The sequence below is a fragment of the Haliotis rubra genome, unplaced genomic scaffold, assembly GCF_003918875.1.
Source record: "Haliotis rubra isolate DU_JTF1 unplaced genomic scaffold, ASM391887v1 Scf419, whole genome shotgun sequence".
In the NCBI taxonomy this organism is placed as follows: Eukaryota; Metazoa; Mollusca; class Gastropoda; order Lepetellida; family Haliotidae; genus Haliotis; species Haliotis rubra.
In genome coordinates this window covers 44,052-116,140 of record NW_025767101.1, presented here as the reverse complement: position 1 = coordinate 116,140, position 72,089 = coordinate 44,052, and the positions used below count along the sequence as shown (strand labels likewise).

Sequence of the window (72,089 nt, the reverse complement as noted above, 5' to 3'; positions counted from 1 at the left end):
ATCAAGTCTGAATGATCACTGAATTGCTGTTAACAGGTGCGTCCGACCATACTCACTGACTGTGATATAATATCCACCGGTCAGTGAAAGTGAAGGAACACAACCATATAGCGACATGAGAGGGAATAGAATAAAACGGCACCGTAGTTTTAGTTAAGAAGTAATAACAAGTAGATATGGAATGCATGTTGAATCAGACCAAAATAGATGGATGCAAAATACAGAGTACCTGGAGTATCACTGCCTTGATATCCAGTCATTTGAGAAGAGGCAACTTTCTAATATATATACACACTGATCATTTTCTGTTCCACTGAAATATAGAAGAATAAATACACATAAGATAATGACGGGCGGGGGACAAGCATGATATACTGTTGGCCCTATTCCAATGCCCCAGAAAGTCAAGATCGATATTATGAAGACCTATTCTAGATACAAATGTCTACACTGGGTCAAACAAGATATGCTGTTCACCTATTCTAGATACAAATGTCTACAAAGAGTTAAAGCATGATATGCTGTTCACCCAGTATTCTAGATACAAATGTCTACAAAGAGTTAAGCATGATATACTGAGGACCTATTCTAGATACAAATATCCACAGTGAGACAAGCATGATATACTTGTGACCTATTCTAGATACAAATGTCAACAGAAAGTCAAGCATGATGTACCAGTGACCTGTTCGAGATACAAATGTCCACAGTGAGACAAGCATGATATACCGATGACCTATTCTAGATACAAATGTCCACACTGAGTCAAGCATGATATGCTGGTCGACTATTCTAGATACAAATGTCTACAAAGAGTTAAGCATGATATACTGAGGCCCTATTCTAGATACAAATATCCACAGTGAGACAAGCATGATATACTGAGGACCTATTCTAGATACAAATGTCCACACTGAGTCAAGCATGATATGCTGGTGACCCACTCTAGATACAAATGTCCACAGTGGAACAAGCATGATATACGGGTGACCTATTCTAGATACAAATGTCAACAGAAGTCAAGCATGATGTACCAGTGACCTGTTCTAGATCTACAATGTCCGACAGTGAGACAAGCATGATATGCTGGTGACCTATTCTAGATACAAATGTCCACAGTGAGACAAACATGATATGCTGGTGACCTATTCTGAGATACAAATGTCCACAGAAAGTCAAGGGCATGATATACTGAGTACCTATTCTAGCAGGAAATGTCCACAGTGAGACAAGCATGATATGTTGCTGACCTATTCTTGTTTTTATTAAAACGCCGGTTGGTAACTTGGAGACAGGTTAGCGTTTCCCGAACAACCTTGTGTCATTGTGTTATGTGGGTGGAGATTCCTTCTAAAATCCTGAAGAGGATGCTGTTTCAATGTGTTTGATGCAATCTGTTTGTTTCTGACTTGTGGCATTACATCGATATGATGCACATACTTCTTGTCCTGGTAGAAAGGTTCCGGTGGACCCAGAGAGACTGGAATCGAGTCAAGTTCTTTTAGCGATGAATCCAGGTTTACCCTCAGTTTCGCGGACGGCAGGCATAGAGTCTGGAGACGACGTCGTAAACGGTATGCCAATGTTGTGTACAGGAAGTCGACAGATCTGTTGGCGGAAGTTGCATGGTGTGGGGTTGCTTTCTGTGGAACAACTCGTTTCCCGACTTCTGGTCATCCGTGGAAACCTCTCACAGCTGCTGCTTACCGCGACCGGTGCTCACCCCTGAACTCGTTCCTTTCATGGCGGCTCATGGCCCAGGAGTCTACAGTTCCAGCATGATAATGCTTGGCCGCATACCGCGATGTTGACACGAAATTTCCTTCAAAACGCTGGAATCAACGTCATGGACTGGCCATCAAGGTCCCCTGACCTTAATCCAATAGAACACGTTTGGGATGCACTTGGGAGAAAACTTCTGTGGTCTTAGGACCCAACCTCAGAATTTGCAGGAACTTGGCGCAGCCTTGCAAGAACAATGGTGCAGATTCCCCAACAACGTGTTCACAAGCATCAGGCAGTCGATGAGGAGACGGTGTTTTGGCAGTGGTGACTGCGCTGGGCAGCCATACACGATATTGAACTGAAATTTCGCATATTTATTCTTGTGACTTGACATTCTGTATACCCATGTTTTGGAACGGCGGTGTAGCCTATTGGAACTGATTACGTATCGAGTACATCACACAGATCTCAGCAATGAAATAATAACAATTTAACCATCCTACCATCTCTTGTTTTTATAGTGCCCTGAAGAAAGAATGTGAAGTTTCTTTTTTGGACTCAGTATACTTATATACTGTATAATACTGTTATAGTAATTGTTATAAGCAAGTAAACAAAGGGGATAACTCTTCACAAAAACTAATGAAAAGGATTAACGGAGCTGTCTCTCTTAAATGAAACCAAGCACTTGATAGCTGGTCAAGGTTGTTTATACTAGAAATCCAATTAAACATATTCCTAAAATTCTCAATAATTTTCTGGTCATACCATATGTGAAGAGAAAATAATCATTCAAATTCCGAGTTTAAAATAAACTTTAATAATCGAGAATACAATCGAGTAGCAAGAAAAGAATCGAAATTTTGAAAAGTACACATTCTAAACGAAAGGAAAATCATAGAATAAAATTGAAAAATGTCATGTTTTTAACAAACAAAAATATCTACCCATGATCCGCCCTCAAGTAAAGAGGGACAGCAGAGATGTCCAGCAAGCATTACCCAATTAGGGGGTTCAGAGAAGGTGGTGATCTTCACTTCCTTGTTGGCGTTTTGCCACGTCTGGATGAACAACTTACGAAATTCCCGTTCCTACCCACACAGTAGGCAGCAGGAGACGCCCGAGGGTCGCTTTATCACGAACGTCATCACCAGCTGGGTGGAGTTCTGATAGCCGCCGCCCGGAAAGCACCAGGAACACTGGCTGGATAAGGAAAATGTATCAATTCATTGATAGTAGTACCTTGAATTCGCAGATTCTTTATGCAAAGCTCGATTCCTGGGTCATTGGTTCGAGTTCCATATCAGTTTGACTATTATCCTTGGTTATATAATCTGTGACAGTTACGTGCTACTTTGAAATTCCAGAAAACGCCAATGACCCGCGTGTCTTTTGGCTTCCATCCATAATTGTTTGAATAGTGTTTTTCCCAAAAGCCTTAGTTGAACAGAGAGGGAGACCAGGTTTTATTCACGTTTATTTATTGTACAAAACTCGATTATAATTATTGTTTTACTTTAACTGTATATTTTGGGTACAGACTGCAACTGTGGACATCGACACATTTCATTGAGACAACTCACATTTGCACAAAAGGTACGTTACTTCATGCCACAATGTTGCTGTGTAGACATGAACCTTAACGCCCAAGCTACCAATCTGCTTTATTCCGGATTCCCTACCAGTCAAAACGTGTGTATAGCCTCTAAAAAGACAAAGAAGGATATAGTCACTCTCCACCTACCGTCATATCCACAAAATATCTGGGAGGGTTCGACCACTCCACCATAGTCCGACACACAGGACAGGTTCAGAGGACGGTCCAAGGTTGTCTGGGGTTTCCTGGAACGATACGGGTGAATTAGATTTAGTATAGTAAAGTTACGCATCTTTCCTCATGAACTAATACCATTACATTCTACCCACGGATGGATGGACGGACGAGCAGGCGCCCGTACGAACGGACGAACGGAAGGATGGATGGATGGATGGATGGATGGATGGATGGATGGATGGATGGATGGATGGATGGATGGATGATTTACAATCATTATGAAGCCCACCCGGCAAATTACCAAACTAAGCATTCAATCAATTCAGTTCAATCAGTTCAATCAGTTCAAGCTGATATAAACCTGAAGCATATGAGGAGGTGATCCAGGTAGTCAGCCATAATGAAAAATCCAGAACTGTCCATCACTTTCTTGTCCACGTTTCGGTTGCTGTTTTGAAAGTATTGTAGGACGCTAGGGACAGTACAGTGTTTGGTGACGTTGTCATGTAGACATAGGTTGTCAGGGTAACACTGGTGGAGAGCCATGGTGAAACTCCAAGTTTGTATTTTTCGTCTGCAAATCGAGTATCTGTAAAATGAACAGGACCGTGAATAACACGCCAAACTTTGACAATCATAATGGACAAAACATGACAACACTTGGATACTAAGCTATGGATTATGACAGGATACGACGAGAAGCGGAAAATAGAGCTATGGATATGACAGACATGGCGACACACGGAAAAATAAGCTATGGATAAGGACAGACATGACGACACATGGACAATAAGCTATAGATTTGACAGACATAATAACGACACATGGACAATAAGCTATAGATATGACAGACATGATGACACATGGACAATAAGCAATGGATGGCACAGGATACGAAGACACATGAATGAGGAAATAAAGCCATGGATAAGGATCGACCTGACGATATATACGGACAATAAGCTGGTGGATAAGGACGAAGACATGACGACACACATGGACAATAAGCAATGGATATGACAGACATGACGATATACGGACAATAAGCTATGGATATGACCAGACATGACGACACATGGACAATAAGCCATGGATATGACGAACATGACGACACATGGACAATAAGCGCATGGATATGACGAACCTGACAACACACATGGACAATAAGCTATGGATATGATAGACATGACGACACATGGACAATAAGCTATGGATATGACAGAACATGACGACACACCCACACTTTCACCTATGGAAACAACAATGACACTGGGACGGTCAGCCGTGATCAGGAAGGGACACGTGTGCAATCAATACTTGATGGACATATCAAAGAAGCCTGTTCAAAGTCAAGTATTATTTATCATTAGAAAAATAGCACCTGACTAAATTTTTGAACCTTTTGAACTCTCGTTACACATTTGGCCCAACAAAACTGATTAGGAGTATCCAACTGACCTGATGCAGGAAGGCTTTCTCGAAGGCTGCTTGGAACATGATGCTCCTGCAGACTTGGGGAGGGTAGAAATGCTGTATCCTTCATGAGTGGTTGCCCAGTCTCTGGATCAACAGGTGCAGACTCGCATACCCCGACTTACCTGCGGTTATAAAGAGCAAAACGATCAAGAACGTTTACGATAATGGGATGGAATGGCTATTTGTTTGGATTCTTCCGAGAAGAGCAGGACGTACGGTACTTCACTGTGTGTTTGTGTTTGCGGCTGAATATGGCTTGTCCTTCCGTCTCCATTTCCATATTTCTCTATTTCTCCCCTATATCTGGCTCTCCTTTATCTGTCCTTCAATGTGCCGTCAATGTGCTATCCCCAGTCTTGTTTCTACCGGGATCCCTAACTCGTTCACCACCTCACCCTTTCCTGTTAACCCTCTATCCATGCCATCTTCCTACTATGCCTCTCCTCCGTATCCCTCTCTTTGCCTTTCCCTCTCCCCTGTCTCTTGCTTCCAGCCCTTTCCTCTGTCCCGTCAATCTTGTCCTTCCCCTCGTAATTTCCATGTCTCTTCTTGCCCTACCCCTTTCCCCGTCCAATCTTGTCTTTCCCCTCATGTCTCCCCCTGTCTCTTCTTGCCCTACCACTTTCCCTGTCGAACCTTGCCCTCTACTCTATTTTCCCATCAACTCTTGTCCTTCCCCTCTCTCCACGTCCAGTCTTGTCCTTCCCCCCTCCACGTCCAGTCTTGTCCTTTCCTTCTCCCCGTTCAGTCTTGTCCTTCCACTCTCCCCGTCCAGTCTTGTCCTTCCCCCTCCCCGTCCAATCTTGTCTTTCCCCTCGTAATCTCCCCGTCTCTTCTTCCCCTCCACTTTCCCTGTCGAACCCTTCCTACCTATTTTTCCCTATCAACTCTTGTCCTTCCCTCTCCACGTCCTGGTCTTGTCCTTCCCCCTCCACGTCCAGTCTTTGTCCTTTCCTTCTCCCCGTCAAGTCTTGTCCTTCCCTCTCCCCGTCCAGTCTTGTCCCTTCCCGTCTTCCCCCCCGTCCAGTCTTGTTCTTCCCCGTCTTCCCGTCCAGTCTTGTCCTTCCCCTCTCCCCGTCCGGTCTTTTACCCTTCCCTCTCTCTCCCCGTCCAGCCCTTATCCTTCCCCTGTCCCCGTTCAGTCTTGTCCTTCCCCTCTCCCAGTAGTCTTATCCTTCCCCTCTCCCCAGTCCAGTCTTGTACATTCCCTCTCCTCCCCTGTCCGGTCTTATCCTTCCCCTCTCCCAGTCCAGTCTTATCCTTCCCCTCTCCTCCTCCAGTCTTATCCTTCCCTCTCCACGTCCGGTCTTGTCCTTCCCTCCCTCCTCCAGTCTTGTCCTTCTTCCCCTCCCCCGTCCAGTCTTGTACATTCCCTCTCCCGTCCGGTCTTGTCCTTCCCTCTCCCAGTCCAGTCCTATCCTTCCCTCTCCCCGTCCAGTCTTATCCTTCCCGTCTCCCACGTCCAGTCCATTATCCTTCCCGTCTCCTCCTCCAGTCTTGTCGTTCCCCTCTCCGTCCAGTCTTATCCTTCCCTCTCCCCCGTCCAGTCTTGTACATTCCCTCCGGTCTTCCTCCTTCCACGTCTTGTCCTTCCTCTCCCGTCCAGTCTTTATCCTTCCCTCCTCTCCCTGTCCAGTCTTATCCTTCCGTCTCTCCCTCCTCCCCTCCCCGTCCGGTCTTCCACGTCCGCCCGTCTATCCTTCCTCTCCACGTCCAGTCTTATCCCTCCTCCCTGCTCCGGTCTTGTCCTTCCCCTCCGGTTCCAGTCATCCTTCCCTCTCCCCGTCCGGTCTTGTCCTTCCACTCTCCACGTCCACAGTCTTATCCTTCCCTCCCTCCCTCCCAGTCTTGTCCTTCCCTCCTCCGTCCGGTCTTCCTGTCCTCCCCCTCCTCCCCGTCCATGTCCTGTCCTTCCCCCCGTCCCGTCCCCTTCCGGTCTCCCTTCCCACGTCCAGCCTTGTCCTTCCTCTCCGGTCTTCCTTCCTCTCCCATCCTTCCCTTCCCCGTCCAGTCTTTATCCTTCCACCTCCCTCCCCGGTCTTATCCTTCCTGTCCGGCCTTGCCCTTCCTTATCCTCCCATCAACTCTTTGTCCTTTCCTCTCCACGTCCGGTCTTGTCCTTCCCCGTCCAGTCTTGTCCTTTCCCTCCGTCTCCCGTCCAAGTCTTGTCCTTCCATCCGTCCATCCGTCCACAGTCTTGTCCTTCTCCCTTTCCCCGTCCAGTCTTTGTTCTTCCCTTGTCCTTCCGTCCATCTTGGTCCTCTCTCCTGTCCAGTCCGTTTGTCCTTCCTCTCCCCGTCCAGCCTTATCCTTTTCCCTGTCCCGTTCCTCCTCTCGTCTCTTTGTCCTTCCTCTCCCAGGTAGTCACTCTCCCCGTCCTTCCTCTCTCCCCAGTCCGGTCTTGTCCATTCCTCTCCCGTCCGGTCTTCATCCTTCCCTCTCCCAGTCCAGTCTTTATCCTTCCCTCTCCTCCTCCGGTCTTTATCCTTCCTCCTCCGTTGGTTTGTCCAGTCTTGTCCTTCCCTGGTCTCCCTCCTCCCAGTCTTATCCTTCCTCTCCCGCGGGTCCGGTCTTCCTTCCGGTAATTCCCTCTCCCCGTCCGGTCTTATCCTTCCCCTCTCCCCACTCTCCGTCCGGTCCTTGTCCTTCCCCTGCCGTCCAGTCTTCCTTCCACTCCGGTCTTTGTCCTTCCGTTATGTCCTCCTCTCACGTCCGGTCTTGTCCTTCCCGTCTCCTCCTCCGGTCTTGCAGTCGTTCCCTCCCTCCCCGGTCCGGTCTTGTCCTTCCCTCTCCACGTCCGGTCTTCCTTCCTCCCGTCCATCCTCCCAGTCTTGTCCTTCCCTCTCGTCCTGTCCGGTCTTATCCTTCCCTCCCTCCACGTCCAGCCTTGTCCTTCCCCTCCCGTCCTCCAAAGTCTTGTCCTTCCTCTCCCCTCGTCCAGTCTTATCCTTCCCTCCTCCTCCCAGTCTTATCCTTCCCTCTCCCAGTCCAGTCTTGTGATCCTTCCCTCTACCCTTCGTCCAGTCTTGTCCTTCCCCTCTCCCCGTCCAATCTTTGTCTTTCTGCGTCCCTTTCCCTCGTCCCAGTCTTGTCCTGTCCTTACCTCTCCCCTGTCCAGTCTTTGTCTTTCCCTCTCCCCTCCCGTCCAGTCTTATCCTTCCCCGATCCAGCCTCCTCCCCTCCAGTCTTGTCCTTCCCCTCTCCGGTCCAGTCTTATCCATCCCTCTCCCAGTCCATTCTTGTCAACTCCTCTCCCGTCCAGTCTTGTCCTTCTCCCTCTCCCTGTCCAACCTTGTCCTTCCCTCTCCATGTCAAGTCCATCCATCCCTCTCCACGTCCAGTTGTCCTTCCACCTCCTCATTCCCTCTTCCCCAACTTATTTCCCCTACCCGTCTTCCCTACCCATCTTCCGTCCCTCTACCACTGTCTTTCTCCTTCCCGGCTTGCCCTACGTGCCTCCTCGTTCCCTGTCTCCCGTACCCTCTTGTTCCCTCCCTCTCCCCGTCACGCTTGTCCTGTCTGTACACTCTTGTTCTACCCTCTCCCCGTACCCTCTTGTTCTACCCTCTCCCCTGTCACGCCTTCTGTCTCCCCGTGCACCCTCTTGTTCTACCCTCTCCCTGTCACGCTTTGCTGTCCCCTGCACCCTCAGTTGTTCTACCCCTCTCCCGTGCACCCTCTTGTTCCCACCCTCTCCCCCGTCACGCTTGCTGGCTCCCCGTACGATCCAGTCTCACCCCTCTCCCTGTACCCTCTTTGTCCTACCCTCTCCCCGTCACGCTTATCTGCCGTCTCCCCGTACCCTCTTTGTCGTACCCCTCTCCCCGTACCCTCTTATTCTGCCCTCTCCTGTCACGCTTGTCCAGCCCCCCACGCACCCTCTTGTTCTACCCCTCTCCTGTCACGCTTGCTGTCCCCTACCCTCTTTGTTCTCCCACCCCTCCCCGTACCCTCTTGTCCCAACCCCTCCCCGTCACGCTTCTGCTGGCTCCCCGTACCCTCTTGTTCTCACCCCTCTCCCCGTACCCTCTTGTTCTACCCCTCTCCCTGTCACGCTTGCTGTCTCCCCGTGGCTCTATTAATAATGGCATTTAATCTTTATCGACGAAAACTTACGCTTTTGAATACCACCCTTTGGCTCTTTGTACAGGGATACGCTGGAATCAGGGCCACGGTTGTGGTGGGACTTGGGAACAGCCCGCAGTCACGACAGGGAACATCTGCTTCTTTTTGCCCACAGGGAGGAACATGGAATAGTTGTTGCGTTCCGGCACTGTCAGCATGGACACATGCCATACATCACACACGTGCTGACCATGTCCCGCGGGTGTTGCCTGAGAAAAATAAAACCAGAGTGAGCGAATGGTTTGCAGTAGGGTTTTACGTCGGCGTAGCAAAATACCGACAACACTGGTTTTAGGTTTTACGTCGGGGTTATAAAATATTGAAACAATTTTATAGTTGATAATAATAATAGTTATTTGGTTGGGTGAAACAACCTATAAATGGTGTTGAAACTGTATAGGGTGAAACAACCACGGTGAAACAGTCTGGTGTGAAACTGTGCTGGGGTGAACGTGTTTGGGTTCACTGCTACTCTACTTTGCCAATCCGAGCAGAGATTCTGATCCATATGCATGAAATACAGAACGTCTTGACTATCCTCAGAAAACATTCCTTTTCAGTAAAGAGAAGAATAGCTGTGAACATTATATGAACGGATCACTGAAAGTCAGTGGTGACACGCGAAACAGATTAACAAGACAGAGCACGAGTGGTGCCATGGGAATGCCTACTGCAAAATGTGTTATCCCAAAATGTTACATAGATGTTATGAGTGAGGAAGCTCAGGATTATTTACTGGTTAAGCTTCAGATAGCGTTTGTTTTCATTTTCGACAATTTTGGCTAACATCTAAAAACATATAAACATGTCTATCGTCACCACGTTTTGTAACAAAAACATGGATCGAGGTGTTAAGTTTTTTCTAACGTTTGTCATTAGATTAGTGGGGTATAAAGTTGAAAAATCATTTTTGACAGATTTGAAACTGTTTCTTTTCTGTTATTGTAAAAAAACGTCAAGCACAACGTTCTGAGAATCCACTTGGGGATAATTCGACTTGTTTTCCATGTCTGCATTAAAGTTAGTTTATCTTTGAGATAGGAAATTGGAGCTTTTGAATCCAGTACAAAAGGTGAGTTGATATATCTTCAGATTAAAGTCAAACCAAAGGTTGATAGTACTACCGCATGGTTTAGGCGCATTTCTTCTACAGTTATAGTACGGGCTTTGTGTTTTTCAGTATTTGACATGACACGATGTTCTTTAAAACATGCTGTTATAGTAGGTGATGCTCACACAGATATGGAAGCGTAGAAGTGGCATTGTCGCATTGTCACCCTCACAAAAACAAGTAAAATTCCATGTAACATCATTAAAAAAATGATTATGACATTATTTAATTTTCTTTTATTCCCCGTTCATACTTTAAAAGAAACTATTTACTGTATTATTACATAAACACTGTGCAAAAATGACCAGGCTTGCCGATATTTAGATACAACTTACTATATTTTTACACATATTAGCATAATTATTAAACTATAAAATCAAAATCCAATACCATTCACATCATTTATTTTCTGGTTCTATTTGTGGGCATACACATATATTGTTAAAAGGAATAATTAGCTATATTTTAAAATATCATTAGATATTGCAAGAAAGTCATATTTCAAGTTGAGCAGTAACCATTTCTGGGAATGAATGAATCAATATGAATAAAAAATGAATGAAAAACACCTGACACCTAAATTCAGCATCCACAACCAGGAACATTAATTGGTCGCTCACTTATTTATTTTAAGCTAGTAGAGTAATTACAGTAAAGCGCATGAAAATGAATTCTATTTCGTTTCAGTTTCACGTTTCTACATTTTTTGCGCTGCTATATTAATGGCGGACATCGACTATGGAGCGCTGCCATTGGCATTTTTTTGCAATCAGTAGTTAAAATAAAGGACACGAGTTGTGCAGCTGATTTTGATCTTAATAATTGTTTGTCGATTAAATACATAGTTGAAAGTAAGACGTATAATTCTCCATATTAGTTATCCCAGTTCTGGTCGTATCCCAGTTCTGGTCGCAACAGGCGTGATCGATGACGCGTTCGGTTGTTACAAATAAGGAACGCGTTTATAATGAAACCTGATTTCGGTATCGGTTTGTTGATCAGGTTTGCTATGGCTTAATCCAAACCTAGGGAAGTTAGTTTGTAAACGATTTGGATGATGAATTTCATGTTCTCCACTTTTGCCCTAAATACTTTACGCATAGACAACGGTATCTGGAAGATTTATATTACAGAAAAACTAGTATGTATACATTCTCCTCACAAGATCAAAGACAAGCTGTTGTATTTAATCTGTCTATATGCATTTTTATGAAAGGGTGAAATAGTTACATCTTTCACTGTCCATGAATATTAAGGGTTTGTTTATTTAATATGTATGCCACCAAGGTCGGGGTTCCAACTGGTTGGGTTGGGATGGGAACTAGGTGGGGGTCAACTTGTATTCATATCTCTGCACCATGTAGCCCATTTCTGGTGCCCCCCGCCGTGGTGTATGATAGTGGTACTTGTATTTGATGTAATATGCACACATGTATTATTTATATGATAGTCACTATCGATGACGACACATGCTTCACTTAATTTTGTAATATATGTTGTATGGGAGCGGTGTTGATATAAGCTGTAAAGCTTGTTCACCAACCCCAATTCATTTTTTATGAAAAACAATATGTTTAAACCGTGATATTGCTGGAATTTTGCTAAAAGCGGCGTAAAACTAAACTCACTCACTCACTGCACCATGTACATCGCGTATGTGCTGAGGGTAGCTACAAAATGCAAATTTGGTCGAGTTGCCCCAGAATGTTTGTCAGATTGTCCCATGGGGTATTCCAAATGTCCCAATTTATTTAAAATGCTTAAATATATGCCATAAATGCATATAGTTTGTTTTGTCAACTTTGATATTATATTCTTCATATACAAGTTATTAGGATGTAATATTTCTGATTAATATTCCATTACTAAACTCATAAGAGTTATAGGAATTTTCCTGAATAGAAAACACTGTAATGCCAATTATTTTGCATGTTATAACTTTTATATGAAGAATATAATATCAAAGTTACCAAAACAAACACTTTGCATCTATGTTTAACATATTTTAAAATTTTAAATAGATTGGAACATTTTGAATATCTCCTGGGGCAATTTGACCAAATTTGTTGGGGCATTTTGTAGCTATAGGTCAATTCGACTGGTATACCCTCTGCTGTGATATTATGTTTTTGTATTCTATCTGGATTTTGTAGATTTGTACTTTGATCCATTGCATAATGGAAAACGGGCTATGTGGTTGGTACTTGATATGGTTTAAACATATTTTATTCTATTCAAGAAGAAAGAAAAGGATTGGCAAACAAGCCTAAATGGCTTATATTAATGCCGCTCCATAATACATGTGAAGGTTCACATTTGTGCATAATGTTGTACATATTTATAGTGGTTATATCAAGTTATCTCTGAATAATAACAATCATGGATATCAACAATTTATCTTGCTTTTGTTTCGTGGCCAGTTGATACAAATAAAAAATAAGAGAAGCTACAAAACTTTATGAATCAAAACGTTTTGATGTAATAATGAATTGATGGACTGACCGTAGAATATCCATATTCGTCTGATGTGATACTGAGTTATTGCCATTTAGCACATCCCGCAGGGAGAAACCTTTCACATAGAAATACGATTCGTATCGAATGGTATTATATTTAGGACACATGAAAAAATAGAGGAACATATCCTCATAATCTTGTGAGCAGGAACAAGAAGCATTATCAGAAATGAAACGATTATACTTATCACTGTTTAAGTCACTGCATCCCAATCTAAGGCAGCAGTGTATTATTTGACAAAATCGACTACCAAAATTTAGATCGAACATTGTGTTGGTATTAACTTGTGGTGTGATTGAATTTTTAAACTGTCCAACAGAGGAAGCGTTTGTAGCATTTGTAGGTAGGTCATTCCAGAGTATAATTGTATCGGGCAAAAACGATTTGGCATAATTAGTAGATTTGCATCTTATAGTCTGATAATTTTCATTATTCCTAAGATTGTAGTTACTGTTATCAGAAACATTCCCTGGAGCAAGATCACAAAGATAGTCAGGAACCATATGGTTTACCATTTTGTAAAATAATGTTAATTTAGAAGTTTCTCTCCGTTTCGATAAGGAAGTCAGGCTGTCTCATGATATAGTTTCGCATGGCTCGTACCTCTAACTGCACCACATAGTGTGCGTAAGGCATCTAAGTGAAGGTTTTCTAGTGACAAGGACTGTTCGTTTGTACAATTGTCCCAGAGATGACAGCAATATAGTCAAATAGAGGTAAGATAAAGGATTTATACATTGTTTCGTGAGTTTTGCGTGATAGTCTATATTTAAAACTACAAAGGCAAATAATCATAGGGCAAATTTTCCTTATCATTTCATTAATGTGGGAATGCCAAAGGAGGTTTTCCTGAAAAATAATGCCTAAGTGTTTATGAATCTGCACTTCATTTATAGGGTACCATATTCATCGAGAGGGAGGTTTCATTACAAGGTTTCGTTTTGTGTGAAAAATGGATAGTTTCAGTTTTGTTTGGATTAAATTTTACTTGCCAGGTTTCCGCCCATTTAGATATTCTGTCTAAATCTGAGTTAAGAATAAATGCACTCGTATGGGGATCGTCGATTATTACATAGAGTGATGTGTTGTCTGCGAAAAGGCGTATATTACTTTCGATTCCATCAACTATGTCGTTTATGTATATTAAGAATAAAAGAGGTCCAAGGACTGATCCTTGGGGCACTCCGGCTATTATCGGTTTTAATTCTGATTTGTAACCTTGGATAACTACTCTTTGCATTCTATTTTGCAAATAACTTCCAAACCATTTCAATAACTTCCCATCTATCCGACATGATTTTAGTTTATGGATAATCCCTTTGTGCCAAACTTTATCAAATGCCTTGCTTATATCGCAGAATACAGCTCTTACTTCTTTTCCGTTGTCTATAGCTTTAGCAATAAAATTATACAAATGCGTGAGTTGGTAAGCTGTTGAATCTCCTGGCATGAATCCAGATTGTAAATTTGAGAGGCAATTGCTATCTCTCATGAAGTTAAAGACATATTTAAATATACATTTTTCAAAGACCTTGGATAAACAAGATGTTAAGGCAACGGGTCTATAGTTCGAACAGTCGATAATATTACCTTTCTTGTGGATTGGTATGACTGATGATTCTTTCCATATGTCTGGGAAAACTGATGTTTGAAGTGACTTGTTAAAGAGGTTAGTTAATGCTAGTGACAAGGAGGGGGATACCAAACGTAGGAAGCGGTTTCCAATACCATCTGGTCCACTCGCTTTGGTAATGTTTAACGATGATAGAACAACTTCAACATCCTGCTTTGTAAGATATAAATTCCTCATATATTTACTGTTATTGTTTAATGTCATATTCGGAAGATCCTTATTAGGGTCAGCGATTATTGCCTGGTCAATAAAGTAATTATTAAAAACGTTTGCTATTGATTCTGGTTCTTGATAGACTTCGTTATTGTGGGTAATAGGAGGAAAGGAGGTACTTTTAGATTTTTTGTTCATATAGTTTTTAACTAAACGCCACCATAGTTTAGTGCTATGATTATTGTTTATTTGAGTGTCTAATTTTATTGTATAATCTTTCTTGACTTTTCTACTTGATATGACATATAGAGAAGCCTATGCCATCTAAAAGTCCTCGTCTCGTAGGTATGTGCACAGTGAACACGCGTAAATAAGAATATCATTTTAAATCAAATTAAACACACAAATCCATCCATGCATGTGACGACGTGTTTTGGATGAGTAAAATTTCTCTCTCTCTCTCTCTCTCTCTCTCTCTCTCTCTCTCTCTCTCTCTCTCTCTCTCTCTCTCTCTCTCTCTCTCTCTCTCTCTCTCTCTCTCTCTCTCTCTCTCTCTCTCTCTCTCCCTTCTTACCCCCAATATAATACATTGATCAATAGCAAATCAACACATTTTATTATTAAGAGAACTAGATTTACAAGCAGAAAAGGCAACCTATTACACAAATCAACGTTTTTACCAACAGTACTCGTATGAGTCTGCAGTTACTTTGCGTGTCAAATTATCTATCACTATTAGTTGCATATTTTCTAAAAACAGGGGAAGATTTTGGTCATGGTAATTTATGTTTTAAAAACTGATTCGAATGTCTGGAAATAGGTCTAATATGTCAAATATAACACAAATTATATATGATGAGTATATAACGGCAACATCTTCTTTATTGTATATCACGACGTTTCTGGCTGCTTCTTGTCCCTTCTTCAGGTGATTAAAGAGAGATATAGAAAACAAATTATATATACCAGATTTACAGGAAGACAGACAGATTGTTTATTATAAGTCTCACCTCATTTACAGATATTAAAACAATATAAAATAGAAACATAAGATGAGCCATCCTTAAAAGGATTATGAGAGACTATTTACACATAAAATTATACAGAATATAAATATAATGATATATGATATAATAAATTTACATATGTTAACAGACTAATGGTAAAGTTGGCGGCTTCGTTCCTTTAAATCATCAAAGCAGGTCTTGGCTGTTAATTTACTTAAAAAAAGGACTAGACATTATAAACAAACACTTTTTCCACATCTGTAAAATTTATAAAGTTACTGTCTAGAAATTGGCACTTATCCAGCAAACATTTTGTGATAGACTGATATAAAGGACAAAATAAAAGTACATGTATTTCATCTTCAACAACATTCAAACAATTAAAACACACCCTCTCATCCACAGGCATATTACTAAAACGTCCAGTTTCTATTAGTAAGGGGGCAACTCCGCATTTGAACATAGCTAACGCTCCTCTGTGTCCTCGTGGTATGTGTTCTGTAGCATAATGCTCTGCTCCATAGTCTATCTTAAAGGCTCTGTATAGTCGAAGTTTATTACCTCCCTTGTCATCTCGACAATCTATTTTCTTTTTCCATTCATTAAAACATTTTTCGTGTACTGCTTCCTGGACTGTGTGCACAATTTCCTTCCTCCGTAATCCATTATCAACTTCTGTCAAATCAGTCAAGTCTAGTGATGACAGTTGTAGGTGTAAGCGCTTTATCCAGTTTGTTTTCTTTCTTGAAGCCATCTGTTTTGTCCAGTTAAAAATCTTATAAGTTAGTCTGTCTGGGTTTAAGCAAGTAAGTCTAGTGTACATTCTCATGAGAGAGCCCCAGAGTTTCACTGGTGTAGGTGTCCATCCCATGTCGCCTGTCACTGCAGCGCTGGGGGTAGATTTCCGCACTCCCATATAGAATTTCAAAGCTCTGTTTTGTATAATCGTTGCGTATGTAGAGTTTGAGGTCCCCAAAATCGCTGCTCCGTAGTCAACTGTCGACCAGACCATGGCGTCAAAGAGTTTCCTGTATGTGGTGTAGTGCATACCGCCCATGGACTTGAATTTAAAAATCAGTAGACCCAGCGCTTGACCTGCCGAACTAGCTACAACCTTGGCCATCCTTGCGTAGTCTAAGTGTTCTGTTATCAATAGGCCTAAATAACAGTAACTGTCCGTTAGCTCTAGTGACGTAGGACCACACTGAAAGACACAAGTCGTTCTTGGCATATTTACAGGTCTACAGTGTAGAACTTTTGATTTATCCGAGTTTACAGTCATGAAATTGTTCTCACACCAGTTGTGTAAAATGTCTAAAAGTACTTTTAGGTCCGCTTCATCTTCAGCTAACAGGACCAGATCGTCTGCATAAGCTAGCACAGTCTGTGTTTCGTCAATAAACTTCACACCAATATTGAAACTCTTTATGGTAGTTATCAAATCATTGACGTAGACGTTGAATAACAGAGGGGAGAGAAGGCATCCTTGTTTAAGCCAACAATTGACGTTAAACCATTCAGTCATATTTCCATTTATTCTGACACAACTCTTCACACTCTTGTAAAGGGAGATAATAGCTTCATACATCTTTCCAAAGATTCCAAGATCAGACAGTTTTCTCCACAATATAGACCTATCAATATTATCATAAGCCTTTCTAAAATCTATGAATGCTAAAAACGTCGATTTCTTTAAAGATTTCCGAGTTTCCACTATGGATGTGAGTGATGATATATACTGAGTCAAAAAAGGAACTTCACAAAATGTAATTTGAAAATTAATGAATAATTTTTCTCTGATGATACATCTATGTATCCGAAATGGGATCCCTATCTTTCGACTCTAGAAAAACGTTAGCAAAGCCCACTCAAATCCATCCATTCGTCGTGCAAATGACGTAAGTGCCAAATCAGGTTTTGCACGTGCAGTCGATCACGTGATCTTCGCATCGAAGTTTTCTTCATATGCACGTGTTTGCATTGGCCTCAAGAATTGAAAAAACACTTTTAAACCACAGTTCTAACGGTACTTGAAATGCCACGATTGTCAAATGTGCAACGTGAACGTGCCGTTGGCATGTTGCAAGCGGGAAGATCAGTTATTGACGTCGCAAGAGCAATGGGATGCAGCCGTCGTACTGTGTATGACTTGCGAGGTCGTCTACAACAAACTGGCACCACTTCTGATCGCCCACGTGTGACGTCACGAGCAGAAGACCGTCAAATCGTCCTATGTCACCTACGTGACACATTTCTGCCGGCTACACGAACCAGGGCCGAGATGTTTAGAGGTCGACTGTCCTCACAGACCATTCGAAATCGGTTGCGGGCTGCCAATCTCCATTCTCGACGTCCATATTGTGAGCCAATATTGACGCCGTTTCATCAACGTCAACGTCTGCTGTGGGCCCAACGTCACCTCCGATGGACCCAGAGAGACTGGAATCGAGTCGTCTTTAGCGATGAATCCAGGTTTACCCTCAGATTCGCGGACGGCAGGCATAGAGTCTGGAGACGACGTCGTGAACGGTATGCCCAATGTTGCGTACAGGAAGTTGACAGATTCGTTGGCGGAAGTTGCATAGTGTGGGGTGCTTTCTGTGGGAACAACAGTTCCCGACTTCTGGTCATCCGTGGAAACCTCACAGCTGCTGCTTACCGCGACCAGGTGCTCACCCCTGAACTCGTTCCTTTCATGGCGGCTCATGGCCCAGGTCTACAGTTCCAGCATGATAATGCTTGGCCGCATACCGCGATGTTGACACGAAATTTCCTTCAAAACGCTGGAATCAACGTCATGGACTGGCCATCGAGGTCCCCTGACCTTAATCCAATAGAGCACGTTTGGAATTCACTTGGGAGAAGGCTTCGTGGTCTTAGGAACCAACCTCAGAATTTGCAGGAACTTGGTGCTGCCTTGCAATAGCAATGGCGCAGAATCCCCAACCACGTGTTCACAAGCATCAGGCAGTCGATGAGGAGACGGTGTTTGGCAGTGGTGAAAGCGCGGGGCGGCCATACACGATAATGAACTGAGAAATTTCGCATTTTTATTCTTGTGACTTGACATTCTGTATACCCATGTTTTGGAACGGCGTTGTAGCCTAATGGAACTGATTATGGCACTGTCAGTGTATCGAGTACATCACACAGATCTCAGCAATGAAATAATAACAATTTAACCATCTTACCATCTCTTGTTCTTTTATAGTGCCCTGAAGAAAGAATGTGAAGTTTCTTTTTTGACTCAGTATATGTTCTACTGTGGACCTGCCCCTCCTGAAACCGTTCTGCTCCTCAGCTATACAGTCCCTGGTTTCTGAATACTTGTACAGTCTTGTATTCAGCACCGAACAGTGCAGTTTATAGCTTGAATTTGTCAAGGAGATACCTCTTGATGATAAAGGGTCATATTTATCAGCACATGATGACTTCGGGATAGGATTGATGATATATATCCATGACATATATACATGTATATACAATCAATCACAGCGGACTGGTGTAAAAGCAGTTAAAACAACAATGATATTTGGGATAAGGTAACGCCAGTGACACAAATAGTGAGGATAAAGGGATGTGAATACAGTAGAGTGATGTACAGCTAATTAGGTGACGATTAGATTTGCCGGAAGCCAGATATGTACATGTGAGGTGAGGTGAAATGGGGTTTTACGTCGTGCTTGATAATATCTCGCTCATATGACGACGTGCATGCGTGTGTATGTGTATGTGCGGCTGCTTGTACTAGTCCAGACTGAAGCTGGTTTTATAGTGCTAGCCCACTGAGATACCATGCCGCAGTGAAGCATGAATATCCCACTCAGACACATTATACTGACTCCGAACCGACCAGTCCTTGTTGTACCCATTAATGCCGAGCGCCAGGCAGGGATCAAGTACCATATTTTAACGTCTTTTGGTATGACGAGGTCGGGGATGGAACCCGCGACCTTCCGCTCTCCGGGCGGACGCTCTAACCACTACACCACGGAGGCGGTCAGAGATGTACATGTATATACCTCAATCATTGAGGCAAGATCAAAAAGAAGTTATAAAAACAATGATAATTAAGATAAGGTAAAGCCAGTTGACACAAACAATGGGGATAAGGAAATGTGAACACAGAAGGGTGATGTACAACTGATTAAGTGACAAAAGAGGTGGGTATGGTGTGGCTGTTGTGATATTCCAGGCACTAGTGAGGTATACACCTTGATCTCTGTTAATCTCTGGGTTTAATCTCATTATGTTGATGGCTTCTAATATTTTCCGTTTTCGCCAATCGTGAGCATTGGTAGCCAAGATGCTAACACAAATTAATGTAATTTTAAATTTTAAAAAACAAACAACTCTGTATACTTTCTTTTGTTTTTCAGTTGAAAACACTGTAGGTCTACGAAAGAAATTCGCCAACTTCAAAAAAGGTTATTAAAAAAAGGTGGAGAACGAATAGAAATTATTTTGAACGCCAAAGTGGCGACATTCACACTTGGAAGATAATTAAACACTCCCTAATATATTTCATCATATTGATGTAGCTGTCGCTGATGATGACGTGTTTACGATACCATTGTTAGTACCACATTTCAGATAATGAAACACGAGATTTCAGTTTGAAAGTGTTGCCAAAACGCAGCCCACATCCATGTGAAGCATGCTATGTATGCTAGGTAATATAAACGAATGTAACAACTACAGACCTTTAGCACTAACTAGCTGTTTAGCCAAAGTATTTGACAAATGTGTTTTCAAATATCTATTTAATTATCTCAGAGACAATAACTTAGTAACAAATCTTCAGTCCGGGTTTACCCCTGGAGATTCACCATCTTACCAACTGACTTACCTTTATGATTATATTGCTAAAGAATTACATAAAGGGAAGGGAATAAGAGAAGTTTTTTGCGACATAAGCAAAGCATTCTATAAAGTATGGCACAGAGGAATCATTCAGAAATTGAAAGCTTACGGTATTTGTGGTAAACTACTTTTATGGTTTAAAAGTTACCTCGAAGATAGAAGACAGCGTGTCGTAATCAACGGCTTCAGTTCCGAATTAAAACCAGTTACAGCTGTCGTCCCACAAGGTTCCGTCTTAGGACCGCTATTATTTTTAGTTTATATCAACGATATTGTCGATGACATTGACAGTGATACGTCTGTTTGCTGATGACACTTCGCTCTATGTAGTAATAAACGATCCGAATGTAGCAGCAAAATGTCTGAATAATGATTTATCTGCAATATCAGACTGGGCTAAAAAATGGCAAGTTGATTTTAATCCAAATAAAACGGTCTCTATTCAAATTACCCGAAAACACTTTCAGAATATCAAACCAGTCTTATCGATGGATAACACTAGGGCTGCGCAATATAACCGGTTTACCGGTATTTACCTGTTCAGACATGAAAACGATACGTATTGCGATACGCTGATAGAAGACCGGTATTTTGACATGCATTCGGAAAACTTCGTAACACTCGGAAATCTTCGGATATTTCCGTTTTTGTAATTGTTCTTTTCCCTGTTTCATTAGTGCCAAATGTTACTTACATTTTTATTTTGTCATGATTAAAAGTTTATATAAAAGGTTAATCAATCATAGTGATTTTGTTGTGTTTTTGCTTTATAATCAAGCATTAACTGAAATTATAAGTAGTTTTTGTTAAAAAAATAATCCTTGCAATATATTGCAATACATATCGCAATATACGCTTCCGCATCGCAATATATCGCAATATGAAAATTCTCTGCAATACCCACCCCTAGATAACACTAACATAAATGACGTCACATCTCACAAAAATCTGGGAATTTTTGGATAGTTCTTCAAGAAGATTGTATGTGGCATAGTCAAATCGAAAACGTCATAAAAACGTCAGTCCAATGATAAACTGCCTAAGAAGTTTTAAATATTCAACAGGAAAACGCTGCAGACAATGTACAAATAATTTATTTTACCAATATTCGACTACGCGTGTCATGAATGGGATAATTGCACTAAAGAGCAAACGCTTCTTCTAGAGAAATTACATCTAGACCCTATCAGAACTATCTGCGGAGCTGTTCGCGGCACAAGTCATAATAAACTATATTCTGAGACAAATATTTCTTCACTTGAAATTAGAAGACGCCGTCAAAAATTATACATGGTTAACAAACTAGTTCCAGATCATTTGTCTAGTTTAGTTCCAGAAAAAGTATCGTCTGTAAGTGGATATAATTTTAGAAATAATTCTGACCTACAAAAAATATTAAATGAAATACTAGTTTGTACTCCAATTCATTTATCCCTGACACGGTAAACATCTCGAACCCCCTCCGTCCAGATATCGTAAACGCCAATACTCTTGGGGAATTCAAAAACAAACTAAGAGAACACAACACCAGTGAAATCTACTTTAATCTTTCCCATGGTTCAAGATCTTGCCAGATAATCCACTCCCGACTTCGGCTTGAGTGTAGCGATCTTAATGGAGATAAGTTTTCCAGATATATATCTGATAGTCCTGAATGTAACTATGGGCATCACACCGAAGATGCGCTTCATTTCTTCCTCATCTGTCCCATATTTAACGACATGAGATCAAATGCATACTTCTCTAGTAGAGGATTTAATTTGCCATCAATCTTATTTGGTCATTCGGGCTCATAAGAACGGTAAATCTGGAACTACTAAAATCGGTACATAATTATATCATATTTTCCCAGAGATCTCGCAATTTACCTAGCCTAGTTTTATTGTACATGCCGTGCCTTGCTGCTATACTGAGATCACAACAGCTTCTAGTTTATTTGCCTTCAATGTATGTTTGCAAATTGTAACACATTATATTGTAAATATTGTTCCTTGTAGATTCACATTATGTTTTGCACCCAGCTCATGTGTACGTCACTATCATTATTGTTAATACTATTGTATCATTGTTAGGGAGCGGCATTGATATAAGCATGTTTTTATGCTTGTTTACTAATCCCATCATGACTAAATGAATAAATATGTTTAAACCAAGCATGCTACCCATTGATATCATTGATATCTCTGCCTGGGCGAATAAAATCAAATATGCCCTCTGTGTCATTCATACACGTTAATATGGCCAGAAGAAGACTTTCATTGGGACTGACCAGTGATGATCCGGGTTAGAATAATTGATCTTCAGCAACCCATGTTTGTCGTAAGAGGCGACTAAAGGGATCTGGTGGTCAGGCTCGCTGACTTGGTTCACACATCGTATCCCAATAGCATAGATTGATGCCTATGCTGTTGAGTACTGGATTTTCTGGTCCAGACTCGATTATTTACAGATTGCAGCTATTTAGCTGGAATATTGCTGAGTGCGACGTTAAACAACAAACAAACAAGCAAATCATTCGAATGAGACCGCAGATAGTGGGTATACATGCAGCTAGAACGTCATTCAAGGTCATTGGATGGTCGCTTGAGAGCATTACCATGTGCTGAGGAATATTTGCCCTGTTGTGGAGGCTGACATCCAGGCACGTGGCGGATACACGATATTCTGATGTCAAAGACCTCAGTAGACTTCGAGGGGCCTATACAGACCGCGAGATCCGACACTTTCTCATCACGTGTCATCCCAGGATAGTTTGTTTTCTATGATCGGCTTTTCCACAAAATCAACTGCGTTGACTTTTCTTACGTACAGGGCCTACATATTAACACATTGCCTACATTTTGCAGGTTTGTCTGTAGTCAATTATCCAACCTTCCATCAAACAATCAGGCATTATTGTCCTAGAAGTATAAAAGTTCTGACACTTCTCAGTTGCACATCAGTTAGTTTCAAGATAAAAAATGCAGGTTGTAGGAGAGAAAAGCAAACTGTTTCACTGGCAGCACGTATTGTAATATGGAGCATCTCCAGTAGATAGTGTATCCTGAGGTCAAATGACCTTTTCAACAGTCTCGGCAACAGATCCATTGGTCTCCAATACCCACGATGTTCTGTTATGATATTGGTTTGAAAAGATATTCAAGAAACGGTAACAACTATATTTTTCTAATGTACATTCTGTGTACTGCGACAATCACATATTCCGCATCTTCGGATACTAAGAGGGGGTATGTTTTTACGATGCTTTTAGTAATATTCTAGTAATATCACTGCGGAAGACCCCCGAAATTGGCTTCACACAGTATACCCATGAGTTGAATGGAAGCCGGATCTTTAGCGTGACGAGCCCTCAAATACCGCACCTGTGGCATAACATGTAACTTTTCTCCACAGGAGTCTAACTTCCCGTCTGAAATACAGATTACAAAAGCCGTATATGATCGGATTGGAGACACTATTGATGAAATACGACCTCAGGAACAAACTGTACAGCACTGCCCCAGCTCCTTGAATGCCTGCAAACGTTTCCTTAGAGGCTGTTGTGGCCGCCATTAAACACAGATGAGGAAGAAAGCTCAGTACAAATACAAGGGTGATCAGAAACAACATAAACAGTGTCTTGTGTGACCTCTTGTTGTTTCTTGACGATGAATGTGTACTTAGCGTGCTAGCAACATGGACATCTTCTGGTGGGTCCAAGGCAGTAGAGGTACTTTTCGAGGAACACATTCCTTCATCTGTTTCAGACTCTCCTTGACGAAGGTGTTCGTCAGTTGGTGGGCTCGATTCTGACGCTGCACACGTGTTTTCAGGAGCATCAGACTGGACAGTAAAGGACACAATAGATTTGTGTAACTGCTGCTCTGGGTTCTGCCTGGTTCTGTTCTTGTTGAAGAATGTCCTACGTCTAGCAGCCTGCCTCCATATTAGGCTGTAGAGGACAAGAAGGCATAGTGTAGCAGCCACGAAAATGAAGAACTGAGCACCATTATAGATGCTTGGATATGGCGTCCCTCTGTAGTCGTCTGATATCGAACAATCTGAACCGTTGATGTGGATGTTGTTTGTGGTCACTGTCTTTACACCGTAGATAATAGCAGCCGGTAAGGCGACAATCAAAGACATGACTGAACACACAGCGATTGTGACTTTAGCATCTAACCATGTTGCCTGTCTTTGAAAAGGTCGGCAAATTCTCCTGTACCTGTCCACTGCTACAGCTAGGAGAATGTATCCAGACGCATACGATACAAATGCCATGATTACTCGCATGACCTTGCACAAGCCGTATCGTGCTAATGTGTATCTATATCTCATGTCAGCTATTTCATGAGGTATGCATATGCCACAGTTGATAAGGTCAAATATTGCCAGGGCTATTATATATCTATTGGTGGGGCTTGGTTTGAACTTTGCAATGTACACGTAACAGACAAGCGAGTTCCCCAACAAGCCTAGCACCATCAGAACAGCAAGACACAAGATGACGGGCAGAACCTGGAGGGCGTGACGATCGTCGTAGTCACGAAGGAAAGTCTTAAGGTCGTTCTCGAAACTGGTGTTCTCCATCATATGCAGAGATTGCTGGAACATCTGAATGACCGATGGGAAAACTGTTCGTCTCCTCTGGACATCAATGACGACCTGAAACAGTAAATACAATTAGCTTTGTTCTGATTAACATCTATTTAGGTCATGACCCTCTGAATCCTTAGTAAGAAATGTTGACTGTTCTTGCATGGTGGTCAGCGTGCTTTCATTATGCCATTAGCTCAGAGTCAGCATTTACCATTATGCCATTAGCTTAGAGTCAGCATTTACCATTATGGCATTATCTCAGAGTCAGCATCTACCATTATGCCATTAGCTCAGAGTCAGCATTTACCACTATGGCATTAACTCAGAGTCAGCATTTACCATTATGCCATTAGCTCAGAGTCAGCATCTACCATTATGCCATTAGCTCAGAGTCAGCATTTACCATTATGGCATTAACTCAGAGTCAGCATTTACCATTATGGCATTAACTCAGAGTCAGCATTTACAATTATGGCATTAGCTCAGAGTCAGCACCTACCATTATGCCATTAGCTCAGAGTCAGCATTTACCATTATGGAATTAGCTCAGAGTCAGCATCTACCATTATGCCATTAGCTCAGAGTCAGCATTTACCATTATGCCATTAGCTCAGAGTCAGCATCTACCATTATGCCATTACCTCAGAGTCAGCATTTACCATTATGCCATTAGCTCAGAGTCAGCATTTACCATTATGCCATTAACTCAGAGTCAGCATTTACCATTATGCCATTAGCTCAGAGTCAGCATCTACCATAATGCCATTAGCTCAGAGTCAGCATTTACCATTATGCCATTAGCTCAGACTCAGCATCTACCATTATGCCATTAGCTCAGAGTCAGCATCTACCATTATGCCATTAGCTCAGAGTCAGCATTTACCATTATGGCATTAACTCAGAGTCAGCATTTACGTGGGGACCCAACCAAATACTGGGCCTTACCACTGGAACGATAACTCTCAACCGAGGTGTTCTGTTAGGGATTAAAATCAGTGAACCGTACTAATCCTTAGGACAATGTGGATTAAGGCTATAGTCTGCTTTAGTAATGCAAGTATGCCAGCAAGTCGTCACTGAAGAAACGTCACTTCACTGTAGCTGAAGTGGTTCCACATCAGTCTCTCTCCTCCCTCGACTCAAAACTCGATGATTTCTTCTTGATTTCACTCTAAACTTATAACCATTGAATGCTAAACTGAATGCCATTGTAGAAAGTGGTGAACTAAATTGCCGTTTTATAACCACCTGGCTTATTGCTGAATGAGGAAAGTTCATCTTTACATGATTATATTATCTGGCCTATTGCTGAATGAGGAAACTTCACATTTACAAGAATATATTTACTCGCTCATTGCTGATTGAGGAAAGTTCATATTTAGAAGATTATATTTACTGGCCTATTGCTGAATGAGGAAAGATAATATTACAAGATTATGTTTACTGGCTTATTGCTGATTAAGGAAAGTTCATATTTACAAGATTGCAGTTACTGGCTTATTGCTAAAAAGAGGAAGTTCATATTTAGAAATTATATGTGCTGGCCTATTGCTGAATGAGGAAAGATCATACATACAAGATGATATTTACTGGCTTATTGCTAAATGAGGAAAGATAATATTTACAAGATTATGTTTACTGGCTTATTGCTGATTGAGGAAAGTTCATATTTACAAGATTATATTTACTTGCCTATTGCTGAATTAGGAAAGATCATATTTACAAGATTATGTTTACTGGCATATTGCTGATTGAAGAAAGTTCATCTTTACAATATTATATTTACTAGCCTATTGCTCAATGAGGAAAGTTTATATTTACAAGATTATATTTGCTGGCGGCTCATTGCTGATTGAGCAAAGTTCATATTTCCAAGATTATATTTATTGGCTCATTGCTGATTGAGGAAAGATTATATTTGCAAGATTATATTTACTGGCTCATTGCTGAATGAGGAAAGTTCATATTTAGAAGATTATACTTAATAGCTCATTGCTGAAAGAGGAAAGTTCATATTTACACGTTTGCATTTACTGGCCCATTGTTCAATGAGGAAAGTTCATATTTACAATATTGCATTTACTGGCTTATTTCTAAATGAGGAAAGTTCATATTTACAAGATTATATTTACTGTCTCATTCCTAAATGAGGAAAGTTCATGTTTACAAGATTGTATTTGATGGCCTATTGCTGAATTAGGAAAGTTCATATTTACAAGATTATATTTGCTGGCCTATTGCTAAATTACAAAAGTTCATATTCACAAGATTATATTTACTGGCTTATTGTTGCATGAGGAAGTTCATATTATAGAACATTTTATTTACTGGCCTATTACTGAATGAGGAAAGTTCATGTTTAAAAGATTATATTTAATGGCTCATTGCTGAATGAGGAAAGTTCATGTTCACAAGGTTGTATTTACTGGTTCATTGCTGAATACGGAAAGTTAATACTTACACAATTATATAGTTGCTCCCCTATTGCTGAAAGAGGAAAGTTCCTGTTTACAAGGTTATATTTACTGGCTCATTGCCGATAGAGGAAAGTTCATATTGACAAGATTATATTTACTGGATAATTATTGAATGAGGAAAGTTCATATTTGCAAGGTTGTATTTACTGGCTCATTGTTGAATGAGGAAAGTTCATATTTAGAAGGATATATTTACTGGCCTATAGCTGAATGAGGAAAGTTCATGTTTACAAGATTATATTTACTGGCTTATTGCTAAATGAGGAAGTTCATACTCAGAACATTATATTTACTGGCCTGTTGCTGAATAAGGAAAGTTCATATTTACAAGATTATATTTACTTGCTTATTGCTGAATGAGGAAGTTCATATTTAGAAGGTTTGGTTTACTTGCATATTGCTGAATGAGGACAGTTCAAGTTTAAAAGGTTATATTTAATGGCTCATTGCTGAATGAGGAAAGTTCATATTCACAAGATTATATTTACTGGCTCATTGCAGAATAAGGAAAGTTCATATTTACACAATTACATAGGAGCTGCCCTATTGCTGAATGAGGAAAGTTCATATTTACAAGGTTATATATACTTACTCATTGGTGATTGAGGAAAGTTCAAATTTACAAGATTATTTTTACTGGCTCATTTTACGCCGCTTTTAGCAATATTCCAGCAACATCACGGCGGGGGACCAGAAATGGGCTTCACACGTTGTACCCATGTGGGGATTGAACCTGGGTCTTCGGCGTGACGAGCCAACGCTTTAACAACTAGACTACCCCACCACCCCTATATTTACTAGCCTATTGCTGAATGAGGAAAGTTCATGTTTACAAGGTTATATTTACTTTCTCATTGCTGAATAAGGAAAGTTTATGTTTACAAGATTATATTTACTGGCTTATTGCTGAATGAGGAAAGTTCATATTTACAAGGTTATATTTACTGGCTCATTGCTGAATGTGTAAAGTTCATGTTTACAAGATTATATTTACTGGCTTATTGCTAAATGAGGAAAGTTCATATTTACAAGATTATATTTACTGGCTCATTGCTGAATGAGGAAAGTTCATAGTCACAAGATTATATTTATTGGCTCATTGCTAAATTAAGAAACTTGATATTCACAAGATTATATTTACTTGCTTATTGCTGAATGAGGAAGTTCATATTTAGAAGGTTTGGTTTACTTGCATATTGCTGAATGAGGACAGTTCAAGTTTAAAAGGTTATATTTAATGGCTCATTGCTGAATGAGGAAAGTTCATATTCACAAGATTATATTTACTGGCTCATTGCAGAATAAGGAAAGTTCATATTTACACAATTACATAGGAGCTGCCCTATTGCTGAATGAGGAAAGTTCATATTTACAAGGTTATATATACTTACTCATTGGTGATTGAGGAAAGTTCAAATTTACAAGATTATTTTTACTGGCTCATTTTACGCCGCTTTTAGCAATATTCCAGCAACATCACTGCGGGGGACACCAGAAATGGGCTTCACACGTTGTACCCATGTGGGGATTCGAACCCGGGTCTTCGGCGTGACGAGCCAACGCTTTAACAACTAGACTACCCCACCACCCCTATATTTACTAGCCTATTGCTGAATGAGGAAAGTTCATGTTTACAAGGTTATATTTACTTTCTCATTGCTGAATAAGGAAAGTTTATGTTTACAAGATTATATTTACTGGCTTATTGCTGAATGAGGAAAGTTCATATTTACAAGGTTATATTTACTGGCTCATTGCTGAATGTGTAAAGTTCATGTTTACAAGATTATATTTACTGGCTTATTGCTAAATGAGGAAAGTTCATATTTACAAGATTATATTTACTGGCTCATTGCTGAATGAGGAAAGTTCATATTTACAAGATTATATTTACTTGCTCATTGCTGAATGAGGAAAGTTCATATTTACGAGATTATATTAGTTATGTTTACTGGGTTATTGCTGAATGAGGAAAGTTCATATTTACGAGATTATATTAGTTATGTTTACTGGGTTATTGCTGAATGAGGAAAGTTCATATTTACGAGATTACATTAGTTATGTTTACTGGGTTATTGCTGAATGAGGAAAGTTCATATTTACGAGATTACATTAGTTATGTTTACTGGGTTATTGCTGAATGAGGACAGTTTATATTCACCGTTTTTGATGTCTTTGCAGTTGTCAGTTCAGTCCATCCTTACATCTGGGCACACATTCTCTCTTCATTTCCCCAATGTATTCCGTACTTATTAGAAGGTGCAGGATATTTTCCTGAACTACGTTCAACCATTACAGATGGATGACTACTAGTCTATTAGAGTGTACTTCAAAATGGAGAAGTATTGACAATGAAATGGGTTTTGAACTTCTATCATATCATTATATAACAGACACTGGGTGTGTTTCCTTCCCTGTTGGTCGACTTCCTCATGCAAAGGAATCGGGATTTATAAATATTGTATTCTTAGTCTTGGCGTTCCTCATACTGAAATGCCTGGAATTATAGTGAAAGTGGCATAAAACTTTATTCCAGATCCAAGATGCTTTTGAATGAAAACCTTGGTTGAATACATACATTTCCCTACTTCCTTGTGTCATATGTGACTCGATATTACAAACTAAAGTACTATAGTTGATAGCAGTTGATATTGTAACTGGTTTTGACAAATTCGGTGGAAAACGTTATTCACAAATCCTATGAGCATTTGACACTAAACGCGGTGATTACATTTCAGATATCGCCCGAAACTTAAGCAAACAAGTGATATGATGTACTTTCTCGCAGATAGCATCTTACTGAAAATTGAAGACAAGACATGTAGTCAGTCGGTCTCATGTCTGATGATGCTGGAATGGTTTGTCGCTTTAATCATTGTGCACGTGTGTGTGTGTGTGCACGTGTGTGTCTTTGTGTGTGTGTGTGTGAGCGTGCGTATATACGCCATTTTGTATTAGAAGTTTATATTTCAAGCTTATACAATGCCTATGCCAACATTGTAGTACTCTGTTGTTATTGTGAATGTAAGGTGGTATCCAACTCATTACAACATATGACTAGTAAGGTGAAGTCTACCGTATGATAGGACAGGATTTCAACGATGAGTGTTCACATTCGGTTCCCGTCTCCTAATCAGGACCCCATTTTACGCAGCGATCGTAGCGCAAAGGTGATCGTAACTTCCTACAAAACGTTATGCCCACAAACGACAATGTTGATTACCGCTCCCTGATACACACAAACGTTCCGAATCGCTAATCGCAGTTAAGTCGTTCGAGTTTATGATTAAAATATTGTTCCTAAATGATCATATCTTATCTCTCTGCCCTTGACCACCTTATCACGTTGACATGTAACCATATATATGAGTTCTCAGTCAAACACAAGCAGGTGTTGCACAGTGTACATCTTTTCATTTCACAACACACCCCGCTTGTCCAGTAGATCTGACTGCCCGGGGTCAGAAAGGGCAAGGAGTTCGATGTTCTAGCCACGGCATACCAAAAGACTTTTAAAATATGGTACTTAATTAAGAGGATAAAACAAGGGCAGTTTTGTGAGAGAGTTGTTGGGATGTCATTTCTATCCATGCTACTACCAGCCGCCACACACATACGTGTTACATATGAACCACATTTCACTGTATGTCACATCATAGAAGATTTGGTTGTGCGGAATTGAGTTTTCATATTCCATCCATTTTAAGATGAAGGGATACTAAGACCGCGAAACATTATCGGAAAACCACCTCGGATCAACGATGTAGTGGACAACGACACGTTCTAGCCAGCATAGACTACCCCATCAACTCCACGGTCTGCTTACTGCATGGTGGAAGCGGTTGAAGCGTTTCGAAATTTCGAGTTCGAATCCCACTTGGATCCCGCATTCACTGGAATATTACTCAAATCGGCATAAAAGTAACTGAAGAACATCTACTCGACAGAAGGCCATATCATACATTAATATCTGAATATTTAGTGTATCTTAAGCCGACATTGCGTTCATCAGCTGCAGTCGTTACCTGACCCAAGTCTGCTATCTGTAATATGTCTGGAAATAGACTGAGTAACCCAGTCATGGTTTGATAAATGGGAAACGACATAATAGGTACTACTGTTTGCAGTCATGTTTCGCTATGTGAAGCCACGAGTTCGGACATGTTGTTAATATAAGGGTAATGCTATTTTTGAGGGCATTATCATATGCAGAAGCCCGAGGTCTTCCATTAACTGCCCGACGAAGGAGGGCAGTTGAAAAAGACCGAGGGCTTCTGCAAATAATGCCCTCAAAAATAGCATTACCGATATTATTAACTAAAATACATGGAATTTGTGTTGAAAAGAAAAGGAAACAATGAAGAAATTTGACTGTAGTTTACCCAAATCAACTTCTGACGGAGTTGACTGCCCGAATTCAATTACGTCATCGAACAATTTAAGTGACGTCACAACAGAAAGTGACGATGTTCGACCTTGGACTTTGACAATACCATAGCCTACAACATGCCAAACTATGTCAGTGTTCTGTTTTGGTCCATCAACAGCCTTAATAGTGCAATTGTTAAGGTTAGCACCAACAAGAAAGCCAATATTACCGCTATTTAAAGGGGGAATTCGGGTTGCTTTGACTTGTTTGACCCAGAATATCTGCCAGTCGAAAGCCAATTAATGTCGAATGAACCGTAAGCCCACGCACCCACTATGACATCACTTGACAACAGAACTGATAGTGGCCCGTCGTTAAGGTTGAGCGGTCCAATATCATTTGCAGCGGCCCGCAAATTTCTGATAATGGGAGGGCCGTTTCATGATAATTCCATGTATTTTAGCTATAAGACAAGTAAAATTGATGTATAGCTTGACCACTAGTACATCTAAAATGCACATTGGGTGCACAAGTTGTAATTTCAGGACGTGCCCAAAACGAAATTTCATATTCATCTTTTCTCATGACAGAAACAGATCATCGTGGGTTCGAATACCAAAGTTGGCATCATGACGTTTAAAGGGTTGTCAGCACCACAATCGTGGCTGATTTCACCAAAGTTGTACTCGTCTTAGACCTGCAATACTTAGGGATTTTCTTTGGGGAGGGATAGGATAGCCTAGTGGTCAAAGCGTTTACTCTTCACGCTGAAGACCCAGGCTCTATTCCCCACATGGGTACAACGTGTGAAGCCCATTTCTGGTGTCCCCCGCCGTGATATTGATGAAATATTGCTAAAAGCGGCGTAAAACCTCACTCGCCCACTCACTAACTCACTCCGGGCTTTCCTCCAATATCAAGTCTGAATGATCACTGAATTGCTGTTAACAGGTGCGTCCGACCATACTCACTGACTGTGATATAATATCCACCGGTCAGTGAAAGTGAAGGAACACAACCATATAGCGACATGAGAAGGGAATAGAATAAAACGGCACCGTAGTTTTAGTTAAGAAGTAATAACAAGAAGATATGGAATGCATGTTGAATCAGACCAAAAACAGATGGATGCAAAATACAGAGTACCTGGAGTATCACTGCCTTTGATATCCAGTCATTTGACAAGAGGCAACTTTCCTAATATACATACACACTGATCATTTTCTGTTCCACTGAAATATAGAAGAATAAATACACATAAGATAATGACGGGCGGGGGACAAGCATGATATACTGTTGGCCTATTCCAATGCCCACAGAAAGTCAAGACTGATATACTGAGGACCTATTCTAGATACAAATGTCTACACTGAGTCAAACATCATATGCTGTTCACCTATTCTAGATACAAATGTCTACAAAGAGTTAAGCATGATATACTGAGGACCTATTCTAGATACAAATATCCACAGTGAGACAAGCATGATATACTGTTGGCCTATTCCAGATACAAATGCCCACAGAAAGTCAAGCATGATATACTGGTGACCTATTCTAGATACAAATGTCTACACTGAGTCAAACATCATATGCTGTTCACCTATTCTAGATACAAATGTCTACACAGAGTTAAGCATGATATACTGGTGACCTATTCTAGATACAAATGTCCACAGTGAGACAAGCATGATATACTGGTGACCTATTCTAGATACAAATGTCCGCAGAAAGTCAAGCATGATGTACCAGTGACCTGTTCTAGATACAAATGTCCATAGTGAGACAAGCATGATATGCTGGTGACCTATTCTAGATACAAATATCCACAGTGAGACAAGCATGATATACTGGTGACCTGTTCTAGATACAAATGTCCACAGTGAGACAAGCATGATATACTGAGTACCTATTCTAGATACAAATGTCCACAGTGAGACAAGCATGATATGTTGCTGACCTATTCTTGTTTTATTAAACAGTTGGTAACAGGAGACGGAGTTAGCGTTTCCCGAACAACCTAGCAGCTGCGTGTCATTCTGTACTGTGGGCATTTTAGTCATTGTGTTATGGGTGGAGATTCCTTCTAAAATCCTGAAAAAGGATGCTGTTTCAATGTGTTTGATGCAATCTGTATGTTTCTGACTTGTGGCCACATCGATATGATGCACATACTTCTTGTCCTGGTAGAAAGGTTCCGGTTTGCTTAACGTTATCTAAAATAAGCTTACACATGAAAGCATAGTGATGTCGTTTTATTAGCATAACTTGCGAGTCGTTTCAAATATTCAATATTTTTATCCAAACTTCGAGTATTTTTCTCGTTACTTTCATTATTGTTTCATTATTGAATAGATTTCAATCTATTTTTAAAATATAAATGTTATTATATACTTGGACAAATGACAAAATAATCGAGGTAACAAGGAGAGAGTTCTAGAAAGTAGTTAAATTGAAAAATACAATACAACCAGAAATTATTGAGAATTTAAAGATTGTAATTTTTAATTTTTTCACTCATTACTCACGTATTAAATGTGAATATTAGCAGAACATAACTCCAGATTCAAAGACAGGTGAACAGTTAGTATTTTGTCAAGTCACCATGGGCAGCAACGCAGGCTTCAATGCGGCGGGGCATACTACTGATCAAAGAAGTTAGAAAGTCGTGGTCCATGCTGTCCCAATATCGGACCACCCAAACATTTTCTATTGGATTTAAGTCAGGGCTATAGTTTGGCCAATCTAATAATGTCATATTTTGGGTCCGAAACCAGGCCTGTGAATCCTTTGAACGATGTTTTGGGTCGTTGTCCTGCTGGAAAATCCAAATATTTCCATAGAACACGTGAGCAGATGGAAGTAAATGTCCCTCGAGAATATCTGTGTACCGCTCACTGTTCATATTCCCTTCAAATACACAGAGGGGCGTTGCCCCTAACACAGATATGCCACCCCACACGTTTAATTTCGGACTGTACTTTGGGCGCTGATACAAAGGTTTTTCAGTTTGTTTGGTCCTGAATTTCAGTGTATTAGGAAACAGCCACACAGAACTTTCATCTGAGAAAATCACATTGTCCCAGTTAAAATTTCTATGCTGTAAGCACCAGTTCAACCTTCGCTCCTTTTGTTCAGGTTTCATGATCGGTGATGGAATTCCTCGACTTTTCTGCCAACCCATTGCATGCAGCTCAGTTCAAATTGTCTCCTTACAGACAGCCACAGTTCCACTATCAATCATATCCTGCCTTAGGTTTTCTAAACTCCTTCGTTTGTGTTTAGAAACAAGAATACCAAGCCGCCTCCTGTCACCGACAGTCAATTTTCTGGGCCCACCTGCGCCTCCCTGGTGCTCAATGCCATATCCATTTGCAATATTTTTCAAAACACGATAAACAGTGGACAAAGGGATGCCTGTTCTACTTGAAATCACTTTAGCTGATCTGATGTCCTTGTTATAATATACTGAGTCAAAAAAAGAAACTTCACAAAATGTAATTTGAAAAATAATGAATATTTTTTCTCTGATGATACATCTATGTATCCGAAATGGGATCCCTATCTTTCGACTCTAGAAAAACGTTAGCAAAACCCACTCAAACCCATCCATTCGTCGTGCAAATGACGTAAGTGCCAAATCAGGTTTTGCACGTGCAGTCGATCACGTGATCTTCGCATCGAAGTTTTCTTCATATGCACGTGTTTGCATTGGCCTCAAGAATTGAAAAAACACTTTTAAACCACAGTTCTAACGGTACTTGAAATGCCACGATTGTCAATTGTGCAACGTGAACGTGCCGTTGGCATGTTGCAAGCGGGGAAGATCAGTTATTGACGTCGCAAGAGCAATGGGATGCAGCCGTCGTACTGTGTATGACTTGCGAGGTCGTCTACAACAAACTGGCACCACTTCTGATCGCCCAAGGTCGGGTCGTCCACGTGTGATGTCAAGAGCAGAAGACCGTCAAATCGTCCTATGTCACCTACGTGACAGATTTCTGCCGGCTACACGAACCAGGGCTGAGATGTTTAGAGGTCGACTGTCCTCACAGACCATTCGAAATCGGTTGCGGGCTGCCAATCTCCATTCTCGACGTCATCAACGTCAACGTCTGCTGTGGGCCCAACGTCACCTCCGATTGACCCAGAGAGACTGGAATCGAGTCGTCTTTAGCGATGAATCCAGGTTTACCCTCAGATTCGCGGACGGCAGGCATAGAGTCTGGAGACGACGTCGTGAACGGTATGCCCAATGTTGTGTACAGGAAGTCGACAGATTCGTTGGCGGAAGTTGCATAGTGTGGGGTGCTTTCTGTGGGAACAACCGTTCCCGACTTCTGGTCATCCGTGGAAACCTCACAGCTGCTGCTTACCGCGACCAGGTGCTCACCCCTGAACTCGTTCCTTTCATGACGGCTCATGGCCCAGGTCTACAGTTCCAGCATGATAATGCTCGGCCGCATACCGCGATGTTGACACGAAATTTCCTTCAAAACGCTGGAATCAACATCATGGACTGGCCATCGAGGTCCCCTGACCTTAATCCAATAGAGCACGTTTGGGATGCACTTGGGAGAAGGCTTCGTGGTCTTAGGAACCAACCTCAGAATTTGCAGGAACTTGGCGCTGCCTTGCAAGAGCAATGGCGCAGAATCCCCAACCACGTGTTCACAAGCATCAGGCAGTTAATGAGGAGACGGTGTTTGGCAGTGGAGACTGCGCTGGGCGGCTATACACGATATTGAACTGAGAAATTTCGCATATTTATTCTTGTGACTTGACATTCTGTATACCCATGTTTTGGAACGGCGGTGTAGCCTAATGGAACTGATTATGGCACTGTCAGTGTATCGAGTACATCACACAGATCTCAGCAATGAAATAATAACAATTTAACCATCTTACCATCTCTTGTTCTTTTATAGTGCCCTGAAGAAAGAATGTGAAGTTTCTTTTTTGACTCAGTATACTTATAAACTGTATATACTGTTATAATAATTGTTATAAGCAAGTAAACAAAGGGGGATAACTCTTCACAAAAACTAATGAAAAAGGATTAACGGAGCTGTCTCTTAAATGAAACCAAGCACTTGATAGCTGGTCAAGGTTGTTTATACTAGAAATCCAATTAAACATATTCCTAAAATTCTCAATAATTTCTGGTCCTACTATATGTGAAGAGAAATAATCTAAATTTCGAGTTTTAAAATAAACTTTAATAACGAGAATACAATCGAGTAGCAAGAAAATAAACGAAATTTTGAAAAGTACATTCTTAAACGAAAGGAAAATCATAGAATAAAATTGGAAAATGTCGCGTTTTTTAACAAACAAAAAATACCCACCCGCCCTCAAGTAAAGAGGGACAGCAGGATGTTCAAGCATTACCTAATTAGGGGGTTCAGAGAAGGTGGTGATCTTCACTTCCTTGTTGGCGTTTTGCCACGTCTGGATGAACCTTCGAATTCCGTTCACCCACACAGTAGCAGCAGGAGACGCCCGGGGGTCCTTTATCACGAACGTCATCACCAGCTGGGTGGAGTTCTGATAGTTGCTGCCTGAAAGATCAGGAAATACTGGCTGATAAGGCAAAATGTATCAATTCATTTATAGTAGTACTTGAATTCGCAGTTCGCTGTGCAAAGCTCTAGTTCCAGGGTCATTGGTTCGAGTTCCATATCAGTTTGACTATTATCCTTGGTTAATCTGTGCCAGTTACGTGCTACCTGAAATTTGGTAACTTCAATGACCCGCGTGTCTTTTGGCTTTCTTCCAACTCCATAATTTGTTGGAATAATGTTTTCCTCAAACGCCTTAGTTGAACAGAGTGAGACCAGGTTTTTATTCACGTTTATTTATTATACAAAACTCGATTATAATTATTGTTGACTTTAACTGTATATTTTGGGTACAGACGCATCTGTGGACATCGACACATTTCGCTGAGACAACTCACATTTGCATAAAAGTTACGTTACTTCATGTTGTAATGTTGCTGTGTAAACGTGAGACATGACGTCTATTTTACCTATAGAAATAGGTCGTGATATGAGGACTGGAAGGTTGTGAATAGTGAACCCTGTATATTCTGAACATTACATTTTAATGAAATGGTAATCAAGACCTACTTAAGAACACCAACCCCCCAAAAAACCCCCCAAAACCCCCCAAAAACCCAAAAATTCAAAACCCAACAAAACAACCCCCCATCCCCAAAACAAAACAAAAACAAAACAAAACGAAACAAAACAAAACAAAAACAACAAAGAAACCAAAAACCAAAAACCAAAACAAAAACAAAAAGAAAAAACCCAAAAACCCCAAAAATCAAAACAACAAAAAACAAAAACAAAGCGAAAAAACCATTACAAACAAAACAAAACAACAAAAACTGTAGATTACTCTGTGGATAATGTTCAATCTATATGCATAAAATGTACGCTCCTGTGTGGTTTTCAATCCACCACGCTACTTATCTGATTCCTTACCAGTCAAACCGTGTGTATAGTCTCTAAAAGACAAGAAGGATATAGTCACTCTCCACCTACCGTCATATCCACAAAATATCTGGGAGGGTTCGACCACTCCACCGTAGTCCGACACACAGGACAGGTTCAGCGGAAGGTCCAAGGTTGTCTGGGGGTTCCTGGAACGATACGGGTGAATTAGATTTAGTATAGTAAAGTTACGCATCTTTCTTCATGAACTAATACCATTACATTCTACCCACGGATGGATGGATGGATGGACGGACGGGCAGGCGCCTGTACGAACGGACGAACGGAAGGAAGGATGGATGGATGAATGGATGATATACAATCATTATGACGCCCACCCGGCAACTTACCAAACCAAGCATTCAATCAATTCAGTTCAATCAGTTCAACCAGTTCAAGCTGACATTAACCTGAAGCACAGGAGGAGGTGATCCAGGTAGTCAGCCTTAATGAAAAATCCAGAAGGGTCCATCACTTTCTTGTCCACGTTTCGGTTGCTGTTTTGAAAGTATTGTAGGACGCTAGGGACAGTACAGTGTTTGGTGACGTTGTCGTGTAGACATATGTTGTCCAGGGTAACACTGCTGGAGGCCATGGTGAAACTCCAAGTTTGTATTTTAGTCTGCAAATCGAGTATCTGTAAAATGAACAGGACCGTGAATGACACACCAAACTTTGACAATCATAATGGACAAACATGACAACACGTGGACAATAAGCTATGGATATGACAGACATGACGACACATGGACAATAACCTATGGATATGACAGACATATCGACACATGGACAATAAGCTATGGATATGACAGACACGACGACATACGGACATTAAGCTATAGATTTGACAGACATAACGATACATGGACAATAAGCTATAGATATGACAGACATGACGACACATGGACAATAAGCTATGGATATGACAGACATATCGATAAATAGACAATAAGCTATGGATATGACAGACACGACGACATACGGACATTAAGCTATAGATTTGACAGACATAACGATACATGGACAATAAGCTATAGATATGACAGACATGACACATGGACAATAAGCTATGGATATGACAGACATGACGACACAGGAACAATAAGCTATGGATATGACAGACATGACGACACATGGACAAGAAGCTATGGATATGACAGACATATCGATAAATAGACAATAAGCTATGGATATGATAGACACGACGACATACGGACATTAAGCTATAGATTTGACAGACATAACGATACATGGACAATAAGCTATGGATATGACACACATGACACATGGACAATAAGCTATGGATATGACAGACATGACGACACAGGAACAATAAGCTATGGATATGACAGACATGACGACACATGGACAAGAAGCTATGGATATGACAGACATATCGATAAATAGACAATAAGCTATGGATATGACAGACACGACGACATACGGACATTAAGCTATAGATTTGACAGACATAACGATACATGGACAATAAGCTATAGATATGACAGACATGACGACACATGGACAATAAGCTATGGATATGACACACATGACACATGGACAATAAGCTATGGATATGACAGACATGACGACACATGAACAATAAGCTATGGATATGACAGACATGACGACACATGGACAATAAGCTATGGATATGACAGACATGACGACACATGGACAATAAGCAATGGATATGACAGACATGACGACACATGGACCATAAGCTATGGATATGACAGACATGACGACACATGGACAATAAGCTATGGATATGACAGACATGACGACACATGGACAATAAGCTTGGGATATGACAGACATATCGATAAATAGACAATAAGCTATGGATATGATAGACACGACGACATACGGACATTAAGCTATAGATTTGACAGACATAACGATACATGGACAATAAGCTATAGATATGACAGACATGACGACACATGGACAATAAGCTATGGATATGACACACATGACACATGGACAATAAGCTATGGATATGACAGACATGACGACACAGGAACAATAAGCTATGGATATGACAGACATGACGACACATGGACAAGAAGCTATGGATATGACAGACATAACGACACATGGACAATAAGCAATGGATATGACAGACATGACGACACATGGACCATAAGCTATGGATATGACAGACATGACGACACATGGACAATAAGCAATGGATATGACAGACATGACGACACATGGACAATAAGCTTGGGATATGACAGACATGACGACACATGGACAATAAGCTATGGATATGACAGACATGACGACACATGGACAGTAAGCTATGGATATGACAGACATGACGACACATGGACAATAAGCTATGGATATGACAGACATGACGACACATGGACAATAAGCTATGGATATGACAGACATGACGACACATGGACAATAAGCTATGGATATGACAGACATGACGATATACGGACAATAAGCTATGGATATGACAGACATGACGACACACCCACAATCACCTATGGAAACAATGACACTGGGACAGTCAGCTGTAGTCTGGACACGTGTGCAATCAACAGTGGACATATCAAAAGTCTGTTCAAAGTCAAGTGATATTTATCATTAAAAAAAACAGCACCTGACTAAATTTGAACCTTTGAAACTCTCGTTACACATTTGGCCCAACAAAACTGATTAGGAGTATCCAACTGACCTGATGCAGGGAGGCTTTCTCGAAGACTGCTTGGAACATGATGCTCTGCAGACTTGGGGGAGGGTAGAAATCCTGTATCCTTGAGTGGTTGCCCAGTCTCTGGATCAACAGGTGCAGACTCGCATACCCCGGGCTGCAGTTATAAGGGCAAAACGTCAGAACGTTTACGATAATGGGATGGAATGGCGATTGGTTGGATGAACTCTATGATTATTCTTCCGAGAAGAGCAGGAGGTACGGTACTTCACTGTAGGGGTGTGTTTGCGGCTGAATATGGCTTGTCCTTCCGTCTCCATTTCCATACATTTTCTCTATTTCTCCCCTATATCTGACTCTCCTTTCTCTGTCCTTCAATGTGCCGTCAATGTGCTATCCCGGTCTTGTTTCTACCGATCCCTAACCTCGTTCACCACCTCACCCTTTCCTGTTAACCCCTCTATCCATGCCCTCTTCTACTATGCCTCTCCGTATCCCTCTTGCCTTTCCCTCTCCCCGTCTCTTCTTACCCTACCCTTTCCCCAACCAATCTTGTCTTTCCCCTCGTAATGTCCCTGTCTCTTCTTGCCCTACCCCTCTCCCCGTCCAATCTTGTCTTTCCCCTCGTAATCTCCCCGTCTCTTCTTGCCCTACCACTTTCCCTGTCGAACCTTGCCCTACCTATTTTCCCATCCACTCTTGTCCTTCTCCTCTCCACGTCCAGTCTTGTCCTTCCCCTCTCCCCGTCCAGTCTTGTACTTTCCCTCTCCCCGTCCAGTCTTGTCCTTCCCCCTCCACGTTCAGTCTTGTACTTTCCCTTTCCCCGTCAAGTCTTGTCCTTCCCCCCCCGTCCAGTCTTGTCCTTCCTCTCTCCCCATCCTGTCTTGTCCTTCCCCTCTCCCCGTCCAGTCATGTCCTTCAACTCTACCCGTCCAGTCTTGTTCTTCCCCTCTCCCCATCAAATCTTGTCCTTCCCCTCACCCCATCCAGTCTTGTCCTTCCCCTCTCCCCGTCCAGTCTTGTCCTTCCCCTCTCCCCGTCCAGTCTTGTCCTTCCACTCTCCCCGGTCAGTCTTCTCCTTCACCTCGCCCCGTCAAGTCTTGTCCTTCACCTCGCCCAGTCAAGTCTTGTCCTTCCCTCCCCGTCCAGTCTTATCCTTCCCCTCTCCACGTCCAGTCTTTTCCTTCCCCTCTCCCCGTCCAGTCTTATCCTTCCCCTCTCCCCGTCAAGTCTTGTCCTTCCACTCTCCCCGGTCAGTCTTCTCCTTCACCTCGCCCCGTCAAGTCTTGTCCGTCACCTCGCCCCGTCAAGTCTTGTCCTTCCCCTCTCCCCGTCCAGTCTTATCCTTCCCCTCTCCACGTCCAGTCTTTTCCTTCCCCTCTCCCTGTCCAGTCTTGTCCTTCCCCTCTCCCCGTCCAGTCTTGTCCTTCCACTCTCCCCGGTCAGTCTCCTCCTTCACCTCGCCCCATCAAGTCTTGTCCTTCACCTCGCCCCGACAAGTCTTGTCCTTCCCCTCTCCCCGTCCAGTCTTATCCTTCCCCTCTCCACGTCCAGTCTTTTCCTTCCCCTCTCCCCGTCCAGTCTTGTACTTTCCCTCTCCCCGTCCAGTCTTGTACTTTCCCTCTCCCTGTCCAGTCTTTTCCTTCCCCTCTCCCCGTCCAGTCTTGTCCTTCCACTTTCCCCGGTCAGTCTTCTCCTTCACCTCGCCCCGTCAAGTCTTGTCCTTCCCCTCTCCCCGTCCAGTCTAGTCCTTCCCCTCTCCACGTCCAGTCTTTTCCTTCCCCTCTCCCCGTCCAGTCTTGTCCTTCCCCTCTCCACGTCCAGTCTTCTCCTTCACCTCGCCCAGTCAAGTCTTGTCCTTCCCCTCTCCCCGTCCAGTCTTCTCCTTCACCTCGCCCAGTCAAGTCTTGTCCTTCCCCTCTCCCCGTCCAGTCTAGTCCTTCCCCTCTCCACGTCCAGTCTTTTCCTTCCCCTCTCCCCGTCCAGTCTTGTCCTTCCCCTCTCCCCGTCCAGTCTGATCCTTCCCCTCTTCACGTCCAGTCTTTTCCTTCCCCTCTCCCCGTCCAGTCTTGTACTTTCCCTCTCCCCGTAAAGTCTTGTCCTTCCCCTCTCCACGTCCAGTCTTCTCCTTTCCTCGCCTCAGTCAAGTCCAGTCTTGTCCTTCCCCTCTCCCGCCCAGTCTTTTCCTTCACCTCGCCCAGTCAAGTCTTGTCCTTCCCTCCCCGTCCAGTCCAGTCCTTCCCTCTCACGTCCAGTCTTTTCCTTCCCCTCCCCCCGTCCAGTCCTATCCTTCCTCACCTCTCCTGTCAGTCTTTTCCTTCCCCTCTCCCCTGTCCAGTCTTGTCCTTCCCCTCTCCCCGTCCAGTCTGATCCTTCCCCTCTTCACGTCCAGTCTTTTCCTTCCCCTCTCCCAGTCCAGTCTTGTACTTTCCCTCTCCCCGTAAAGTCTTGTACTTTCCCTCTCCCCGTCCAGTCTTTTCCTTCCCCTCTTCCCGTCCAGTCTTGTCCTTCCACTTTCCCCGGTCAGTCTTCTCCTTCACCTCGCCCCGTCAAGTCTTGTCCTTCCCCTCTCCCCGTCCAGTCTAGTCCTTCCCCTCTCCACGTCCAGTCTTTTCCTTCCCCTCTCCCCGTCCAGTCTGATCCTTCACCTCTCCCCGTCCAGTCTTGTCCTTCTTCTCTCCCCGTCCAGTTTTCTCCTTCACCTCGCCCAGTCAAGTCTTGTCCTTCCCCTCTCCCCGTCCAGTCTTGTCCTTCCCCTCTCCCTGTCCAGTCTTGACCTTCCCCTCTCCCCGTCCAGTCTTGACCTTCCCCTCTTCCCGTCCTGACTTATCCTTCCCCTCTCCACGTCCAGTCTTGTCCTTCTCCTCTCCCCGTCCTGACTTATCCTTCCCCTCGCCCAGTCAAGTCTTGTCCTTCCCCTCTCCCCGTCCAGTCTTCTCCTTCCCCTCTCCACGTCCAGTCTTCTCCTTCCCCTCTCCCAGTCCAGTCTTGTCCTTCCCCTCTCCCCGTCCAGCATTGTCCTTCCCCTCTGCCCGTCCATTCTTATCCTTCCCCTCTCCCCGTCCAGTATTGTCCTTCCCCTCTCACCGTCCAGTCTTGTCCTTCCCCTCTCCTCATTCAGTCTTGACTTACTTATTTCCCCTACCCGTATTCCCTACCCATCTTCCGTCCCCTCTTACCCTGCCTTTCTCCGAAACCCAATTTTGCCCTACGTCTCTCTCGTTCCCGTCTCCCCGTACCCTCTTGTTCTACCCCTCTCCCTGTCACGCTTGCTGTCTCCCCGAGGCTCTATTAATAATGGCATTTAATCTTTATCGACGAAACTTACGCTTTTTGAATACCACCCTTTTGGCTCTTTGTACAGGGATTCGGGGCAACGGTTGTGGTGGGAGATGGAACAGCCCCGCAGTCACGACAGGAACATCTGCTTCTTTTGCCCACAGGGGAGGAACATGGAATAGTTGTTGCGTTCATAGGGTACAAGGTAACTCCGCTCGGCAACGCGTCTGGAGATTCAGTTACATCGAACTTGATCGAGAAAGCTGATTGACCATTTCGTACGTTGCCGAGATAATAAAGTAGCCTTTTTGGGGAGCATTCATCTGCGGGCCAACCACACGAAAAACCAAGGGCGTTACCACCGGGAGATGGCATAGTGACGTCCTTGCACGATTTGTACATGCCGTCGGCGAAGGTCGTAGTGACGTCGTATTTTATGGCCGTGACCGACTGGGAGGAAGTACTGGTGACGGTGACAAAGTCGCTCTGTTTGGGACTACACACCATGTTGCAGAAGACGTTCCTGAAGTTGTAGTTGCATGCTGGACAGTTTCCCAGGATCTGATCCGGCACTGTCAGCATGGACTGGAGCCAAGACAGCTGATGAGCGTCACAGCACGTGCTTGTGTCTGAAAAACAGGAAAGATTGTTTGACAGATAATGACTAAGAAGAGGGGTACGTTGTGAAAAACAGAATAACAAAGACACATCACGTCAAATTAAAATACAAGACGAATACTGACCATGAGAAAAGTCCGGACACCTTTCTTCTAAAACACGCCTTGCAGTGGGGTCAGTGAGGGGTTTGGGGGGTCCGGTGTATGCACAGGGAACGGGCTTCCCAGTGTTTGGGTTCACCCCACACATGCCATACATCACACACTGACCATGTCCCGCGGGTGTTGCCTGAGAAAAATAAAACCAGAGTGAGCGAATGGTTTAGGTTTTACGTCGCCGTAGCAAAATACCGACAACACTGCGTCGGGGTTATAAAATATTGAAACAATTTTATAGTTGATAATAATAATAATAGTTATTTGGTGGGGTGAAACAACCTATAAATGGTGTGAAACTGTATAGGGTGAAACAACCGCGGTGAAACAGTCTGGTGTGAAACTGTGCTGGGGTGAACGTGTTTGGGTTCACTGCTACTCTACTTTGCCAATCCGAGCAGAGATTCTGATCCATATCCATGAAATATAGAACGTCTTGACTATCCTCAGAAAACATTCCTTTTCAGTAAAGAGAAGAATAGCTGTGAACATTATATGAACGGATCACTTAAAGTCAGTGGTGACACGCGAAACAGATTAACAAGACAGAGCACGAGTGGTGCCATGGGAATGCCTACTGCAAAATGTCTTATCCCAAAATGTTACATAGATGTTATGAGTGAGGAAGCTCAGGATTATTTACTGGTTAAGCTTCAGATAGCGTTTGTTTTCATTTTCGACAATTTGGGCTAACATCTAAAAACATATAAACATGTCTATCGTCACCACGTTTTGTAACCAAAAAAACATGGATCGAGGTGTTAAGTTTTTTCTAACGTTTGTCATTAGATTAGTGGGGTATAAAGTTGAAAAATAATTTTTGACAGATTTGAAACTGTTTCTTTTCTGTTATTGTAAAAAAACGTCAAGCACAACGTTCTGAGAATCCACTTGGGGATAATTCGACTTGTTTTCCATGTCTGCATTAAAGTTAGTTTATCTTTGAGATAGGAATTTGGAGCTTTTGAATCCAGTACAAAAGGTGAGTTGATATATCTTCAGATTAAAGTCGAACCAAAGGTTGATAGTACTACCGCATGGTTTAGGCGCATTTCTTCTACAGTTATAGTACGGGCTTTGTGTTTTCCAGTATTTGACATGACACGATGTTCTTTAAAACATGCTGTTATAGTAGGTGATGCTCACACAGATATGGAAGCGTAGAAGGGGCATTGTCGCATTGTCACCCTCACAAAAACAAGTAAAATTCCATGTAACATCATTAAAAAAATGATTATGACATTATTTAATTTTCTTTTATTCCCCGTTCATACTTTAAAAGAAACTATTTACTGTATTATTACATAAACACTGTGCAAAAATGACCAGGCTTGCCGATATTTAGATACAACTTACTATATTTTTACACATATTAGCATAATTATTAAACTATAAAATCAAACTCCAATACCATTCACATCATATATTTTCTGGTTCTATTTGTGGGCATACACATATATTGTTAAAAGGAATAATTAGCTATATTTTAAAATATCATTAGATATTGCAAGAAAGTCATATTTCAAGTTGAGCAGTAACCATTTCTGGGAATGAATGAATCAATATGAATAAAAAAGGAATGAAAAACACCTGACACCTAAATTCAGCATCCACAACCAGGAACATTAATTGGTCGCTCACTTATTTATTTTAAGCTAGTAGAGTAATTACAGTAAAGCGCATGAAAATGAATTCTATTTCGTTTCAGTTTCACGTTTCTACATTTTTGGCGCTGATATATTAATGGCGGGCATCGACTATGGAGCGCTGCCATTGGCATTTTTTTGCAATCAGTAGTTAAAATAAAGGACACGAGTTGTGAAGCTGATTTTGATCTTAATAATTGTTTGTCGATTAAATACATAGTTGAAAGTAAGACGTATAATTCTCCATATTAGTTATCCCAGTTCTGGTCGCAACAGGCGTGATCGATGACGCGTTCGGTTGTTACAAATAAGGAACGCGTTTATAATGAAACCTGATTTCGGTATCGGTTTGTTGATCAGGTTTGCTATGGCTTAATCCAAACCTAGGTAAGTTAGTTTGTAAACGATTTGGATGATGAATTTCATGTTCTCCACTTTTGCCCTAAATACTTTACGCATAGACAACGGTATCTGGAAGATTTATATTACAGAAAAACTAGTATGTATACATTCTCCTCACAAGATCAAAGACAAGCTGTTGTATTTAATCTGTCTATATGCATTTTTATGAAAGGGTGAAATAGTTACATCTTTCACTGTCCATGAATATTAAGGGTTTGTTTATTTAATATGTATGCCACCAAGGTCGGGGTTCCAACTGGTTGGGTTGGGATGGGAACTAGGTGGGGGTCAACTTGTATTCATATCTCTGCACCATGTAGCCCATTTCTGGTGCCCCCCGCCGTGGTGTATGATAGTGGTACTTGTATTTGATGTAATATGCACACATGTATTATTTATATGATAGTCACTATCGATGACGACACATGCTTCACTTAATTTTGTAATATATGTTGTATGGGAGCGGTGTTGATATAAGCTGTAAAGCTTGTTCACCAACCCCAATTCATTTTTTTATGAAAAACAATATGTTTAAACCGTGATATTGCTGGAATTTTGCTAAAAGCGGCGTAAAACTAAACTCACTCACTCACTCAACCATGTACATCGCGTATGTGCTGAGGGTAGCTACAAAATGCAAATTTGGTGGAGTTGCCCAAGAAAGTTTGTCGGATTGTCCCATGGGGTATTCCAAATGTCCCAATTTATTTAAAATGCTTAAATATATGCCATTAATGCATATAGTTTGTTTTGTCAACTTTGATATTATATTCTTCATATACAAGTTATTAGGATGTAATATTCTGATTAATATTCCATTACTAAACTCATAAGAGTTATAGGAATATTCCTGAATAGAAAACACTGTAATGACAATTATTTTGCATGTTATAACTTTTATATGAAGAATATAATATCAAAGTTACCAAAACAAACACTATGCATCTATGTTTAACATATTTTAAAATTTTAAATAGATTGGAACATTTTGAATATCTCCTGGGGCAATTTGACCAAATTTGTTGGGGCATTTTGTAGCTATAGGTCAATTCGACTGGTATACCCTCTGCTGTGATATTATGTTTTTGTATTCTATCTGGATTTGGTAGATTTGTACTTTGATCCATTGCATAATGGAAAACGGGCTATGTGGTTGGTACTTGATATGGTTTAAACATATTTTATTCTATTCAAGAAGAAAGAAAAGGATTGGCAAACAAGCCTTAATGGCTTATATTAATGCCGCTCCATAATACATGTGAAGGTTCACATTTGTGCATAATGTTGTACATATTTATAGTGGTTATATCAAGTTATCTCTGAATAATAACAATCATGGATATCAACAATTTATCTTGCTTTTGTTTCGTGGCCAGTTGATACAAATAAAAAATAAGAGAAGCTACAAAACTTTATGAATCAAAACGTTTTGATGTAATAATGAATTGATGGACTGACCGTAGAATATCCATATTCGTCTGATGTGATACTGAGTTATTGCCATTTAGCACATCCCGCAGGGAGAAACCTTTCACATAGAAATACGATTCGTATCGAATGGTATTATATTTAGGACACATGAAAAAATAGAGGAATATATCCTCATAATCTTGTGAGCAGGAACAAGAAGCATTACCAGAAATGAAACGATTATACTTATCACTGTTTAAGTCACTGCATCCCAATCTAAGGCGGCAGTGTATTATTTGACAAAATCGACTACCAAAATTTAGATCGAACATTGTGTTGGTATTAACTTGTGGTGTGATTGAATTTTTAAACTGTCCAACAGAGGAAGCGTTTGTAGCATTTGTAGGTAGGTCATTCCAGAGTATAATTGTATCGTGCAAAAACGATTTGGCATAATTAGTAGATTTGCATCTTATAGTCTGATAATTTTCATTATTCCTAAGATTGTAGTTACTGTTATCAGAAACATTCCCTGGAGCAAGATCACAAAGATAGTCAGGAACCATACGGTTTACCATTTTGTAAAATAATGTTAATTTAGAAGTTTCTCTCCGTTTCGATAAGGAAGTCAGGTTTGTCTCATGATATAGTTTCGCATGGCTCGTACCTCTAACTGCACCACATAGTGTGCGTAAGGCATCTAAGTGAAGGTTTTCTAGTGACAAGGACTGTTCGTTTGTACAATTGTCCCAGACATGACAGCAATATAGTCAAATAGAGGTAAGATAAAGGATTTATACATTGTTTCGTGAGTTTTGCGTGATAGTCTATATTTAAAACTACGAAGGCAAATAATCATAGGGCAAATTTTCCTTATCATTTCATTAATGTGGGAATGCCAAAGGAGGTTTTCCTGAAAAATAATGCCTAAGTGTTTATGAATGTGCACTTCATTTATAGGGGTACCATATTCATCGAGAGGGAGGTTTCATTACAAGGTTTCGTTTTGTGTGAAAAATGGATAGTTTCAGTTTTGTTTGGATTAAATTTTACTTGCCAGGTTTCCGCCCATTTAGATATTCTGTCTAAATCTGAGTTAAGAATAAATGCACTCGTATGGGGATCGTCGATTATTACATAGAGTGATGTGTTGTCTGCGAAAAGGCGTATATTACTTTCGATTCCATCAACTATGTCGTTTATGTATATTAAGAATAAAAGAGGTCCAAGGACTGATCCTCTGGGCACTCCGGCTATTATCGGTTTTAATTCTGATTTGTAACCTTGGATAACTACTCTTTGCATTCTATTTTGCAAATAACTTGCAAACCATTTCAATAAGTTCCCAACTATCCGACATGATTTTAGTTTATGGATAATCCCTTTGTGCCAAACTTTATCAAATGCCTTGCTTATATCGCAGAATACAGCTCTTACTTCTTTTCCGTTGTCTATAGCTTTAGCAATAAAATTATACAAATGCGTGAGTTGGTAAGCTGTTGAATCTCCTGGCATGAATCCAGATTGTAAATTTGAGAGGCAATTGTTATCTCTCATGAAGTTAAAGACATATTTAAATATACCTTTTTCAAAGACCTTGGATAAACAAGATGTTAAGGCAACGGGTCTATAGTTCGAACAGTCGATAATATTACCTTTCTTGTGGATTGGTATGACTGATGATTCTTTCCATATGTCTGGGAAAACTGATGTTTGAAGTGACTTGTTGAAGAGGTTAGTTAATGCTAGTGACAAGGAGGGCGATACCAAACGTAGGAAGCGGTTTCCAATACCATCTGGTCCACTCGCTTTGGTAAAGTTTAACGAGGATAGAACATCTTCAACATCCTGCTTTGTAAGACATAAATTCCTCATATATTTACTGTTATTGTTTAATGTCATATTTGGAAGATCCTTATTAGATTCAGCGATTATTGCCTGGTCAATAAAGTAATTATTTAAAACGTTTGCTATTGATTCTGGTTCTTGATAGACTTCGTTATTGTGGGTAATAGGAGGAAAGGAGGTACTTTTAGATTTTTTGTTCATATAGTTTTTAACTAAACGCCACCATAGTTTAGTGCTATGATTATTGTTTATTTGAGTGTCTAATTTTGTTGTATAATCTTTCTTGACTTTTCTACTTGATATGACATATAGAGAAGCCTATGCCATCTAAAAGTCCTCGTCTCGTAGGTATGTGCACAGTAAACACGCGTATATTAGAATATCATTTTAAATCAAATTAAACACACAAATCCATCCATGCATGTGACGACGTGTTTTGGATGAGTAGAATTTGTGTGACCTGGATCAGGCGAGGTTATTGCATTACTGACAGCAAGAGTTAACTAGATTCCACCTGAGTTAACTAGATCCCCTTGAATCGCTTTTTAGGGGAAGGGTTGCGTTCTTTATTTCGTAGTTATAATGTTATTTTTGTGTGTGTGTAAAATCAAGGAACTTATGCATGAATAAGTAATCTATCAGAGTGGATTATGTGGCAAAAATGATGATATTTTGTAATGGTGCGTACAGGGAAATCTCTCAGTGAATTCACCTTTGATAAGATTAATGAGAAATTAATGGATGTTGGGTTATGTCTATGAGCTGCGCGAGTGGTCCACTAACCCGATGCACCAAAACATCGCAGTAGGAATTGCATACCTTACCTGTGCCAGGATTCTATGATAGATGGATTATATCCCAGATTATCCCTGGGTGTGGGTTCTCCAAGTGGAAGGCAACAGAAAAGCATACGCCAGTTTGGGGTTGCCTCGATACCTGATGTAATTAATGCTGAAACACTTCCAAGCTCACTAACTCACTAACTCACTCACGCCTCTCTCTCTCTCTCTCTCTCTCTCTCTCTCTCTCTCTCTCTCTCTCTCTCTCTCTCTCTCTCTCTCTCTCTCTCTCTCTCTCTCTCTCTCTCTCTCTCTCTCTCTCTCTCTCTCTCTCTCTCTCTCTCTCTCTCTCTCTCTCTCTCTCTCTCTCTCTCTCTCTCTCTCTCTCTCTCTCTCTCTCTCTTCCTTCGTACCCCCAATATACATTGATCAATGGCAAATCAACAAATTTTATTTTTATTAAGAGGACTAGATTTACAAGCAGAAAAGGCAACCTATTACACAAATCAACGTTTTTACCAACAGTACTCGAAATACGCAACTGGGCTGCTTCTTGTCCCTTCTTCAGGTGATTAACGACAGATATAGAAAACAAATTATATATACCAGATTTACAGGAAGCCAGACAGACAGACAGGCAGATTGTTTATTATATGTCTAAACTCATTTACAGATATTAAAACAATATAAAATAGAAACATAAGATGAGCCATCCTTAAAAGGATTATGAGAGACTATTTACACATAAAATTATACAGAATATAAATATAATGATATATGATATAATAAAATTTACATATGTTGACAGGCTAATGGTAAAGTTGGCGGCGTCGTTCCTTTAAATCATCAAAGCAGGTCTTGGCTGTTAATTTACTTAAACAAGGACTAGACATTATAAACAAACACTTTTCCACATCTGTAAAATTTATAAAGTTACTGTCTAGAAATTGGCACTTATCCAGCAAACATTTTGTGATAGACTGATATAAAGGACATAATAAAAGTACATGTATTTCATCTTCAACACGGTCAAACAATTAAAACACATCCTCTCATCCACAGGCATATTATTAAAACGTCCAGTTTCTATTAGTAAGGGGGCAACTCTGCATTTGAACATAGCTAACGCTCTTCTGTGTCCTCGTGGTATGTGTTCTGTAGCATAATGCTCTGCTCCATAGTCTTTGTTAAAGGCTCTGTATAGTCGAAGTTTATTACCTCCCTTGTCATCTCGACCAGTCGGACAATCTATTTTCTTTTTCCATTCATTAAAACATTTTTCGTGTACTGCTTCCTGGACTGTGTGCACAATTTCCTTCCTCCGTAATCCATTGTCAACTTCTGTCAAATCAGTCAAGTCTAGTGATGACAGTTGTAGGTGTAAGCGCTTTGTCCAGGTTTTTTTTTTCTTGAAGCCATCTGTTTTGTCCAGTTAAAAATCTTATAAGTTAGTCTGTCTGGGTTTAAGCAAGTAAGTCTAGTGTACATTCTCATGAGAAAGCCCCAGAGTTTCACTGGTGTAGGTGTCCATCCCATGTCGCCTGTCACTGCAGCGTTGGGGGTAGATTTCCGCACTTCCATATAGAATTTCATAGCTCTGTTTTGTATAGTCGTTGCGTATGTAGAGTTTGAGGTCGCCCAAATCGCTGCTCCGACCATGGCGTCAAAGAGTTTCCTGTATGTGGTGTAGTGCATACCGCCCATGGACTTGAATTTAGAAATCGGTAGACCCAGCGCTCGACCTGCCGAACTAGCTACAACCTTGGCCATCCTTGTGTAGTCTAAGTGTTCTGTTATCAATAGGCCTAAATAACAGTAACTGTCCGTTAGCTCTAGTGACGTAGGACCACACTGAAAAATACAAGTCGTTCTTGGCATATTTACAGGTCTACAGTGTAGAACTTTTGATTTATCCGAGTTTACAGTCATGAAATTGTTCTCACACCAGTTGTGTAAAATGTCTAAAAGTACTTTTAGGTCCGCTTCATCTTCAGCTAACAGGGCCAGATCGTCTGCATGAGCTAGCACAGTCAGTGTTTCGTCAATGAACTTCACACCAATATTGAAACTCTTTATGGTAGTTATCAAATCATTGACGTAGACGTTGAATAGCAGAGGGGAGAGAAGGCATCCTTGTTTAAGCCCACACTTGACGTTAAACCATTCAGTCATATTTCCATTTATTCTGACACAACTCTTCACACTCTTGTAAAGGGAGATAATAGCTTCATACATCTTTCCAAAGATTCCAAGATCAGACAGTTTTCTCCACAATATAGAACTATCAATATTATCATAAGCCTTTCTAAAATCTATGAATGCTAAAAACGTCGATTTCTTTAAAGATTTCCGAGTTTCCACTATGGATGTGAGTGATGATATATGTTCTACTGTGGACCTGCCCCTCCTGAAACCGTTCTGCTCCTCAGCTATACAGTCCCTGGTTTCTGTATACTTGTACAGTCTTGTATTCAGCACCGAACAGTACAGTTTATAGCTTGAATTTGTCAAGGAGATACCTCATGATGATAAAGGGTCATATTTATCAGCACATGATGACTTCGGGATAGGATTGATGATATATATCCATGACATATATACATGTATATACAATCAATCACAGCGTACCGGTGTAAAAGCAGTTAAAACAACAATGATATTTGGGATAAGGTTACGCCAGTGACACAAATAGTGAGGATAAAGGGATGTGAATACAGTAGAGTGATGTACAGCTAATTAGGTGACGATTAGATTTGCCGGAAGCCAGATATGTACATGTGAGGAAAAGTGAAATTGGGTTTTACGTCGTGGTTGAGAATATTTCGCTCATATGAGGACGTGCATGCGTGTGTATGTGTATGTGCGGCTGCTTGTACCAGTCCGGACTTAAGCTGGTTTTATAGTGCTAGCCCACTGAGATACCATGCCGCAGTGAAGCATGAATACCCCACTCAGACACATTATACTGACTCCAAGCCGACCAGTCCTTGTTGTACCCATTAATGCCGAGCGCCAGGCAGGGACCAAGTACCATATTTTAACGTCTTTTGGTATGACACGGTCGGGGATCGAACCCGCGACCTTCCGCTCTCCGGGCGGACGCTCTAACCACTACACCACGGAGGCGGTCAGAGATGTACATGTATATACCTCAATCATTGAGGCAAGATCAAAAAGAAGTTATAAAAACAATGATAATTAAGATAAGGTAAAGCCAGTTGACACAAACAATGGGGATAAGGAAATGTGAACACAGCAGGGTGATGTACAACTGATTAAGTGACAATAGAGGTGGGTATGGTGCGGCTTTTGTGATGTTCCAGGCACTAGGGAGGTATACACCTTGATCTCTGTTAATCTCTGGTTTTAATCTCCTTATGTTGATGGCTTCTAATATTTTCCGTTTTCGCCAATCGTGAACATTGGTAGCCAAGATGCTAACACAAATTCATGTAATTTTAAATTCTAAAACACCAAACAACTCTGTATACTTTCTTTTGTTTTTCAGTTGAAAACATTGTAGGTCTACGAAAGAAATTCGCCAACTTCAAAAAGGTATGAAAAAAAGGTGGAGAACGAATTGAAATTGTTTTGAACACCATAGTGGCGACATTCGCATGGAACTTAATTAAACACTCCCGTATATATTTCATCATAGTGATGTAGCTGGCGCTGATGATGACGTGTCAACAATACCATTGTTAGTAGCACATTTCAGATAATAAAACACGAGATTTCTGACCTACAAAAACATCTCGAACTCTCTCCCTCCAGATATCGTAAACACCAATACTCTTCGGGAATTCAAAAACAAACCAAAAGAACAGAACACCAGTGAAATCTACTTTAATCTTTCCCATGGTTCAAGATCTTGCCAGATAATCCACTCCCGACTTCGGCTTGAGTGTAGCGATCTAAATGGAGATAAGTTTTCCAGATATATGTCTGATAGTCCTGAATGTAACTGTGGGCATCACACCGAAGATGCGCTTCATCTGTCCCATATTTAACGACATAAGATCAAATGTATACTTCTTTAGTAGAGGATTTAATTAGCCATCAATCTTATTTGGTCATTCGGGCTCATCAGAACAGGTAAATCTGGAACTACTAAAATCGGTACATAATTATATCATATCTTCACAGAGATTATCGCAATTTACCTAGCCTAGTTTTATTGTACATGACGTGCCTTGCTGTTATACTGAGATCACAACAGCTTCTAGTTTATTTGCCTTCAACGTATGTTTGCAAATTGTAACACATTATATTGTCAATATTGTTCCTTTAAGTTTTGCACCCAGCGCATGTGTACGTCACTATCATTATTGTTAATACTATTGTATCATTGTTAGGGAGCGGCATTGATATAAGCATGTTTTTATGCTTGTTTACCAATCCCATCATGACTAAATGAATAAATATGTTTAAACCAAGCTTGCTACCCATTGATATCATTGATATCTCTGCCTGGGCGAATAAAATCAAATATGCCCTCTGTGTCAGTCATACACGTTAATATGGCCAGAAGAAGACTTCGAATGAGACCGCAGCTAGTGGGCATGCATGCAGCTGGAACGTCATTCAAGGTCATTGGATGGTCGTTTGAGAGCATTACCATGTGCTGAGGAATATTCGCCCTGTTGTGGAGGCTGACATCCAGGCACGTGGCGGATACACGATATTCTGATGTCAAAGACCTCAGTAGACTTCAAATGGCCTATACAGATCGCGGGATCCGACACTATCTCATCACGTGTTGTGCCAGGACAGTTTGTATTCAATGATCTGCTTTTCCATTAAATCAACTACGTTGACACTTCTTACGTACAGGACGTACAGATTAACACATTGCCTACATTTTGCAGGTTTGTCTGTAGTCATTATTCAATCTTCCACCAAACAATCAGGCATTATTGTCCTAGAAGCATGAACATTCTGACACTTTTCTGTTCATATCTCTGTTCTAAAACATGGGGGTGCTTAATTAAGTTCCATTATATAAATGTTTTCACTCACATGAAACAGAAATTGATTTGTTGCATTCAGCATGTGTAAGAGTTAAACTTACAACAACATAACAAAAGGCTGAAATGTGTCACAAGCTTGTTTGCAAATGAGACTGAGGCAGTTTGTACATCAGTTAGAGTTTCAAGATAGAAAATGCAGGTTGTAGGAGAGAAAATTCTGATTCACTGGCAAAACTGATTCACTGGCAGTACGTATTGTAACATGGAGCATCTCCAGTAGATAGTGTATCCTGAGGTCAAATGACCTTTTCAGCAGTCTCGGCAACAGATCCATTGGTCTCCCATACCCACGATATTCTGTTATGATATTGGCTTGAAAAGATATTCAAGAAACACTAACTAGCTATATTTTTCTAATGTACATTCAGTGTACTGCGACACATAAAATATTCTGCATCCCCGGATACTTAGAGTGAGTATGTTTTACGCCCCTTTTAGCAATATTCTAGTAATTCACAGCGGAAGACCCCAGAAATGGGCTTCATACAGTGTACCCATGATAGGAATCGAACCCGGATGTTCAAAGTGATGAGGCCTAAGATCTAGAAAATGCACCTGTGGCATAACATGTAACTTTTCTCCACAAGAGTCTAATTTCCCGTCGGAAATACAGATTACAAAAGCCGTATATGATCGGATTGACGACACTATTGATGAAATGCGACCTCAGGAACAAACTGTACAGCACTGCCCTAGCTCCTTGAATGCCTGCAAACGTTTCCTTAGAGGCTTGTCTGGCCGCGATTATACACAGATGAGGAAGAAAGCTCAGTACAAATACAAGGGGTGATCAGAAACAACATAAACAGTGTCTTGTGTGACCTCTTGTTGTTTCCTGACGATGAATGTGTACTTAGCGTGCTAGCAACATGGACATCTTCTGGTGGGTCCAAGCCGGTAGAGGTACCTTTCGAGGAACTCATTCCTTCATCTGTTTCAGACTCTCCTTGACGAAGGTGTTCGTCAGTTGGTGGGCTCGATTCTGACGCTGCACACGTGTTTTCAGGAGCATGAGACTGGACAGTAAAGGACACAATAGATTTGTGTAACTGCTGCTCTGGGTTCTGCCTGGTTCTGTTCTTGTTGAAGAATGTCCTACGTCTAGCAACCTGCCTCCATATTAGGCTGTAGAGGACAAGAAGGCATAGTGTAGCAGCCACGAAAATGAAGAACTGAGCACCATTATAGATGCTTGGATATGGCGTCCCACTGTAGTCGTCTGATATCGAACAATCTGAACCGTTGATGTGGATGTTGTTTGTGGTCACTGTTCTTACACCGTAGATAACAGCAACCGGTAAGGCGACAATCAAAGACATGACTGAACACACAGCGATTGTGACTTTAGCATCTAACCATGTTGCCTGTCTTTGAAAAGGTCGGCAAATTTTCCTGTACCTGTCCACTGCTACAGCTAGGAGAATGGATCCAGAAGCATACGATACAAATGCCATGATTACTCGCATGATCTTGCACAAGCCGTATCGTGCTAATGTGTATCTATATCTCAAGTCAGCTATTTCATGAGGTATGCATATGCCACAGTTGATAAGGTCAAATATTGCCAGGGCTATTATATATCTATTGGTGGGGCTTGGTTTGAACTTTGCAATGTACACGTAACAGACAAACGAGTTCCCCAGAAGCCTAGCACCATCAGAACAGCAAGACACAAGATGGCGGGCAGAACCTGAAGGGCGTAACGATCGTTGTATTCACGAAGGAAAGTCTTAAGGTCGTTCTGGAAACTGGTGTTCTCCATCATATGCAGAGACTGCTGGAACGTCTGAATGACCGATGGGAAAAGTGTTCGTCTTCTCTGGACATCAATGGCGACCTGAAACAGTAAATAGAACTGGCTTTGTTCCGATTAACATTAGTTAAGGTAATGGCAGTCCGAATCCTCTGAGGAAATGTTGATACCAATAAAGGCTGTTCTTGCATGAGTGTCAACGTTTTGCTTTCATTATGCCATTAGCTCAGAGTCAGCATTTACGTGGGGACCCAACCAAATACTGGAGACCTTACCACTGGGACGGTAACCCTCAACCCTTTCTTCAAATCGAATGAAGGCATTTCAGAAAGAAATGTTCCCACTACACACTCTTATTGCAAGTATGAAAATAATCCATACGGTCCACTCAACATGTCAGAAGGCAAAAAAACAAACAAATGTGTTGACCAAATCAAACTGTTATGACCCTATTTCAGAGACACATAATGTATGTCTGAAAACGTCACCCCAAGCCCCTCCACCACGTTAAATGCAAAAGACCAAAAGAATACAAATAATGTTAAATCGCCAGCTCCTTGACTTCTACTAATGGAGCACCTAGGGTCATCAAAAGAGGGGAGTACACAAACCAGCAGAACCACATTTTCTCTTGTGGTAAAATTTGATGCTCTGTTGTTACTGACACTGAAAACCCACCATGACATTCTGTGAAATGATGATGTTTTGAATAAATCAGGGGTTTTCACCGCTAGGTATTTATGGACCCTTTTGTCTATGATTTAGATGGGTATATCTGATGAAAGTATATTTGTTTACATCATTTACTTGGTTTACTCATGACAAAGTAGTGGAAGATAAAATTATCAGATTTTACATCGTGCACACCACTGACACATAGCATCTGCCCTTAGTCGAGTAGCTCTGGAGCCCGTATCATACACTCATTGTAGTACTGTGACAAGTTGGCTTTGTTTTGGCCCTAACAATGAACCGTTTCAACTTCTGAAGAGCTACATCTGTTTTTACATGTTAAAGATGGTCTTGATCTTCAGCCATCTTTGAATGGGACTGACTGTTGATGCTATCATCCAAACCTCTTTTTATTGGTTCCCAAGATTATAATATCACAACTATACAAAGCCGTGATACATACGGCTTAAAGTAATACAGCTACATTATGTACAGCTATGTTATCTATATATTAATATATTCATATACATGTATAAATCATTAAATAGATAATGTTTAGATAATGTCAGCTACAACTCGATACAGTTGAGAATCATTAAGTACTGGGAAGAGAAGGCTCCATTTGTGATTGAAATTATTTATTTTATTATTAAATTGTTGATATATGATTTTCCACAAAGAATATTTCTTTTTAGAGTTTTTATATATGACGTTAGATTTGGAAGCATAATTTTAATACTTCATATATGAATATGTCTCTTCGCAGCAATGATGATATAATTTATCATTCTATGTTCATGTGGATTACCAAACCAAATTATGTTTTTTGGATATCAGTGGATGAGGATTTTCCATTTTGTATATATTATCTAAATAATAGAAAACAGTTTACAGTAATAAGTGGGTATAAATCAAATGTTAAATCAATTGAAGCTGGCGTCCCTCAGGGTTCTGTCCTCGGACCTTTACTCTTTTTGGTTTATATCAATGATATTGTTGAAGATATACAGTGTAATATTAAATTATTTGCCGATGATACATCCTTATGTGTGATAATAGATGACCCTATTTTATCTTCCAATATGTTAAATGATGATTTAGAAATAATAGCTAAATGGGCCCAGACATGGAAAGTAGACTTTAATCCCAATAAAACTGAATCTATCATTTTTACTAGAAAGAAAACAGTAACACCAGTGCCAGATCTTATAATGAATGACATACCGATAAAGTCTGTTGACACTCATAAACATCTAGGGCTGACTTTACAAAGCAATGGCCACTGGAATACACATATAGATGATATTATTTCTAAAGTTAGTCCTATGATCAATTGTTTAAGAAGTCTGAAATACTGCCTATAGAGGGGAACCCTCCAAACCCTGTATAGTTCATTTGTTTTACCACTTTATGACTATTGTGATTATATTTGGAACAACTGTACACAAACTCAAGAGTTATTGTTAGAAAAACTTCACTTATATGCTTTAAGAACGATATGTGGATCTGTTAGAGGAGTCAGCCATTCCAAAATCTATCATGAAACTGGTTTTTCACCATTAAGGGAACGTCGCAAAAATCACCAAATGTGGGTATTTCATAACATGTTCCATAATAAAACTCCAAAGTATTTATCAGATCTAATTCCAATTCATATATATATCCTCTGTATCCACATATGAATCTAGATCTAGTAATATACTCCCAAGTACCATTATGTCGTAAGGAAAAATAAAAAATCTTTTTTACCATCCTCTGTGATGGAGTGAAACAAGTTAGTGACTTAAATGCACATAAATTTGACCGTTTTCTTCAAAATACGTCTACTTGCTCTTGTGGCCATCATTATGAAGATGCCATTCATTTTCTATTTATCTGTCCAAATTTTACTACAATTCTATCGAAGTGTTTCTATTACATAAATGGTTATAATATTCAATCTGTATTATGTGGAAGTTACTCATATATTGTAAAATCTGTACATGACTATTTTACCTTAACAAAACGATTTTTACCTAACTGATTAATTTTACTACTGTCTTTTCATTAAGTCTTTTACTCTTCAAATGGTGTGTTCTCTTGTCTGTAACGATGAATGTATGTAAAATGTTTCTTATCGCATTGTATTCGGAGAGGTGTATATATAGGCTTATAGCCTGTTTACCAATCCGTTCATTAAATAATGAATAAATATTGTTTAAAACAAACAAATGTTCACATGCTACCAGAAATTTATTCCATTGTGATCTAGTATTATGTGTTATTTCAGAATCCTTCCACAGTGATGCTCAATTTGACTTGATAATTTTACTAGCTAAATTTCATATCTATAAATGTAAACTTTCAAATCGAATTCCACATTTACCCGTATTTAAAAAAGAATTGAAATATTACCGTAAAATAGAAAAAAAAGATTTTATACCAAAGCAAAGTTTGAAGAATACCATAGCAAATAGAACAAATTTGAAATCTTTTTCAGGAGTAAACATTGACAATGTAAGTTAGTTTATTTCTGGTTAATTCATCTATAGTATGAATGTGTGAGTGAATGTTGTATTTATGTGTAAAAAAAACCCAAAACAAAACTATACCAGTTTATATACAGTGTACATGTCTTATACAACTCTAAACGTTGACTCCAGAAGCAATTGGAACTCCAATGTAACCCTACATGTTCGTTTGCATAATTATATAGACATCATATTGCAACAGTGAGGAGCATGACAGTATACCTTTCTAAATCAAAGGGACTGTTTTCCAGTTCTCCAGTTCTGGATGGATTAAACGGCCCAATGTAGGCTCTATCAAACATCCGTGGCATCTATTTCAAAGCTGTATATCACCTTCTGCGCGGCTTTTCCTTCTGCATGGTATTGGGAAGTGTTGTTAGTGTCTGTCAGGCCAGCATGACATATAACACTTTGGAACCTTGTGGAGTAATGTGCAGTCATGGGACAAACCAGACATCATCGTACAAGACCTGAACCTCTACGTGTCAAGCCAATTCTCCCTCCCGCACCCTTCAGTATCTTGTTGTTGGTTGTCTGTACAGTAAAGTCCATCACGACAGTATTGAGCTTTAAGCGAGACACCTTTGCAACAAAGTCCTTATTTTGAAATGCTTCCACCAAGTCTGTCGGTCTTCATCAGCAGCAGTGAAACTGGCAAGCAGAGGGAGTAGTTCCCACGGTTGGTTGCATACAGGAGTGTCATTATTTTGGCTTCTATATTCTGGTTCTCATGCCTAATTCTGCTTTTGATCTAGTGAATAGGTCGAAATTATGGATGGTGTTGATAAAGACAGGGGTTTCTCCAAAAAATGTTAAACGGAGCACAAGCTTTATACAATCGAGTACGTCCATGTGTTAAGTATAATAATATGTATTCGGATATGTTTGACTGTGGTTTGGGTGTACGACAGGGCTGCGTCCTCAGCCCTTATCTGTTCTCTATCTTTATTAATTTATTAGCACAGGAAATTGAATCCACATGTAAACCCGGTATCCAGATTCATCCAGAGATGATTGAACTGTTCATATTATTGTTTGCCGACGATGTCATTTTGAAATCTGACACAGTCTTTGGTCTCCAGAAAAGAATAGACATTCTTGAATCATATTGCACTAATTATCAGTTAACAGTTAATTTGGAAAAGACTAAGAGTGGTTGTTTTCAAGAATGGGGGTATTCTCTCGAGAAGGGAAAAATGCATTCTGGAGAGAAATGTCTCGAGTGCGTGCCATTCTATAAATATTTGTTTATTACTTTTACTAAAACATTGTCGTGGGATAAACATACCAAAAGTGCAACTGCTCAGGCTAGAAAATTTCTGTTAGGTATATTAAGGAGATTACATAGATTTAAACCAATTCCGTCTGAATTATTTTTCAGGATATTTGACACTACAATTATGCCTATTTTACTCTATGGGTCTGAGGTGTGGGGGTTAAATAGCGTAACAAATATAGAAACCATTCATATGTTTGCGAGTAAACGCGTCCTTTGAGTGAAGACATATACACCAACTTACACAGTACTGGGTGAATGTGGCAGGTACCCTTTGTATATTTTCGCATTTAAACGTCCCATAAAATGTTGGATTAGATTATTATATATGCCTAATGTAAGATATCCAAAGAAGTGTTATAACATGCTTTTACAAGCAGCTAATAATGGTAAAAATAATTGGGTTTCCAAATTGATGTATTTACTGTTTCGACTTGGATTTGGCAAGGTATGAGAGTCACAAACAGAAAGTAGTAAAGAATCCTTTATCGCAGAACTTATGGCAAGATTAAAATGTTCGTTTGAACAAGACTGGCATTCCTTTTCAGCAGTTCTAAAACTAGAAATTACACTTTCTTTAAAGGTACCTTCGGAACTGACTTATATCTCAAACAATTAACAGTTGTAAAATTCCTCATGACCAAGGCGCAATTTCGTTGCAGTTATCATGGACTCAAAATAGTAACAGGCAGATATGTTAATACTCCTGTAGATAAAAGGGTGTGCACTGTGTGTAATGAAGGCTATATCGAAGATGAATACCATTTGTAATGGCTTGTGTGAGAAGTACATGCCTACTAAATTTATATCATACCCTACGCGAGATAAATATAACATGCTTTTGGCATCAACGGATGTTAATGTCGTTAGAAAGCTGTCCATGTATATCTACTATGCAAACTGTTGTCATATACATTATATGGCCTACATTTTTCATGAATAAAGCTTTATCTGTTGTTGATTTAGGGAATTGATGGCTTCCTTGGTTCTATTCAGTGTAGTGAACAGAGTAGATAGATCAGTTGGTGCTGCCATGAAGATAAGGTTGAATAACACAGTTGAACTGCTGGTCAGCTGTCTTCCTGCATTTCAATACAATATAGACTCCCACATAGGAAGTGTGTATTGTGTTGCCTGCTTGCTGAAGAGGTCACTCCTATATGTATCTTAGAAGGTAAATGATGATGACACCATTGGATATTCCCCACTGAAACATTACAATGGTTCGGTGTTTCTGAAAATATGGACGCTTTCTCCTTCATTTTTCAGTAGCAGGGGACATGAAGTTGTTTGATTAAAGCTACTTGCATAGCAATAATTTCAGCTGACTTTCAAAAGTACTCAGCTGAAAGTTGTCATAATGATGTAGCCATGGTATTTCATTGGCTTGATACTTGTTCTAAATGGAGCCTTACAAATGTTTGGGGTGTATTTTGTTTTATTTTGTGTTAAGCAAATATCATTTTAAAACGTATTATTTGTCTAAAATCAGTCTTTTCTTACTGTTTGCCCTGTAGAGTCTAGATATATTCAGCTTGTCTGTCTAGCAGAATTAGGATACTCACAAGTTTCAACAAAAAGATACAAGTGTGTATGAAATAAGAAGGTACAAATAACATTTCTATATTTTTTGTATAAAATCATATTAATAAAACATCAATGGATCCTTATTGCTCTTTCCAACTCACAGGAAGTATTCACATATACCTCAGCTTGATGTGGATAATGTATTATTTATGTAATACAGCTTATGGATACAAGTACATGCCGATCATTTCGTGTTGGAACACACACATAACGGCGCAACCTGCTAAGGGATTAAGATACTTAGCATTTTCTCCAATGATTGATAAATGTCATCATGGGTTTTCATTCACAGTAGTGGTAGATCATCATTTCTGATCACATAAGAGCAAGTGGTTATGCTGGTTTGGGTATCTCAGAAACTAAGCCACTGAAAAGGCTTCTGCTGCTCCAGTATACAGTATCAAGCACACTGAAGTAATATGTTTTTGTACAACAGGTACTCAGATCGTATTTATTATGTTTACTGGCTTATTGTTGAATGGGGAAAGTTCACATTTACGACATTTCATGTATTATATTTACTGGCTTATTGCTGAATGGGGAAAGTTCACATTTAAGAGATTACATGTATTATGTTTACTGGCTTATTGTTGAATGGGGAAAGTTCACATTTACGACATTTCATGTATTATATTTACTGGCTTATTGCTGAATGGGGAACGTTCACATTTAAGAGATTACATGTATTATGTCTACTGGCTTATTGCTGAATGGGGAAAGTTCACATTCACGAAATTACAATCATGTATTGTGTTTACAAGCTTTTTGCTGAATGGGGAAAGTTCACATTCACGAGATTACAATCATGTATTATGTTTACTGGCTTATTGATGAATGGGGAAAGTTCACAATTAAGACATTACATGTATTACGTTTACTAGCTTATTGCTGAATGGGGAAAGATCACATTTACGAGATTACAATCATGTATTATGTTTACTGGCTTATTGTTGAATGGGGAAAGTTCACAATTAAGAGATTACATGTATTACGTTTACTAGCTTATTGCTGAATGGGGAAAGTTCACATTCACGAAATTACAATCATGTATTGTGTTTACAAGCTTTTTGCTGAATGGGGAAAGTTCACATTTACGAGATTACAATCATGTATTATGTTTACTGGCTTATTGCTGAATGGGGAAAGTTCACATTTACGAAATTACAATCATGTATTGTCTTTACAAGCTTTTTGCTGAATGTGGAAATATGTGTTTTCATATTTACCGTTTGAAGACTTTGCAGGGTATCAGTTGAGTCCATCTTTTCAGCTGTGGTCACAATCTGTTTTCACTTTCTGTTTTTACTTTACCCAGTCTATTCATTAAAAGACACTGGATGTGCTTCCTTCGCTGCTGATCGACTTCCTCATGTATACGAATCGGGGTTTATGAATAGTGTATTCTAAATATTAGTGTTCCTCATACTGAAATGCCTGGAATAGGAGTGAACGCGGTATAAACTTTATTCCAGATCCAAGATGCTTTTGAATGAAAACCTTGTATAAATATATCAATTTCCTTACTTCCTTGTGTGATACTTGACTCGATATTACAAACTAAAGTAAAGAAACTGAAGCTCATCTTGACAAACATGGGGGAGAACAGATCCTATGAGGATTTGACACTAACAGCAGTGACTACATTTATAGTTACGTGACAATATTCAAGGGCTGAAAACAATATGTAAAGAAATGAAATCAGATATCGCCCGAAACTGAAGCAAACAAGTGATACGATGAACTTCCTTACTGATAACATCCCACTGAAATTTGACGACAGGATATTTAATCAAGACGTAGGCATCTTCTTCGGATCAGTTTCCAAATGCGTAACTATGAATTCCGTTTCATAGATTTACCCACCTGACGTAGAAATGGAAGAGTCCACTGAACCGCTGCATGTATTCTATCGTTTAGACGTCAAGTTTCTGGTCAACCATGATCCCCATTATGTCGCTCAGTGTTACAACGGCTCTAGTTTTAAGTTGTGTCCATGTTTCACAATGTGAAGGTCCAATCAGGGTTACAAACATTAATGCTATAGTTATTTTTCAAAACGTTTTGGGGTAGACTTGTGAGGGGCATTTCCAAATCTGTGACGAAAATGACATCCCATGTAATTCCTTATACCCATCAGTGGTTATTATACTGTCGTAGTTGCACTCAGTCGGACTCATGTCTCACGATTCTGGAATGGTTTTGTCGCTGTAATCATGTGTTGATTATTGCTCATAAAATAATCTCCAGCTTGACTTCAAATTTCAGTAGTTTTTCCACTTAGCCTGGGCTCAAAGTGTCTATCATATTTTTCAGAGCAATATCACTTGTAGACAGATCAAAAAGTTGGTGATGAGGAAGGTTTATTGTGGGATATCGTATATCTCATTTGTGATGCATGAGAGCATCACTTTATACGGAAACGAATTAATATACCTCTTTACTCACTTTGAGTTATCGGTCTGCCGTGAAAATGTCTAGCTGTTGGCAAGCGGAAGAAGTTGCGGCCTTGAACAAAACATGCAAATGAGTATTGTGTAAGTCAACGGGAAATCGAATATTCCCCCACAATGAACAGTCTGGGCTAGCATGTTGAACACGCAGGTTTGTTATGACAGTGGCTGCGCGCGACCATATACATGTCAAAGTTCGTCGTAAGTCATAATTCGAAACTTGTCAGGGGCGGTGGGGTAGCCTAGTGGTTAAAGCGTTCGCTTGTCACGCCGAAGACCCGGGATCGATTCCCAACATGGGTACAATGTGTGAATCCTATTTCTTGTGTCCCTCGCGAAAATATTGCTGGAATATTGCAAAAAGCGGCGTAAAATCATACTCAAACTGTATGCCTCAAACTGTATGGATATGCTTGAAATGTACAGCTTGCACTTCAGTGGGCTGAACAGAGGCCCCTCCCACCCGATCACTCTCTCACTCTCTCTCTCTCTCTCACACACACACACTAACACCAAACTAACACGCAAAACACAAATACTCTCTAACAAGCACAAAGTAACACCATCACTCACACACACTCACTTAAACTAACACATTAGACAGACAGACAGACAGACAGACAGACGGACGGACAGACAAACAGACAGACAGACAGACAGAAAACATCTTTAATAGTGAACATATATGTATTCACCGGCGCTTGGCTAAGATGAGATTGTAATTTAAGAGGCATATGGTTCGTTGTTAACTGATTTTCAGTGGAAAACTTCTGTGCTGAGATATGTTCTTCGTGACATACCTTCATCAACCGAGGTAACCACATTTCATCTTCATCCGGGGTTAGCTAGATTAAACCAGGATTGATTAAATACAATACACGAAGCATAAGGCAAAATCAAATCTTTATTATGAAACAAACTGGCTTCCTGGAGCCAGAGAAACACAAGAGAACTATCTTGTTTAAATCAGATCTTAGTTCTCGATTCCGCTACACATGCTGGGGTGATGGGGCAGCCATGTTGTTAAAGCGTAGTGTGACACAGCCGTAGTTTAAAATGGATACCCTACTTAGACACAGTGTACTAGCTTCGAGCTGACCAGTTCCTTCTTATCCCCCAATCTACACCGCGACGGGCATGGTAGCAGAATACTATGGAATGCCAGAAAGGACATTTGTCGCGTTGCCGCATTGCCGTCCTTACAAAAACAAGCAAAAAGAGGCAAAATTAACCAAAGTGCGACAGTTCGACAACGCGGCAATGTCCCTTCTACGATTCCATAGAATACCATCTTTTGACGTCATTGCGAGAACACGTCGGGGATCGGACCACCGACCTTGCCCTCTCCAGGAAGACGCTCTGTCCACTAAGCTACAGCGGGTGACACGTCTCACATGAAGCCGGCATGTCAACTAAAATGCTGTTGAAAGTTAAAACTTACCAACAACAAAGAAAGCGATACAAATGCCACAATAAAACGATCTTGTTGTTAGTTGAATGAATTTTTGAATCCCAAGTTGAAAGGAGTATGCTAACCTAGAATTCGGTACATATAGAACGTACTTGTGAAATAAGTAAAGGACCATACAAGATCAGTGGCAAATCAACAAATTTTATTAAGAGAACTAGATTTACAAGCGAAAAAGGCAACACAGTAGAACTAAATATACGGAACACTATTCTGTACTAGAACTTATCAATCAAATCAACTTCTTACCAACAGTATTCATAATATGCAAACCTGTGACAAATAGATTTCGTGTCGGGCCAAGTAGTTTCAAATTTGTCTTGAGTTCGTATACGTCTGCACTTAATTTACGTGGCAAATTATCTGTCACTTTTAGTTGCATTTTTTCTAAAAATAGGGGGAGATTGTGGTCAAGGTAGTTTATGTGTTATAAAAACTGATTACGAATGTTTAGAAGTATCTCAAATATATTAAAATTCATGCAATTTCAAATTTTAAAAAGAACTAACTCCGTATACTTTCCTTTTATTTTTCAATGGAAAACATTGTAGGTCTAGGAAAGAAATTCGCCTACTTCAAAACAGGTTAGTAAAAATGGGTGGCGAACGAATAGAAGTTGTTTTGAACGCCAAAGTGGCGACATTCGCATGGAACTTAATTAAACACTCCCTTATATATTTCATCATAGTGATGTAGCTGTCGCTGATGATGATGTGTCAACGGTACCATTGTTAGTAGCACATTTCAGATAATGAAACACGAGATTTCAGTTTGAAAGTGTTGCTAAAACGCAGCCCACATCCATGTGATATCATGAAAAGCAGTATCTCTGCCTGAGCGTATAAAATTAAATATGCTATCTGTGCCATTCATACATGTAAATATGGCGAGGAGAAGACTTTCATTGGGACTGTCCAGTGATGATCCGTGTTAGAATTGGTCTTCAGCAACCCACGCTTGTGGTGAGAGGCGACTAACGGGATCTGGTGGTCAGGTTCGCTGACTTGGTCCACACATGTCATCGTACCCCAATAACCTAGATCGATGCCCATACTGTTGATCACTGGATTGTCTGGTCCAGATTCGATTATTAAAAGACCGCAGCTATAAAGCTGGAATAGTGCTGAGTGCGGCGTAAAACAACAAACAAACAAATCAACCAAGACAGTGCGTAATTGTCTCAAGGTTCTTGCTTTGAGGTCCCCAAGGATCATCAGACGTCCAACTCTGACTCATGAACATCAAAGGCAACGTCTAGGAGGATGTTGTGCTCGACGGCGCTGGAATCTTCGGATCTGGATACGAAGTCACTCGTCAGGTGAAGGAAAGTTCCAGCTTCATGTTCCGGATGGTCGTTTGAGAGCATTACCATGTGCTGAGTAATAATTCAACCTGTTGTGGAGGCTGACATCCAGGCACGTGGCGGATACACGATATTCTGATGTCAAAGACCTCAGTAGACTTCAAGGGTCCTATACAGATCGCGGGATCCGACACTATCTCATCACGTGTCATCCCAGGATAGTTTGTTTTCTATGATCGGCTGTTCCACAAAATCCACTGCGTTGACATTTCTTACGTACAGGGCCTACAGTTTAACACATTGCCTACATTTTGCAGGTTTGTCTGTAGTCATTATCCAATCTTCCACCAATCAATCAGGCACTATTGTCCAAGAAGCATGAACATTCTGACACTTTTCTGTTCATATCACTGTTCTAAAACATGGGGATGCTTAATTAAGTTCCATTATATAAAGTTTTTCACTCACATGAAACAGAAATTGACTTGGTTGCATTCAGCATGTGTAAGAGTTAGACTTACAACAACATAACAAAAGGCTGAAATGTGTCACAAGCTTGTTTGCAAGTGAGATTGAGGCAGTTTGTACATCGGTTAGAGTTTCAAGATAAAAAATGCGGGTTGTAGCAGAGAAAAGCAAACTGTTTCACTGGCAGCACGTATTGTAACATGGATCATCTCCAGTAAATAGTGTATCCTGAGGTCAAATGACCTCTTCAGCAGTCTCGGCAACAGATCCATTGGTCTCCAATACCCATGACGTTCTGTTATGATATTGGTTTGAAAAGATATTCAAGAAACACTAACTAGCTATATTTTTCTAATGTACATTCTGTGTACTGCGACAGTCACATATTCCGCATCTTCGGATAGTAAGAGTGGGTATGTTTTTACGATGCTTTTAGTAATATTCTAGTAATATCACTGCGGAAGACCCCCGAAATGGGCTTCACACAGTATACACATGAGTTGAATGGAAGCCGGATCTTTAGCGTGACGAGCCCTCAGTTACCGCACCTGTGGCATAACATGTAACCTTTCTCCACAGGAGTCTAACTTCCCGTCTGAAATACAGATTACAAAAGCCGTATATAATCGAATTGGAGACACTATTGATGAAATACGACCTCAGGAACAAACTGTACAGCACTGTCCCAGTTCCTTGAATGCCTGCAAACGTTTCCTTAGAGGCTGTTTGGGACGCCATTAAACACAGATAAGGAAGAAAGCTCAGTACAAATACAAGGGTGATCAGAAACAACATAAACAGTGTCTTGTGTGACCTCTTGTTGTTTCTTGACGATGAATGTGTACTTAGCGTACTAGCAACATGGACATCTTCTGGTGGGTCCAAGGCAGTAGAGGTACTTTTCGAGGAACCCATTCCTTCATCTGTTTCAGACTCTCCTTGACGAAGGTGTTCGTCAGTTGGTGGGCTCGATTCTGACGCTGCACACGTGTTTTCAGGAGCATGAGACTGGACAGTGAAGGACACAATAGATTTGTGTAACTGCTGCTCTGGGTTCTGCCTGGTTCTGTTCTTGTTGAAGAATGTCCTACGTCTAGCAACCTGCCTCCATATTAGGCTGTAGAGGACAAGAAGGCATAGTGTAGCAGCCACGAAAATGAAGAACTGAGCACCATTATAGATGCTTGGATATGGCGTCCCTCTGTAGTCGTCTGATATCGAACAATCTGAACCGTTGATGTGGATGTTGTTTGTGGTCACTGTCTTTACACCGTAGATAATAGCAGCCGGTAAGGCGACAATCAAAGACATGACTGAACACACAGCGATTGTGACTTTAGCATCTAACCATGTTGGCTGTCTTTGAAAAGGTCGGCAAATTTTCCTGTACCTGTCCACTGCTACAGCTAGGAGAATGGACCCAGACGCATACGATACAAATGCCATGATTACTCGCATGACCTTGCACAAGCCGTATCGTGCTAATGTGTATCTATATCTCATGTCAGCTATTTCATGAGGTATGCATATGCCACAGTTGATAAGGTCAAATATTGCCAGGGCTATTATATATCTATTGGTGGGGCTTGGTTTGAACTTTACAATGTACACGTAACAGACAAGCGAGTTCCCCAAGAAGCCTAGCAACATCAGAACAGCAAGACACAAGATGGCGGGCAGAACCTGGAGGGCGTAACGATCGTCGTAGTCACGAAGGAAAGTCTTAAGGTCGTTCTGGAAACGGGGGTTCTCCATCATGTGCAGAGACTGCTGGAACATCTGAATGACCGATGGGAAAACTGTTCGTCTCCTCTGGACATCAATGACGACCTGAAACAGTAAATACAATTAGCTTTGTTCTGATTAACATCTATTTAGGTCATGACTCTCTGAATCCTTAGTAAGAAACGTTGACTGTTCTTGCATGGTGGTCAGCGTGCTTTCATTATGTCATTAGCTCAGAGTCAGCATTTACCAGTATGCCATTAGCTTAGAGTCAGCATTTACCATTATGCCATTATCTCAGAGTCAGCATTTACCATTATGCCATTAGCTCAGAGTCAGCATCTACCATTATGACATTAGCTCAGAGTCAGCATTTACCACTATGGCATTAACTCAGAGTTAGCATTTACTATTATGCCATTAGCTCAGAGTCAGCATCTACCATTATGCCATTAGCTCAGAGTCAGCATTTACCATTATGGCATTATCTCAGAGTCAGCATCTACCATTATGCCATTAGCTCAGAGTCAGCATTTACCATTATGGCATTAACTCAGAGTCAGCATCTACCATTATGCCATTAGCTCAGAGTCAGCATTTACCATTATGGCATTAGCTCAGAGTCAGCACCTACCATTATGCCATTAGCTCAGAGTCAGCATCTACCATTATGCCATTAGCTCAGAGTCAGCATTTACCATTATGGCATTAACTCAGAGTCACCATCTACCATT

The 72,089-nt window shown here is 40.6% G+C and overlaps 5 protein-coding genes across 5 annotated transcripts in view; all 5 read right to left on the bottom strand.

Annotated features, from left to right (window-relative positions):
• Positions 1–23,553: 23,553 nt before the first annotated feature.
• Positions 23,554–25,164, bottom strand: LOC124288470 (orexin receptor type 2-like). The gene has a single exon (XM_046724990.1). It carries the CDS (start codon positions 24,975–24,977, stop codon positions 23,718–23,720), a length of 1,260 nt encoding a protein of 419 aa, XP_046580946.1. The 5' UTR covers positions 24,978–25,164; the 3' UTR covers positions 23,554–23,717.
• Positions 25,165–32,899: 7,735 nt separating this feature from the next.
• LOC124288487 (NPC1-like intracellular cholesterol transporter 1) lies at positions 32,900–38,869 on the bottom strand. The gene is made up of 4 exons (XM_046725008.1): positions 38,716–38,869; positions 38,357–38,454; positions 37,197–37,366; positions 32,900–33,040 (listed from the first exon to the last, which is right to left on the bottom strand). Exons 1-3 carry the CDS (start codon positions 38,775–38,777, stop codon positions 37,197–37,199), a joined length of 330 nt encoding a protein of 109 aa, XP_046580964.1. The 5' UTR covers positions 38,778–38,869; the 3' UTR covers positions 32,900–33,040.
• Positions 38,870–40,955: 2,086 nt separating this feature from the next.
• On the bottom strand, positions 40,956–52,883 carry LOC124288469 (NPC intracellular cholesterol transporter 1-like). The gene is made up of 4 exons (XM_046724989.1): positions 52,629–52,883; positions 44,999–45,161; positions 44,305–44,884; positions 40,956–41,133 (listed from the first exon to the last, which is right to left on the bottom strand). The coding sequence occupies exons 1-4, from the start codon at positions 52,881–52,883 to the stop codon at positions 40,956–40,958; spliced, it is 1,176 nt and encodes a 391-aa protein (XP_046580945.1).
• Positions 52,884–56,497: 3,614 nt separating this feature from the next.
• On the bottom strand, positions 56,498–57,766 carry LOC124288468. Its single transcript, XM_046724988.1, has 2 exons — positions 56,941–57,766; positions 56,498–56,906 (listed from the first exon to the last, which is right to left on the bottom strand). Exons 1-2 carry the CDS (start codon positions 57,607–57,609, stop codon positions 56,679–56,681), a joined length of 897 nt encoding a protein of 298 aa, XP_046580944.1. The 5' UTR covers positions 57,610–57,766; the 3' UTR covers positions 56,498–56,678.
• Positions 57,767–70,149: 12,383 nt separating this feature from the next.
• Positions 70,150–72,089, bottom strand: part of LOC124288467 (orexin receptor type 2-like) — a 2,067-nt gene continuing 127 nt past the window's right edge. Inside the window, exon 2 of the mRNA XM_046724987.1 lies at positions 70,150–71,460. Coding sequence (XP_046580943.1) covers positions 70,150–71,460 — 1,311 coding nt within the window. The remainder of the gene's footprint in view (positions 71,461–72,089) is intronic.

Excerpts from the sequence above, each read along its gene's own strand:
- LOC124288470 (XM_046724990.1), bottom strand. The coding sequence starts at position 24,977 with ATGTTCCAGCAATCTCTGCATATGATGGAGAACACCAGTTTCGAGAAC.
- LOC124288487 (XM_046725008.1), bottom strand. The coding sequence starts at position 38,777 with ATGGACCCTTCTGGATTTTTCATTAAGGCTGACTACCTGGATCACCTC. Across the intron at positions 38,455-38,715 it reads CACCTCCTCCTGTGCTTCAG|GAACCCCCAGACAACCTTGG; the intron begins GTTAATGTCAGC and ends GTATCGTTCCAG. Across the intron at positions 37,367-38,356 it reads GATATTTTGTGGATATGACG|GCAGCAACTATCAGAACTCC; the intron begins GTAGGTGGAGAG and ends CTGATCTTTCAG.
- LOC124288469 (XM_046724989.1), bottom strand. The coding sequence starts at position 52,883 with ATGGCCAAGGTTGTAGCTAGTTCGGCAGGTCGAGCGCTGGGTCTACCG. Across the intron at positions 44,885-44,998 it reads GTGTCCGGACTTTTCTCATG|ACACAAGCACGTGCTGTGAC; the intron begins GTCAGTATTCGT and ends CCTGTTTTTCAG. Across the intron at positions 41,134-44,304 it reads AAGGGTGGTATTCAAAAAGC|CCCGGGGTATGCGAGTCTGC; the intron begins GTAAGTTTCGTC and ends TTATAACTGCAG.
- LOC124288468 (XM_046724988.1), bottom strand. The coding sequence starts at position 57,609 with ATGCGAGTAATCATGGCATTTGTATCGTATGCTTCTGGATCCATTCTC. Across the intron at positions 56,907-56,940 it reads ACAAGACACTGTTTATGTTG|CTTCCTCATCTGTGTATAAT; the intron begins TTTCTGATCACC and ends GTACTGAGCTTT.